Genomic DNA, 72,089 nt, shown 5'->3' with positions numbered 1-72,089 from the left:
GTTGAATTGCGCCAAAATTTTGCATGAATGAACATATGTATGTTGAGATCACATGAGAATTTTTCTGGAAGTTTTGATGGCATTTCCTATTTGATTGATAATTTTCTTCCCTGTGTGGTCATTTGGTGATTTGTTGTGATACATGTTTGTATTTGGCTTGTGAAATCCTCATGGTTTATTGGATGAATGTGAAATTTGACATGTGGATTGTAGACACATTATAGGTCATTGTGGTTTTGATCCCATTCATTTATCATGTATTGTCACTGTTTTATGATTTATGGAAGTTGATGCTTGTTTTGATGCCTTGTGTTGGCTTGCTTGAACTTGTCTGAACTTCTTGATTTTCATTGACCTACTTCCTCTTGTCTAATTGAGCTGAAATTTGACATGCTATCCATTGAATGTGTTCTGTTTAGACTTGAATTTTTGTGGAATTTTTTGAATTGTTTTTGTATGCTTTGGATTGAGATCTTTCTGTTTGGTCATTTGAAGTTGCAAATTGCATATTTGATGCCTTCTTGTGCATGAAATGATAATGGTGATTGATATGAGCATGGGACCAATTGCATTTGTTTCTAATTTGGTTGATTGTGATTTTGGATAATTTTCACTTGTTGTTTTGATTTTTTCATCTCCTTTGGACCCTAGGCTTGGCCTAGTGGTCTTGTTTCTCATGTTTGAGTTTGCTTTCAGGTTGAGATGCAAATGGTTTAAGGAGATTGCTTCAAGTCAATTTGAGTTGACTTGTGAATTGTTTATGACTAACCTTGACTTTGTGTTGTAGGGTTTGATGCTTGAGTTTGAGCTCATGGCTTGCACTTGTGTGCATTAACTTGTGTTTGAATGTACAGATTGACTTTTGCTGTTTACTGTTGGTTTGTCTGGTATACTGATGATACTTGATTGATTTCAGGTACATTAAGTTGCTAATAGTTCTTTTTGAACTTGCTTGCTGCTCCTTGGTTGTATAAACCAATTGAGGTAGAAATTCTAACTTCATGTAGTCTGGAAGACCTGGCCTGTTACTTGGCCAGGCAGCTGTCTGAAGTCCTCCTTAAGAGGCGATGTTTGTGCTTGTTTACATTTGTGCCAAGCAGGAAAAGTCCTTGATTAAGGCAATTGGTGGATAAAAGAGATAAGCAATCTATCTCCCGCTCTTCTATTGAGTCGTCCCTCTGCTCACACCACGGTGTTGACGCATTGGGACATTAACCCAAGATCTTGTACACTGTACAGTTGTGTCTGAGTCTTGAGCATAGAAGGGTTCCATCTTTCTGAACCCACGCTCCTTTGTCTGAAGCTCTCCCTGGCCAGGGATAAGAGCTGTGAGGCACACCCCTCACTCACCTTTCATCTGCTTCACCCTGACTCTCAATGTCAGGGTTAAGAGCGAACACTACCTTGTACAGATGACTTGCCTCGGCAGTCAAACCCTTTGTTTGAGCCCACTTGACTGGATATAGTGTGTGCTACTTGGAATATTTGTTTTGTTTGTATGCTTGTGTGCTTGCTTTCTTTCTGGATAGGATTAGCTTGCTGTTGTGCAGATAGGTAGAAACCATAACATAGGGCAATGATGCATGATAACACTAGGCTCGAGTACAGCTCCCTAGTAGTGTGTCTCCCTTTGTCTCTGGCTAGAATTTCTTTCCCTTTCAGGGGAACTACGTCGCCCTGATCCTCGTTCCAGACGAGGTACGTAGGCAGGAGGTCGTGCGAGACCTCTCCGGGCACTTTTTTTTCTTTTTCTTTTTGTGTGTGTTTGTCTGACGATTGCTAGGCTCGAGTTCCCGACTCCTTAGCAATTTGTTGTTTGTTTGTTCTTGTTGTGTGTCAGGATATGGATGTAAGCCCAGCGATTGGCTGTCCGTATCCTGAGTGTGTTTGTGTGGTTCGAAAGCTGATGTAAGTCCATCGAGTGGCGTTCGGGTTCCATGTTTGCCTGCTTGTGTGTTTGTTTTGTTTGGCGTGCGTGAGCCGAACTACGGCAGCTCTGATTCTCGTTCCAGACGAGATACGTAGGGATAGGATGCGATGTCCTAGCGAGCCCTCTTCCTCTTACCCCCACCTGTGTTGTGTTCGGTGTGTGTGTGTGATGTTTGTTTTAGCATCCTTTTCTTTCTTTTAGAGCGTGGATCCCGTCGAGTACGACGGACGTGAGGGGTGCTAATACCTTCCCCTTGCGTAACCGACTCCCGTACCCTTTCTCTTTGGTCGCGAGACCATGCTTTTTCCAGGTTTACTCTGAGCGTTTCCTTTCCCTCTTTGGGATAAATAACGCACAGTGGCGGCTCTGTGTTGTTTTTGTTTCAGCTCGCCGGTTGTTTTTCGCGGATGCGACAGCTGGCGACTCTGTTGGGGATTTACATCCCGATCTGTGCTGGTCCATCTTCCCTAAGCGAGTCTCTCCTAGCGTTTTAGGATAGTTTAGGTTGCTTGTTATGCTGTTATTTATTGCATTCATTGTATATATGTGCATTTATTATTTGCATTTATTGTGTGCATTAATGTTTGCATTCATTCATACTCATCTGCTGGTTGTGTTGTGTCTCTCTGTTTGGGGGTGGGAGTTACTCGAGGTAAAAGGCCCAATACCCAGGCTATGAGTGAAATCTAGGAAACATAAGAATAGAGTGATTCATGGGAAGCGGGTGGTATGCGCCACTTAGCGGAACATTGATATCACGAGCAGTTCAGACCCTGGTGGGATATTATCGTTACATACTTCAGGTGTGTATATGATGATATTCTACGAAAGGTTATTTATGCTGCGTTTCTCTCGACCTTACCCTGGCCTAGAGGACACCCGTGAGTGGGGAGGGAATGATCATTTTAACAGGTACAGATGGTGACTTTGATGGTGACTTTTGTTCCGTGGATCAGAGTCATATTTATAAGTCGGATTTATGGTCATTTATTGCCGAGACGCCGAAGTGTTGTCCGTGGTATTTATTAGTGGGGATCCGTTTATTTCAGGGTTCCCCGGGACGATTCTATCAGTGGGGATCCGTTTATTTCAGGATTCCCCGGGCCGATTCAGAGGTTCTCCTGGTGGTCTGCTCAGAGACTGTGTGATGATGATGATGATGATGTATCTTTCAGTTCCGTTTATTTCGGAACCCGTGAGTGGAATTGGTGGTTACATATTCCTTCAGATGGTTATGATCGGTTCAGAGACCCGGGCCGTAACTCAGTGCAGCAGATGATCAGATGACTTGGAGGATGGCACAATGCATTGCATTCATTCATCAACATCATTACATCTTGCATTCATCTGCACCTAACCTATGTCTAGCCATATGGGGAGTATGATGTATTGAGAATCTGGTTGAGAGACATCTTGAATGTCAGAATATGGATGTAAAAATATTATCTATCTCGATGAAACCAGAATCAAAGGACAGAATCTTCCTCATATGGATAGATGTTTCATGCATGATCATAATAACCTGTGTTTTATTTTGCAGGTATCTGTTGCTAACGTGCTTGATTGTTTCAGGAATCATTGCTCGTGCTCGCAGAGTCGTACCTTTTGCACTCAACCCGACCTCACAGATACTTCACAAGGCGCAATACTCCCAGACTAATGGATCTCCCAAACGTAGATATCCTCGAGCTGAAAGACAAGATGAGTGAGCTGATCAACATTATGCAAGGTTTTGCAGTTGGCCAGAAAGCTCTGGCTGATAAGGTCGAGAAGCTCGAGCGGGCTTCAGCAGCAAACAGCGGTGTTAACCTGGATGGTGTCTCCAACCAGGGGATCGGGGGTTCTAGAGATGGGGGCAAAAGAGCAACGGTGGGTATGGTGAATAACCCTGCTGGAGGTTTTGGTGGTGCCGGTGGTCAACCTGGGCCGATGGGTCAGAATATGAAGGACAGTCTGTTTCCTCCATTCTGTGGGTTTGATGATGACAGAGAGGAAGACAGGGAGGCTGATCAGTTCTCGATGCACAATGAACCTTTTGGTCAATACAGTGCTCCGCCACAGAACAAGGAGATTCAGCTGCTGGCTGAGAAAATCAGAGCTTTGGAGAGCTATGCCACTCCCGGGGTGGTTAACATGTCAAACATGGGGCTAGTTGAGGGGATTGTGATCCCACAGAAGTTTAAAGCGCCCGCGTTTGATCGCTATAATGGGAGTTCTTGCCCCGAGACTCACCTTCAGGCTTTCGTCCGTAAGATCTCTGCTTATACCATGGATCAGAAGTTATGGATGTACTTCTTCCAGGACAGTCTGTCCGGAGGCTCACTGGAGTGGTACACCAAGCTCAAGTCCTCAGATGTTAAGAATTGGCAAGATCTTGGGGACGCATTCTTTAAACAGTATCAGTTCAATGCTGATATGGCTCCGAGTCGTACCCAGCTGCAGGGTATGTCTCAGAAAAACAGTGAGGGGTTTAAAGAATATGCCCAAAGGTGGAGGGAGTTGGCTGCCAGAGTGCAACCTCCTTTGGTTGACAGGGAGATGTCAGACCTCTTTATGGGGACCCTACAGGGGGCGTATGCCGAGAGGATGGTTGGTTGTCCGGTGACCAACTTTTCTGACATAGTAGTGGCCGGGGAGAGAATAGAGAGCTGGCTGAAGCTCGGGAAGATTCAGGGTACTGCTTCTTCTTCGTCATCTGGGTCGAAGAAGCCCTTTGGGAATGGCCAGAGGAAGAAAGAAGGCGATACCAGTGTTGTATACGCACAGAGGGGACCCAGTAGGGATCGTTACTTCCAGCACACTGCTGCGGTAACTATTCCTGCTGAACATCAGCCTGCACCGTAACAGCAGCAGCAACAACAACAGCAAAGACAACCCTTTCAGCAGAGGCCTCAGAGGGCTGGTTACCAGGTGAGGGGGAAAACTATGGACAGGCAGTTTGATAGGCCTCCGGTGACCTATTCTTTTCTGTTTAAAAAGTTGATGGACTTGGGGCTGGTACAGACCAGAACTCTGGCGCCTTTGAGACCTGATCAAAGGCCAGCCAACTATGATGAAAATGCCAAGTGTGAATTCCACTCGGGTGCTCCCGGGCATAATATAGAGAACTGTAAAGCTTTTAAGCACACAGTTCAAGATCTGGTGGATTCGAAGGCTATCAACTTCGCACCATCTCCCAACGTGAATGCTAATCCCATGCCCGCGCATGGTCAAAGGGGGGTGAATGCTATCTCTGAGGAGAATAGAGTTGGGCTGTCTACTGTTGATCAGTTGAAGACTCCTCTGGCTGAGGTTAAGAGGCAGTTGTTGTTGAATGGGGTCAACCCGGGTTGTAATGATGGCTGTGCTGAGTGCACTAATTCTGTTAATGGGTGTGAACTTCTGAGGAAGACTGTCTAGGGTTTGATGGACAATGGGGATATTGTGATTGAAAAGAAGGTTGATTCGGGGAAGGACGAGGTCTCCACCATAACAATCTATTTCGACCCGGTGGATTTGTCTAATCTTGCTGAAGCGGCTCCAGTTACCATCACGGTACCTGGACCAATTCCGTATGACAAAGATGATGTCGTGCCTTGGCATTATGGTGGGGAGGTCTATTGCAATGGTGAGAAAGTGGAGGAACAGGCTGCTAGTGAAACCACCGTTTCAAAGGTGGATAATGCCGGTCCCAGCGGTTTCACTCGCAGTGGTAGGTTATTTGCTCCGGATGCCCTGAGGGGAAGAGAAGGAGAGAAAGAGAAAAAAGAAAAGGTCGAGGCTTTAGCCAGGGCAAAAGGGAAGGCAGTGGTTGGTGATAGTACTCCTGTGGTGACACCGGCGCCTGCGGGGTCGGAAGAAAAACTTGATGATGATGCAGAGGAATTTTTGAGAATCATCAAAAAGTCTGAGTACAAGTTGGTTGACCATCTGCAGCAAACTCCCTCCAAAATATCAATCTTATCGTTGTTGTTAAGCTCTGAGGGGCATAGGGAGGCTTTATTGAAAATCTTGAAGAAGGCCTATGTTCCTCAAGAGATTACAATCAACCAATTGGAGACAGTCGTGTCTAATGTGCATGCCAGCCATGGGCTGGGCTTTACAGACATGGATCTGACGGTGGATGGGAGAAATCACAACAGGGCATTACACATCGCCATGGAATGCAAAGGAGCCGTGCTTTCGCATGTGCTGGTTGATACCGGCTCCTCATTAAATGTGTTGCCGAAGAAGGCCTTGGCTAAGCTGAATTGTGACGGGTTGATTCTGACTCCCACTGATCTAATAGTGCGGGCTTTTGACGGGTCGAAGCGGGCCGTATTTGGAGAGGTTGAGCTGCCTGTGAAGATAGGCCCGGAGGTGTTCAAGTCGACTTTCTACGTCATGGATATCCAGCCGGCATACAGTTGCCTGTTGGGTTGCCCATGGATTGATGCTGCTGGGGCAGTAACCTCGACTTTGCACCAGAAGTTGAAATATATCTGGGAAGGACAGGTTGTCACCGTCTGCGGGGAGGAAGATATATTCGTCAGCCACCTTTCATCTTTCAAGTATGTGGAGATGGATGGTGAGATATGGGAGACGCCGAGTCAAGCTTTCGAAACTGTTAAGGTGGAGAACGCTCTTTTTGCTAAGGAGGAAGAGAAATCGTCCATATCTTCGTACAAGCAGGCCGCTGAGGTGGTGAAGAATGGAGAGGCTCCTGGTTGGGGCAGAATGATGGATGTCTCTGTGAAGAAAGACCGCTTCGGAGTGGGATACCAGCCGGGCCGAGGCTCAGGACAAGGCAGAGGACGTCGTGCGTCAGTCACCTTCACAAGTGCTGGAATGCTGGATCCGGATCACATCTACATGATGAGTGACGATGCTGATAGTGACTGCGAAATGGACCGGTGGATAAAGCCGTGCGCACCAGGGATGGGAATCCAGAACTGGAAGGCTGAAAAGATCATCCGGGTCACTCTGCTGGAAGAGTAATATTTTTCTTGTTTTTGATTTTTATATGCATGGAAACCATACGTGTTGCCCGACACGTAATGGTTCATTGTGAGGGCCACCTCATGTTAAATTTGCAAAATTTTGCATCATCAATAAAGGATGTTTTTCAGTTAAAAGCGGTGTTCCCTGTTTTTCATTTATTTTTGCAGTTTAAAAATAAAACAAAATAAAAATGGCAATGTTTTCATTTTTCTTTTCAATTTGTCTCACACCGGTTCTAAAGCAATGCATGAATCAAAATTCATGCAGATGCGATTCTTCTCCGGATCTCATTGATAACAATCCTGTTACATCCTCATATGACTTCGACAATCCGATCTATCTTGCTGAAGAAGAAGACGAAGAAGATTGTGAACTGCCAGGGGAATTAGTCAGGTTGTTAAAACAAGAGGAGAAGGTGATTCAGCCGCACGAAGAGCCGATTGAGGTTGTGAATTTGGGTACCGACGAGGTTAAGAAAGAAGTGAAAATCGGGGCTGCTTTGGAGGAAAGTGTCAAGAGCAGATTGGTAGTATTGTTGAAAGAGTATGTCGACATCTTTGCCTGGTCTTATCAAGATATGCCAGGGTTGGATACCGATATCGTTGTGCACAAGCTACCGTTGAAAACAGATTGTCCTCCAGTGAAGCAGAAGTTGCGCAGAACTCGACCTGACATGGCGATGAAGATCAAAGAGGAAGTGCAGAAGCAGTGGGATGCTGGTTTCCTTGCTGTCACTAATTATCCGCCATGGGTTGCGAACATTGTGCCAGTCCCGAAGAAAGATGGGAAGGTGAGAATGTGTGTGGACTATCGAGATCTGAATAGAGCTAGTCCGAAGGATGATTTTCCGCTACCTCACATTGACGTGTTGGTAGATAATACAGCTCAATTCTCGGTGTTTTCCTTCATGGATGGCTTTTCTGGCTATAATCAAATCAAAATGTCGCCAGATGATATGGAGAAAACAACGTTCATTACACCGTGGGGCACTTTTTGTTACAAGGTGATGCCATTCGGTCTCAAGAACGCCGGTGCTACTTATCAGAGGGCCATGGTGACTTTGTTTCATGATATGATTCATCATGAAATCGAATGCTATGTTGATGACATGATAGCAAAGTCCCAGACAGAAGAGGGGCATTTGGTAGATCTGGCCAAGTTGTTCGACCGGTTGAGACAGTTCAGACTGAGGTTGAATCCGAACAAGTGCACGTTCGGAGTGCGGTCCGGTAAATTGCTGGAGTTCATTGTAAGTGAAAAAGGAATCGAGGTTGATCCTGCAAAAGTAAAAGCAATAAGAGAAATGCCTGAACCGAGAACAAAGAAAGAGGTTCGTGGTTTCTTAGGTAGATTGAACTACATTTCACGGTTCATATCTCATCTAACAGCCACGTGCGAGCCAATATTCAAGTTATTGAGAAAAGACCAAACGGTCAGGTGGAATGATGATTGCCAAGCGGCATTTGAAAAAATAAAAGAGTATTTGCAGGAGCCTCCGATTCTGATGCCTCCTATGGAGGGAAGACCGTTAATCCTGTACTTGACGGTCCTCGAGGGGTCTATGGGGTGTGTATTGGGGCAGCATGACGAGTCTGGTCGAAAAGAGCATACCATATACTACCTTAGCAAAAAGTTTACCGACTGTGAAACAAGGTATTCACTGCTCGAGAAAACTTGCTGTGCTTTGGTCTGGGCTGCTCGCCGACTGAGGCAGTATATGCTGGTTCATACCACTTTGTTGATTTCCAAGATGGATCCAATCAAGTACATTTTCGAGAAGCCAGCATTGACCGGACGGGTTGCGAGGTGGCAAATGATTTTGACTGAATATGATATACAGTATACCTCTCAGAAGGCTATCAAGGGGAGTGTATTGTCTGATTACCTCGCCCAGCAACCTATTGATGATTATCAACCGATGAAGTTTGAATTCCCTGATGAGGACATCATGTTTCTCAAATCGAAAGATTGCGAGGAACCGATCCCGGAGGAGGGGCCTGACCCTGAATCCGAATGGATTCTGATGTTTGATGGGGCCGTTAACGTGAATGGAAGCGGTGTTGGTGCTGTTTTGGTTACGCCGAAAGGATCCCACATTCCTTTTGCTGCCCGGCTAACATTTGAGTGCACCAACAACGTGGCTGAATATGAAGCTTGCATATTGGGGATTGAAGAGGCGATTGATTTGAGGATCAAGAACCTTGTCATTTATGGAGATTCAGCTTTGGTTGTAAATCAGGTTAACGGAAAATGGTATACGCATCAATCTCATTTAGTGCCGTATCGGGATTATACGAGGAGATTGTTGACGTTTTTCACCAAGGTGAAGATGCATCATGTGCCCAGAGAAGAGAACCCTTTGGCAGATGCTTTGGCTACTCTAGCTGCCTTGATTAAGGTGCAGTGGTGGAATCAGTTTCCCAGTGTTGAAGTAGGTCGTCTGGATAGACCGACTTATGTGTTTGCTGTTGATACAGCGCCTGACGATGAGAAGCCGTGGTATTACGATATCAAGCGCTATCTTGAGACTCAAGAGTATCCTGAGGGAGCATCTAAGAAGGACCGAAAGACTCTGCGGAGGTTGGCCATGGTGTTCTACCTGAATAAGGATGGGGTTCTGTATAAGAGGAATTTTGATTGGGTCTTGCTCAGATGTGTTGATGATAGAGAAGAAAGCCAATTGATGAAAGAGGTTCATGAGGGGTCATTTGGTACCCATGCCAGTGGGAATGCAATGGTAAAGAAGCTGCTGAGAGCAGGTTATTACTGGATGACAATGGAGGCCCAATGTTTTAACTTCGTGCGGAAGTGTCATAAATGCCAGATTTATGCTGATAAGGTGCACGTGCCTCCAAATCCGTTGAGCTTAATGTCGTCTCCGTGGCCGTTTCCTATGTGGGGCATTGATATGATCGGAAAGATTGAGCCTACGGCTTCGAATGGGCATCGGTTCATATCAGTGGCTATTGATTACTTCACCAAGTGGGTGGAAGCAGCCTCTTATACGAATGTGACGAAGCAGGTTGTTGCTCGGTTTCTCAAAAGAGACATCATTTGCCGATATGGGGTTCCCGAGAGAATCATTACTGATAATGGTTCTAATTTGAACAATAAGATGATGGCAGAATTGTGCCGGGAATTCAAGATCGAGCATCACAATTCTTCTCCCTATCGTCCGAAGATGAATGGGGCGGTTGAGGCAGCCAACAAGAATATAAAGAAGATTGTGCAGAAGATGGTGGTAACCTATAAGGATTGGCATGAGATGTTGCCGTTTGCATTGCATGGGTATCGAACGTCGGTGCGCACGTCTACTGGGGCAACTCCTTTCTCATTGGTATATGGGATGGAAGTCGTGTTACCGGTTGAGGTTCAGATTCCCTCTTTGAGAGTCCTGATGGACGTAAAGTTGCAAGAGGCTGAATGGGTAAGAACCCGGTACGAAGAGTTGAGCCTGATTGAAGAAAAGAGTCTGGCAGCCATCTGTCATGGGCAGTTATACCAGCAACGGATGAAGCGTGCTTTTGACAAAAAGGTACGACCTCGGGTGTATCACGTAGGTGATATAGTGCTGAAAAGGATCCTTCTTCCTCAAAACGATCGTAGGGGCAAATGGACACCGAATTATGAAGGTCCATTCGTGGTCAAGAAGGTTTTCTCTGGAGGAGCCTTATTGCTGATGACCATGGATGGTGAGGATTTTCCATCCCCTGTGAATGCGGACGCAGTTAAAAAATACTTCGTATAAAGAGACCCGCTGGACGAAAAGAATAAAATAGTCCAGGCAAAAAAGGGCATACCGGCGAACCAAAAACAGAAAGAAAGGTTCGGGCAAAAGTTAGGGATAAAGAGGGAAAATGTACACCCGGCAAGTCGAAAACCTGAAAAGGCGACTTGGGCAAAAAAGGGTATCCCGGTGGACTGAAAACCCGAAAGGGCGGTCCAGGCAAAAGAGGGATTGAAACGAACAACTGCGTCCGGCATGATCGTTTGCGCTTTGGTTAGAGCATCATGGATAACACCCGGTAGGGATCGATCAGAAGCGTCTTGTTCAGAAGGCAGAAAGCATGGAGAGTCTGAGGACATATGGGGTGTAACTGAGTTGGAACTCGATGAGATCGCGGTTTCACATTGCCATTAGGATAGATTTTTCCTTTTGTGCGCAATTACCTCTTTTCAGGAATTGCTTCCTTTGTATTGCTCATTTGAGCCACATTTTTTCAATCAATAAAATGCATATTCAGTCAAATAATTTTGTTTTTGTTTTTCATTACCGCTTTGATTGCAAAAACATCCGATTATTTTTGATAAAGAATCTTGCATTTTAAGACGTACAGGTCCCTTCCAATGCATGCTTATAAGATTAAGAACTTGAAATCTTATTCGGAAGGTTGAGTGGCCCAAGTGTTGAAATCTTGACACGCCTGGGGCACGGTTTTATCTGACGATCTGTTTTGTAGGTGCTGTTAGGTATTTTCACTCACTTGCAGGTTGTGGTGTGGAAGCTTTGATAAAGCAAGTCCCCAAGGAGTCCAATCAGGGACGAATAAACAGAGGAACGGTGGAGTGACGAAAGGGCGTACGACGATCCTTGAATGATAATCAAGAAGACTCTTCAAAGTCGGAAGATTGGAAAGTCTGTAGAAATTCCTCGCAGAGTCCAGTCAGGGACAAACGAGTGGGAGAACGGTGAAGAGACGACGAGAGACGTCCGACGACCTTTGGAATTAATCAAGAAGACTCTTCAAAGTCGGAAGATTGAAAATCTGTATAAATCCCAGGAGTTCGCTTTTCGTCGAGCGCGGGGCGGTTGGGAATACAGGGTGATTGAGCAGAAAAGGTCCAGACGAGTCGGGGTGTATATCCCCAAGCAGAGTCAGAGGACCAAATCCCCAGCAGATTCAAGGTCTGTGGTTCCCCTAGAAGGGTCAGGATTGTTATCCCCAGCAGGTGCCAGATCGATGCTTCCCCAGTCGCCAGGCCTGGAGGTTGCTGTTTCCCCAGCAGAGCTATCTGTGAGCATTTCCCCAGTGAAGTTGCCAGGTATCTGTGAGGGTTCTCCAAGCAGAGTCGGGATTTATACCCCTAGCAAGTCAAAGACAGTTGTATCCCCATGGAGCGTTGGTGGTTCTTATCCCCAGCAAATTCCCGAGCGGATTGGGTGCAAAGGAGGCTTTCCCCGGCATGGGTTGCCTTTTCCCAGCAGCAGCGCTATTCCCCAACAGGGTGGAGATCGGAGTGTTGGCGAGTTCCTCAGCAGAGTGTCTTGAGCTCCCCAGACGAGTCCCTTGAGGGGGATACTTTTTATGCATTCATCCTGTAGAATAAGCATAGCATATTGCATAATAAATCGCGTAGCATTTCCATAAGTATGGAGCATTACGCAGAAAAATCAATCATGCATCATATTGCACGCATAAGCTAGTCTCAAGCCGTGGTTATCGTTTGAGAGGTGGTTTTATCAGATAGTGAAGGTGTTACTCCGAGGAGTTTAGCCTCATGATTTGATCAAAGGTATTTCCCCAGTAGTGCGATGCTGGAGGAAACTTTTCCGTCGGACAGAGATGGAAATGTTACGCGATCAGCGCGACTTGAGCCGTGGTTACCGCTTGAAGGTTTGGTTTCACCAGATGGTGAAGATGTTACTCTGAGGAGTTTAGCATCATGACGTCATATCAGCAATGTTCCCCAGTAGTGCGATATTGGAGGAAATTTTTCTATCGAGCAGAGATGGAAATAACATCAAAGGACGTTACGCGATCAGCGCGATTTCGGGGTTCAAACGGAGAAAAGGAAATGTTGAGACATTTTCTGGAGAGCGGGGTTCAAATGAAGATTGGAGTTGAAGATTATATCCGGGATGAGGTCCTCAGGATTATCTTCTGTTCATGTGTCGCCTTAGACTCTGGTTGAGGCCAATGGAGGTCGTTATAGGTGTCTTCTGAAGAAGAGATGCACATGTTACCTTCCTTTTGTGAAGGTGTACCCTCTGATATGTCGCCCTCAGAGTGGTTTGGTGTTATTTCCGATGTTGCCAGCGGAATTATCACGAGAAAGGGGAGAGCGGGGTTCAACTGGAGAAAGGGAAATGTTGAGACATTTTCTGGAGATCGGGGTTCAATCGGAGAAAGGGAAGTGTTGCGACATTTTCTGGAGAGCGGGGTTCAAATGGAAAAAAGGAGACATGAGGTGTTTTCTGGAGATCGGGGTTCACAATGGCGATCGCAAGTTATCGTCAGGCGACTGGGGTTCAAACTGGAGAATGGGGTTCATTATATTTGGCAAACAGAATGACGGGGTTCAAATGCAGTGATCGGGGATCATTTGCGCAAGAGAAAAATTTTGGGGTTCAAGAAAATAAAAATAAAGAAGAAAATTCGGGGTTCAAGAAAAGCATAAAAAAAAAAAGAAATAATAATCCCCAGCGGATGTGGTATTCAGGCCATGGTTATCCCTGTGTTACCATTTATTTTGGTATCCAGGTCGACGTTTCTGTTTCGGTGATCAGGCCGATTTTCTCCGTACCAGACGGGTTCTTTTTCAAGATTTTGTTCTTCGCCGATGCTGACAGGCGTTGTTAATTATTTCCCATCAGAGTGCAAATTGTTCGTTTGTTCTTGGTATTCAATCACTCTTCATCCTGATCATCTGAAAGCCGAGGCTATTCATATCGACAGGTTCACAGTGGATTGAATAGGGGCAGCTGCAACACCTCAAAATTTGCCCTCCTCTCTTGGGACTTGCTTAACATATTGCATATCATTTTGTAGGTCATTAGGCATTGCATATTGCATATCATGTGGTTACATTGTGCAAGTCATCCTCCTAGGTCTTGATCAGAAGATAAAGAGGTCAAGGTGCAAGCTAGGGTTTCATTGAATGGATCACTGATCATCTGAGGATGTGGGGTCTAAATTAGGGTTTCTTGATTCTCAAGGGGGTTGAGCTTCATATTGGTGGAAATGGTACATCATCATCATCATGGTTTTGTTATCATCCAAGAGATTCAAGAAGATTGATCAGCTACCTTGAGATTAGGGTTTTGACCTCTGGTCAACCCTAATCATCTGTATTGTGCCAATCAGGGCTTGGCAAGGAGATGGGGTCTATAATGGATATGGGGATCATCATGTGATTATATTGAGCTTATGGAGGCTAGGGTTTCACCCTTGAGCCATTTCATCAGAGAATTGGGGCTCAACTTGATCAGTGCAGGGCCAAATTCATCTATCAATCAGAAAGGTCAACTGTGCCTGATTTTATGGATTGGAAGGGGGGAAGTGGTTTGAAAGGCTTCTTTCATGTCCATATAAGTCTCATTTGACATATCAAAGACCAAGGTTGAATATTTGGAGGTCAGACAAGAAGTTTCCAAAAATAGCAGGTGACCTGTAATTTCAACTGCCCAAAATGGAAACTTTTTCTCCTCAAAATTGCTTCATCATACAAGCTTCAAATGGATTTTTGTTCAACATGAAAGTTGAATACCTTGATCTCACCTTTCCAAAAAGTCCAAGAACTTGAAATTCCCATGTATGGTTGGCAAGTTATGGTCCATTCATTTTCCAAAAATGCCTATAATCAAAGTGGCATAACTTTCACATGGAATGTCCAATTTGGGTGATCTTTCTTTGAGCAAACCCCATTTCACATGTACTTTCATGATGTATGGTCAAAATTCATCAAAAATACTCATGGCAAAAAGTCATTTTTCAAGTGGCTTCTTTTGAATTTTTGGTGTGAGATAGTGAATTTGAGATTTACAAGGCCTATGCACATGAGACCACTTCCAACACTTCACAAATGTCAAATGAAAGTTGCTCCAGCTGGTTTTTGCTGTCACATTGCTTAATTTGGAAAGGTCATTTTGGAGATTTCACTAAAAGTTGCATTAACACTAATTTCATCCAATTTTGCTAATTGTGATTAGCAAGTTGATTAGGCATTGGTATATAATGTTAATCATAACAGAATTGCTAATAACAATCACATTCTCCAAGATTGCAACAAACTTTTTCATCAAAACCTCTCAAATTCTTCAAAGCTTCTTCAACTTTTTTTCAACATTTCTCCATCAAATCTTCATCAATTTGCTTCGTTCTTGCTTGATCCATGCTCCAAAAACCTTGAGGAAGAACTGTTTGGATCAAAATCTTGGCAAAACTTCAAGAATTATGACTGTCCAAAGCAAGGTCATCAATGGCAAAGTGAAGATTCAAGCATCTGGAGCATCATCGATCTAAGCTAGCTTCTCCATTCACCTTCCTCATCAACAATCTCCATCTGTTTCACCTTGGCACGCGTGAAAACATCAAGATCAACAGTTGCTTCATCCATAAGGTATTTTTTCGAATGCCTTAATTGAGTGAACTATCATATGGCTTGTGAAGATCTTTCAATGTAGGTTAACATGACGCTTGTAGTTTGTGAATTGATTGACTATTGAGAGAGTAATTGTGATTTGAACATTTGATGTGCAAACTTAAATTGATCGATCCCGTTGATATGCTTAGAGTTAGGTTAAATCAATGCCATATCCTTAATCCTTGTTGGAAGACGGTCATGATGATGTGTGGATTGTAACATTTGGTTAGAAAGTGTTCATGTGATTTTCTGGAAAATTCTGAGTGTTCTTGGTGAAGAACGAACTCAAACACGCGTTTTGATCCAAAATTTCCTGGCCTGGATTCGAATATGTGTTTGCCGCCACCATCTTCCAATTGAAACGCGCCAACACATTAAAATGGAGCGACGTCGTTTTGCTCTGGCGTTTAAGTATTACGAAAATGCCATTATCCAATAATTATTAATATTATTTCAATTTCTTTTTCATTTGTTATTTCATTTTGATGCTTGAACTTTAAAAATTCATAAATGATTCATTCTTTATCCAAATTTTGTGAGATTTTTTTCATCATGCTCCTTGTAATGTGTAGAATTTAATGGTGATTTTTGTGATTTTTGTGCACGTGTAAAAAATTAAAATGCCTAGGGTTTGTTTGGTAGTGTCACATTTGTACATACTTTGCCATATCTCTCATGAAATGATGATGCTTTCAAATAAATTCATGAAATTTTTTGTGTTTGTTCTGGACACTTTGATGGTGATTTTGATGTAGAGTTTTTGATTTTTGGATACTTGGTGGTTGAGATATGAATTTTTGATTAGAGGTGTGACAATTTGTGTCACACCAAGCTTGATGAACTTCATGATTTTATTTGATGTGCTTAGGGATGTTGAATTGCGCCAAAATTTTGCATGAATGAACATATGTATGTTGAGATCACATGAGAATTTGTCTGGAAGTGTTTATGGCATTTCCTATTTGATTGATAATTTTCTTCCCTGTGTGGTCATTTGGTGATTTGTTGTGATACATGTTTGTATTTGGCTTGTGAAATCCTCATGGTTTATTGGATGAATGTGAAATTTGACATGTGGATTGTAGACACATTATAGGTCATTGTGGTTTTGATCCCATTCATTTATCATGTATTGTCACTGTTTTATGATTTATGGAAGTTGATGCTTGTTTTGATGCCTTGTGTTGGCTTGCTTGAACTTGTCTGAACTTCTTGATTTTCATTGACCTACTTCCTCTTGTCCAATTGAGCTGAAATTTGACATGCAATCCATTGAATGTGTTCTGTTTAGACTTGAATTTTTGTGGAATTTGTTGAATTGTTTTGGTATGCTTTGGATTGAGATCTTTCTGTTTGGTCATTTGAAGTTGCAAATTTCATGTTTGATGCCTTCTTGTGCATGAAATGATAATGGTGATTGATATGAGCATGGGACCAATTGCATTTGTTTCTAATTTGGTTGATTGTGATTTTGGATAATTTTCACTTGCTGTTTTGATTTTTTCATCTCCTTTGGACCCTAGGCTTGGCCTAGTGGTCTTGTTTCTCATGTTTGAGTTTGCTTTTCAGGTTGAGATGCAAATGGTTTAAGGAGATTGCTTCAAGTCAATTTGAGTTGACTTGTGAATTGTTTATGACTAACCTTGACTTTGTGTTGTAGGGTTTGATGCTTGAGTTTGAGCTCATGGCTTGCACTTGTGTGCATTAACTTGTGTTTGAATGTACAGATTGACTTTTGCTGTTTACTGTTGGTTTGTCTGGTATACTGATGATACTTGATTGATTTCAGGTACATTAAGTTGCTAATAGTTCTTTTTGAACTTGCTTGCTGCTGCTTGGTTGTATAAACCAATTGAGGTAGAATTTCTAACTTCATGTAGTCTGGAAGACCTGGCCTGTTACTTGGCCAGGCAGCTGTCTGAAGTCCTCCTTAAGAGGCGATGTTTGTGCTTGTTTACATTTGTGCCAAGCAGGAAAAGTCCTTGATTAAGGAAATTGGCGGATAAAAGAGATAAGCAATCTATCTCCCGCTCTTCTGTTGAGTCGTCCCTCTGCTCACACCACGGTGTTGACGCATTGGGACATTAACCCAAGATCTTGTACACTGTACAGTTGTGTCTGAGTCTTGAGCGTAGAAGGGTTCCATCTTTCTGAACCCACGCTCCTTTGTCTGAAGCTCTCCCTGGCCAGGGATAAGAGCTGTGAGGCACACCCCTCACTCACCTTTCATCTGTTTCACCCTGACTCTCAATGTCAGGGTTAAGAGCGAACACTACCTTGTACAGATGACTTGCCTCGGCAGTCAAACCCTTTGTTTGAGCCCACTTGACTGGATATAGTGTGTGCTACTTGGAATATTTGTTTTGCTTGTATGCTTGTGTGCTTGCTTTCTTCCTGGATAGGATTAGCTTGTTGTTGTGCAGATAGGTAGAAACCATAACATAGGGCAATGATGCATGATAACACTAGGCTCGAGTACAGCTCCCTAGTAGTGTGTCTCCCTTTGTCTCTGGCTAGAATTTCTTTCCCTTTCAGGGGAACTACGTCACCCTGATCCTCGTTCCAGACGAGGTACGTAGGCAGGAGGTCGTGCGAGACCTCTCCGGGCACTTTTTTTTCTTTTTCTTTTTGTGTGTGTTTGTCTGACGATTGCTAGGCTCGAGTTCCCGACTCCTTAGCAATTTGTTGTTTGTTTGTTCTTGTTGTGTGTCAGGATATGGATGTAAGCCCAGCGATTGGCTGTCCGTATCATGAGTGTGTTTGTGTGGTTCGGAAGCTGATGTAAGTCCATCGAGTGGCGTTCGGGTTCCATGTTTGCCTGCTTGTGTGTTTGTTTTGTTTGGCGTGCGTGAGCCGAACTACGGCAGCTCTGATTCTCGTTCCAGACGAGATACGTAGGCATAGGATGCGATGTCCTAGTGAGCCCTCTTCCTCTTACCCCCACCTGTGTTGTGTTCAGTATGTGTGTGTGATGTTTGTTTTAGCAACCTTTTCTTTCTTTTAGAGCGTGGATCCCGTCGAGTACGACGGACGTGAGGGGTGCTAATACCTTCCCCTTGCGTAACCGACTCCCGTACCCTTTCTCTTTGGTCGCGAGACCATGCTTTTTCCAGGTTTACTCTGAGCGTTTCCTTTCCCTCTTTGGGATAAATAACGCACAGTGGCGGCTCTGTGTTGTTTTTGTTTCAGCTCGCCGGTTGTTTTTCGCGGATGCGACATCGAGGTATAAAGTTTATTGTCCTAATGAGCACTGCCTTTTTAGGTTGTCAGCTTCGTACCGGAAGAGGAGCGAGTCTTGGGAGATTGGATCAATGGGTCCATATCACACATGCATGCTGACAAACCCAATGCAAGATCATCGTAAATTAAGCTCTCAGCTAATATGCGATGAAATATTGTCTGTCATTGGCGACAATCTGTCGTTAAAGGTGAGTACAATAATCTCGCATATTAGGGCAGAGTACGAGTACACTCCATCATATAGGAATGCATGGATAGCTAGAACAAAAGTTGTTGAAAAAGTGTTTGGCAATTGGGAGGAGTCTTACAAACAACTTCCAAAATACCTGTTGGCTCTAAAACACTATGCTCCCAGGACAATTGTCAAGATGGAAAGATTGCCCGCATATACACCAGATGGTACGTGTGCTGTTGGAAATAGAATATTTCACCGTCTATTCCGGGCGTATCAACCGTGTATCATAGGTTTTTCTTTCTATAAACCAATTATAAAAATTGATGGTATATGGTTGTATGGAAAATACAAAGGAACGTTACTGATGGCAGTGGCATAAGATGGGAACAACAATATTTTTCCAATCGCCTTTGCCTTAGTTGAAGGGGAGACTGCTGAGGGATGGAGTTTTTTCCTAAGAAATCTCCGATTGCATGTTGCACCTCAGCCTAACTTGTGTTTGATCTCTGATAGACACCCCTCAATCATCAGTGCATATAATAACATTGACAATGGCTGGCAAAATCCTCCTTCGACACATGTGTTTTGTATTAGACATATTGCTCAGAATTTCATGCGGGAAATCAAAGATAAGACGTTGCGTAAGAAGGTTGTCAATGCAGGTTATGCATTATCAGAACCTTCTTTCAAACACTACCACGAGGAAATAAGATTGTCGAATGAAGATGCGGTACGGTGGATCGATAGTATTCTGTTGGAGAAGTGGACTAGGGCATACGACAACGGTCAGCGTTGGGGCCACAAGACAACAAATCTTGTGGAATCAATGAACTCTATCTTCAAAGGCATCTGTAACCTACCAATAACCGCTTTGATGCAGGCTACATATTTCAGGCTAGCGCCGTTGTTTGAAACCAGTTGCTCAAAATGGAGTTCAGTGTTGCAATCTGGACAGTTGTTCAGTGATGCTTCAATGAAATTCATCAGACATGAAGCTGCCAAAGCAAACACACGCGTGGTTACTGTAAGAACAAAAATTGTTCTACAACAGATTCCTTGATTTTGATGATAACAAAGGATGAAACCAAAAATGGCACCCTAACGAAAAGTTTCTAAGTGTGCAGGGTTCTAAAGAAAGAAGTAATAAATCTGATGATGTCATCAGATGCACAACTAGATCAGATACAAATTCTCAAGTATCAGAAGCATCTGAAGTGGAATCTCATTCAAGAAAGTCTGACTCTGGACAAAACTGCAAAGTATCAGAAGCATCTGAACATGAAGTAAAGTCTAGAAGCTCTGATTCTGGAGAAACGTTATCAGCGCCATCTGAACTCTCAAGAGATCAACATCAGAAGCAAGATTCCAAGATTCTCCAGAAACACAAATACTCTGATTATGGATTTGCTAATCATGAAAGAGTAACGTTGAAGACAAGTAAAGATTTTCAATTGGATTTCCTGATTAAGGAAGAGACGTTAATCTCCGCTTCCAAGAGAAAAGATACTACTTGTGGTAAGTAGTCACTTCAAAGATGAAAAGTTAAACTGCAGAAGCTATTTAAGTGATGGAGTAAACTCAGTTTAATATCCACCAGTTTCAACTCTACTCCAACTCATATATAAATAGAGATGCAATCAACATTCAGTAACAAGAAATCAACTAGCCAAAACTATACTGAATTATTTCACGCTCAAGAAAATCATCGTTGCTCTCAAAGAATTTCACTAAGCTTTTGCTTATTAAGTGAAAAATCTGTTCTTAAGTTTGTAATACTTGCTTTCTTAGAAGCACTTTAGATTACATATCTTGTATCTTTTATTTGTTTGATTTCCTCAAGTGACTTTGTGTAGTCTGTAGACTTGAGAAGACTAAGAGATTTTCTTCTCTCTTAGGTGTTGTTTGTAATCTTTCAAGATTAGTGGATTAAGTCCTTGTTGAAGGCGAAATCACCTTGGCCGGGTGGACTGGAGTAGCTTTGTGTTATAAGCGAACCAGTATAAAATCATTGTGTGATTTTCATTTTTGGAAAAGCGCTTATTTTTCAAACAATTCAAACCCCCCCTTTCTTGTTTTTCTCACCTTCAATTGGTATCAGAGCTCCGGCTCTGTTATTGATTTTCTAATCAAACACTTAACCGTGTAGAGAGATCCAGTACGAGAAAAACAATGGCCCACTCAAATGAGAAAGATTCTTACAATGCCAAGCCTCCTGTTTTTGATGGAGAAAAGTTTGATTACTGGAAAGATAGAATCGAAAGTTTCTTTCTGGGTTATGATGCTGACCTCTGGGACATTGTCACAGATGGATACAAACCTCCAATCTTAAATGGAGCTGAAATTCCCAGAAGCAAAATGTCAGAAGATCAGAAACGTGTTTTCAAAAATCACCACAAGGCCAGAACAATACTTCTAAATGCTATATCATACAATGAATATGAAAAGATCACCAACAGAGAGACTGCCAAAGATATTCTTGACTCTCTGAAGATGACCCATGAAGGAAACTCCCAAGTCAAGGAGACGAAGGCTCTGGCGCTTATCCAGAAGTATGAAGCCTTCAAGATGGAAGATGATGAAGCTATAGAAGCTATGTTTTCCAGATTTCAAACTCTTATTGCAGGTCTTAAAGTGCTAGACAAAGGATACACGACTGCAGATCATGTTAAGAAGATAGTCAGAAGTCTGCCAAAGAAATGGAGACCAATGGTTACTGCTCTGAAGTTATCAAAGGATCTGAACAATATCAGCCTTGAAGAACTTGTTAGTTCTCTCAGAAGTCATGAGATAGAACTAGAGGAGGATGAGCCTCAGAAAAGGAACAAGTCAGTGGCGCTGAAGTCCAGACCTGAAAGACGGAAGTCAGACAGAACCAAAGCTCTCCAGGCAGAAACTGCAGATACTGACAACTCTGAACCTGAAGACTCTGATGATGAAGAAGAATTGTCCTTACTAACCAGAAGAGTTAAGCAACTCTGGAAAAGAAGGAACAACAACAACTTCAGAAGATCAAGACCCAGAGGGGATCGATCAGAGTCAACTTCAAAAGGTAAACCTAATAAAGATATTACCTGTTTTGAATGTAAAGAAACAGGTCATTACAGAAATGAATGCCCCAAGCTGAAGAAAGACAACCCTAGAAAAGAAAGCTTCAAGAAGAATACCTTCAGAACAAAGAAAGGATTAATGGCCACCTGGGACGATAGTGAATCAGGATCATCAGAATCTGACTCTGATGAACAAGCCAACGTAGCACTTATGGCTACCACATCCAGCAGCTCAGATGAAGAATCTGAAGAGGTATTTTCTGAACTTTCTAGATCTGACTTAGAATCATGTTTATCAGAAACTCTTACCTCTCTTCAGAAATTAAAACAAAAAGTTAAAAGCATTAAAGGCCTTCTTAAAGCAAAATCTGAAGAATGTAGTAAACTTGAGACAACAATTCTAGCACAAGAAGATACTATCAGATCTTTAACGTTAGAAAGAGATGGAGCTAAAACAAAAAGCTTAGAATTAGAAGAAGCGTTGTCTCAAGCACCACAAACTTCAAATGAAATTATTTATAAATATGAAGAAGCCTTTCAAAAATTTCTGAAGAATGGAATAGATAGGAGTATTATGGCATCCATGATTTATGGAGTAAGTCAGAATAATAAAAGGGGAATTGGGTATGATTCTGAGGAACATAAAACCTCTACCAGTAACCAAATTAAATCGCCTTTTTCATATCATTACACACACACACAAGAACACAAATTTAAAAATGCTAGAAGACCCAAAGTTGTAAGAAACTCTGGGAAAACTAATCTGAAAGGACCCAAGAGATTCTGGGTACCGAAAGATAAGATCATCTATGTTGCAGATATCCTATGCAGCAAAGTTCAGACACCAGTCATGGTACCTGGACTCTGGATGCTCGCGACATATGACGGGAAGAAAGTCTATGTTCCAAAGCCTGGAACTTAAAGACGCTGGATTTGTAGGCTTCGGAGGAGATCAGAAAGGAAGGATCAGAGGCTCCGGAACTATTGGTAATGGTACTCTTCCCTCTATATCTGATGTTCTTTATGTAGAAGGATTAATGCATAACTTGTTATCCATAAGTCAATTAAGTGATAACGGTTATGATGTAATCTTTAATCAAAAAACGTGTAAAGCCATTAGTCAGAACGATGGCTCTGTCCTTTTCACAGGCAAGAGGAAAAACAACATTTATAAAATAAATCTTTCTGATTTAAAAGATCAAAATGTTAAATGTTTAATGTCAGTTCACGAAGAGCAATGGGTATGGCATAGACGCTTAGGCCACATTAGCATGAGAAAACTTTCTCAGCTAACTAAACTTGAGTTAGTCAGAGGCCTGCCTAAACTGAAGTTTTCTTCAGATGCTCTGTGTGAAGCTTGCCAGAAAGGAAAGTTTTCAAAAACATCTTTTAAAAGGAAAAATGTTGTTTCTACCTCTAAGCCTCTGGAGCTTCTTCACATTGACTTATTTGGTCCTGTGAAAACAGCATCAGTCAATGGAAAGAAGTATGGACTAGTAATCGTTGATGATTACAGCCGCTGGACATGGGTAAAATTCCTTAAGCACAAGAGTGAGTCTCACTCTGTATTCACCAGTTTCTGTTCTAAAGTGCAAAAAGAATTTGACTCTAAAATTGTTAGAGTCAGAAGTGATCATGGTGGAGAATTTGAAAATAAAGATTTTGAAGAATTATTTGATTCTAATGGAATATCCCATGATTTCTCCTGCCCTAGAACTCCACAACAAAATGGAGTTGTAGAGAGGAAGAATAGGACACTCCAAGAAATGGCCAGAACCATGATCAATGAAACAAATGTAGCAAAGCACTTTTGGGCAGAAGCTGTAAATACAGCGTGTTATATTCAGAATAGAATCTCTATCAGACCTATTCTGGAAAAGACTCCCTATGAACTGTGTAAGGGAAGAAAACCCAACATCTCATATTTTCATCCTTTTGGATGCATTTGTTTTATATTAAATACTAAAGAACATCTGAACAAGTTTGATTCCAAAGCACAGAAAGGTATTATGTTAGGATACTCAGAACGCTCTAAAGGCTATAGAGTATACAACACAGAAACCAAAATTGTGGAGGAATCAATTCATGTCAGATTTGATGATAAGCTTGACCCTGAAAAGTCAAAGCTAGTTGAAAAGTTTGCAGATTTGGAAATCACTCTCGTAGAATCTGAGAAAACTCCAGAATCAACTGTCACTCCAGACTCTGAAGAAATTAAATCTCCAGAAATTCCAAGGAAAGTTAAAAGTCGTATTAACGTATCTGAAGATTTGATTTTGGGAAACAAAGATGAACCTGTTAGAACCAGATCTACCTTTAGAACTTCTGAAGATATTCCTCTGGGACTAGTGTCTCTGATTGAGCCTACGTCCTGTGATGAAGCTCTTCAAGATAACGATTGGGTGGCAGCTATGCAAGAAGAGTTAGATCAATTCTCCAAGAATGATGTCTGGGATCTCGTTCCTAAACCCAGAGGCACTCATGTCATTGGAACCAGATGGGTTTTCAGAAACAAGTTGAACGAAAAAGGAGAAGTTGTCAGAAACAAGGCTCGACTGGTAGCTCAAGGTTATAGTCAACAAGAAGGTATTGATTATAATGAAACTTTTGCTCCAGTCGCGAGGTTAGAATCTATTCGTCTTCTTGTATCTTTTGCTATTAATCATTCTATCAAATTATACCAAATGGATGTCAAGAGTGCATTTCTTAATGGGTATATTTCAGAAGAAGTGTATGTCAATCAACCTCCAGGTTTTGAAAATTCAAACTTTCCAGAACATGTTTTCAAACTTAAGAAATCCTTATATGGACTTAAACAAGCTCCCAGAGCTTGGTATGAACGCTTAAGTAATTTTCTTCTGGAACAAAATTTTATCAGAGGGAAAGTTGATTCTACACTCTTCTGTAAAAACCTTAATAATGATCTCATGATATGCCAAATTTATGTTGATGATATTATTTTTGGTTCTGCTAATATCTCTGTTTGCCAAGAATTTTCTAAGTTAATGCAGGCAGAATTCGAAATGAGTTTAATGCAAGAACTAAAGTTCTTTCTGGGAATTCAAATCAATCAAACTCCAGAAGTCACGTACGTCCATCAAAGTAAATACATTAAAGACGTTCTGAAGAAGTTTGACATGACTGAATGCAACTCTGCAAAGACTCCCATGCATCCAACTTGCATTCTGGAAAAGGAAGAGGTAAGCAACAAGGTTTGTCAGAAGCTCTATCGAGGTATGATAGGCTCTCTTCTCTATCTGACTGCTACTCGTCCTGATATTCTCTTTAGTGTCTGTCTTTGTGCCAGATTCCAATCAGATCCTAGAGAATCTCATTTAACAGCTGTTAAGAGAATTCTTAAGTATCTGAAAGGAACTCCTAACCTGGGCCTGATGTATGAGAAAACATCAGAGTATAGGCTTTCTGGTTATTGTGATGCAGATTATGTAGGAGATAGAATAGAACGAAAAAGTACTTCTGGAAATTGCCAGCTTCTGGGAAACAATCTAATCTCCTGGGCTAGCAAAAGACAGTCAACTATCGCTCTATCAACTGCAGAAGCAGAATACATCTCAGCATCACTGTGCACAACTCAGATGCTCTGGATGAAGCATCAGCTAGAAGATCTTCAGATAATTGAGAGTAACATTCCTATCTTTTGTGATAATACTGCTGCTATTTGTTTAAGCAAGAATCCCATTCTACATTCCAGAGCCAAACACATAGAAATAAAACATCATTTTATCAGAGACTATGTTCAGAAAGGGATAGTAACATTGAAGTTCATTGATACAGAACATCAATGGACAGATATCTTTACTAAGCCTCTAGCTGAAGATAGATTTCTTTTTATATTAGAAAATCTGAACATTAAAAATTGTCCTGAGTAAAATTTGGCTCTGAACATGTAAAATGAGACTCTGATAAAAACAAATACACCTCTGCCTCTGACTCTGATACTTCTACAAGTTAAGAAGATATCTGAGTTAGAAATCTTCAGAAACCAATCCTTTGGTATTCCTGAAGATCAGATACATCAACACGTGGAGCATTAAATGTCTAACCCTAGAACTTCTAGACAACTGTCAATAGAAATCAAAGGTCAGAACGTTTGAAATCTCCTAGAGCAGTGTGCGTACTGTTGGGATTAGACATTCATTTATTAGCTGTAATCATTTTTCCCCCCAAGCGTGCTATTTTGAGTATTGTGTTTAACGCATTCTGAGGTGTCGTTTTGCATGTGTTTTACTTAGGGTATATAAACACTTTTCTCACATTTCACACACTTATCACTCTCACTCACTCTAAAACCCTAAACCCTTCTCTGCAAGTTCTCTGCAAGTTCTTCACCTTCTTCTTCAATCTTCTTTACAATGGATGCTCAACAACAACAACTGTTCAACTACTCACAGCAAATGGAGTCTAGTTCCACCGCTCAAACCTCTACTGTTCCAACTCCAACCGTCACCGGTGTTTCTATAACCCCTGTTTATCAAGAACCCCACATTCTTGACCGAGAACGCCACATAAACCTTTCAACTCCCTTTGAAGGTTTGGATGTTTTGTATGAATCTTTGGTTGATTTTGACAACCTAAGAAGAAATGGCGTTGATCTAACTGGGGAACTACGTCAACAAGGATGGGAGAACTATTTCCAACGGTTGTATGGTCCAATCTACCCTCTTTTGGTCAAAGAGTTCTGGAGACATGCTGATGCAGATGACCAATTCATTGTCTCTTTTGTTCTGGGAGTGAAGATAGTTATCACTGAAGCGTCTATTGCTTCCCTGTTGAATATGGAGCAAAGTGGAGGAAAAAGGATTTACAACATTCCTCCTAGGTCTAAACGCATCACTGAAGTTATCAACCCAACAATATTCAAACCAAATGTTGAAGGTAACCCCTCTAAGAACAAAGAGCTACACCAGAACCTCCGAGTTTGGCTAAAAATCATTCTGGGTACTATTCACCATCGCCCAGCCTCCAACTCCTCTGATTATATCAATGCAGACCAGAAATGCATTCTGTACTGCATTCAGAAGGGTATCAAAATCAACCTCCCTACTCTCCTGTTCAGATATCTGAGGGATTCAGTCAGAGAAACCAGGAATAACATGAAGCCCAGATCCTACATTCCTCTGGGTAGATTGCTCTCTGACATCTTCATTGAGCATGGACTGGTAGACGCTCTGGAAAAGACCAGATGTATGGATGATCTGGCAATTGATGTAGGGAAGCCTCTGAATGCCAGAAACCTCAAGAGCATGGGAATCATCAAAGAGATTAGAGTCAAGCCCACTCTGGATGTATCCTGGGAATCTCTAAAAGATCAGAGGAAGATGCCTCATGGCCTGGCCAGATTCTTCAAGAATGAGCCCAGAGACGCTGTTGCCCTCTATCTTCATCGTCTGCTGGAAGAAGGTGTTGATGTCTCTGATTTCAGCATCGATGACTGTCTGGATTCAGAAGAAGATCTAGTCAGATACAAGAGAGGTGTCTCTGAGAAACAGATAGCTGCTGAGGCAAGGAAAGCAAAGAAAGCCAGAATTGAAGGAGCTTCTGGAAGCGGATCTTCAGCTCCTCTGCAAATCTCAACTAGTAAGTCTATTCCTCCTGTTACTTCTGTACCTATGATGGCTTCTTCTCATCCTCTCACAACACCTCCCTTATATACTACCTCTAAAATACCACCCTCAATCACCAGAACCTCCCAACCTACACCAGTTCTAAACATAGCTAGAACCTTCATTCCTCCCTCTATACCTGCACAAACTCACCAAAGCACTTCTTCTTCTTCATCATCCTCTATACCAGAATCATCACCTTATGTTACTGTTTCCTCTGACCCTGAACCTTCTGATCCTGACTCCCCAACAATAGCCACTCTATATGCTCATAGACTTGCCTCTCAACAACAAACTCTAACACAATCTGAAGTAACCTCACCACTCCAAACTTCACTTCCACCACAACAAACAACAACTCTCCCCTCTGAAACTCAACCATCTGATCCCTTCACCTCTAATATCACTCCACCAATTATTCCCGCTGTACCTGGACCAGACTCTGACCCATTAGACCTAAACCCACTCTATGCTTCATCCCCCAGTCTTCAACCAGAAGCAGATTCTGAACTTCAACCAGAAGCAGAATCTGAACCTCAAACTCTAAATCTTAGTCCTCCAAACTCTCCACCTCCTTCACCTGAACCTGAACCTGAACTTACCATACCTACCCTTGAGGAAGCCATCAGGCAGGTAGCAGAAGCTTCAATCCAGAAGATCAAGTCTCTGGCTAACAACTCTGAAGTCAGTGATGATCCTAAATCTGTTAGGACACACTGGAACAGAGTCATTGGTTGGATGACCTCTGAGTCTTATAGGCTGAAGAGTGTCTCTGAACAAGTCAGAAATGGCTACATCAGAGATGCTGAGGAAAGACTCCAGGAGAGATTAGCTAGAGAGGCTGAAGCCAGAAGGCTTGAGGAAGAGAGGTTGGCTAGAGAAGCAGAAGAAGCAAGAAGAATAGAAGAGGAAAGAATTGCTCAAGAAGCTGAAGCTAAGGCTCTGGCAGATGCAGAAGCTCAAGCTGCTGCAGAAGCTGAAGCCCAGCAGGCTCTGACTCAGGGGGAGTCTTCAACTGCTGTTCCCATGATTCTTCAGACTCTGAAGGACCTTAAGGAAGATCAGAATATCCTCCGAGACAGAATGGACAAGCAAGATACGGTCAATGAGAACATCCAGAAGATGCTTGCCATGATCTTGCAGAAATTGCCTCAGAACCCTTAGGCACTTAGGATTTTATGTTTTGCTTGCTTTTTGTTTTCTTTTTGCTTCTGTCCTCTTTTTGGATCTAATGTTTTGCTTTTGATCTTAATGAATCTGATGTTTCTCTTTTAATGAAGTGTTTTTCTCTTTAATTCAATTTTTATTACTATGTCTTTTTGATTCTGACAAAAAGGGGGAGAAATCATTAAATAGCTCTGATGAAAATTGTCTAAAAACCTTAAGCACTCTGCAACAATTGTAGAAATAGCTCTGATAAAAATAGCTCTGATTAAATAGCTCTGATTAAATAGCTCTGATTAAATAACTCTAACATTAAATTTAAGAATTTGCAGAAAGTTTCAGAAATCTCATTACTTGAAAAGCTCTGGTAAGAACTTCTGAACTCCCTAGCACTAACTCAGGGGGAGCTTTTGTCTATCTGATCTTATTTCATTCATGTTTCATCTGCTATTTTAAGTTGTTTTGTCATCATCAAAAAGGGGGAGATTGTAAGAACAAAAATTGTTCTACAACAGATTCCTTGATTTTGATGATAACAAAGGATGAAACCAAAAATGGCACCCTAACGAAAAGTTTCTAAGTGTGCAGGGTTCTAAAGAAAGAAGTAATAAATCTGATGATGTCATCAGATGCACAACTAGATCAGATACAAATTCTCAAGTATCAGAAGCATCTGAAGTGGAATCTCATTCAAGAAAGTCTGACTCTGGACAAAACTGCAAAGTATCAGAAGCATCTGAACATGAAGTAAAGTCTAGAAGCTCTGATTCTGGAGAAACGTTATCAGCGCCATCTGAACTCTCAAGAGATCAACATCAGAAGCAAGATTCCAAGATTCTCCAGAAACACAAATACTCTGATTATGGATTTGCTAATCATGAAAGAGTAACGTTGAAGACAAGTAAAGATTTTCAATTGGATTTCCTGATTAAGGAAGAGACGTTAATCTCCGCTTCCAAGAGAAAAGATACTACTTGTGGTAAGTAGTCACTTCAAAGATGAAAAGTTAAACTGCAGAAGCTATTTAAGTGATGGAGTAAACTCAGTTTAATATCCACCAGTTTCAACTCTACTCCAACTCATATATAAATAGAGATGCAATCAACATTCAGTAACAAGAAATCAACTAGCCAAAACTATACTGAATTATTTCACGCTCAAGAAAATCATCGTTGCTCTCAAAGAATTTCACTAAGCTTTTGCTTATTAAGTGAAAAATCTGTTCTTAAGTTTGTAATACTTGCTTTCTTAGAAGCACTTTAGATTACATATCTTGTATCTTTTATTTGTTTGATTTCCTCAAGTGACTTTGTGTAGTCTGTAGACTTGAGAAGACTAAGAGATTTTCTTCTCTCTTAGGTGTTGTTTGTAATCTTTCAAGATTAGTGGATTAAGTCCTTGTTGAAGGCGAAATCACCTTGGCCGGGTGGACTGGAGTAGCTTTGTGTTATAAGCGAACCAGTATAAAATCATTGTGTGATTTTCATTTTTGGAAAAGCGCTTATTTTTCAAACAATTCAAACCCCCCCTTTCTTGTTTTTCTCACCTTCAATTGGTATCAGAGCTCCGGCTCTGTTATTGATTTTCTAATCAAACACTTAACCGTGTAGAGAGATCCAGTACGAGAAAAACAATGGCCCACTCAAATGAGAAAGATTCTTACAATGCCAAGCCTCCTGTTTTTGATGGAGAAAAGTTTGATTACTGGAAAGATAGAATCGAAAGTTTCTTTCTGGGTTATGATGCTGACCTCTGGGACATTGTCACAGATGGATACAAACCTCCAATCTTAAATGGAGCTGAAATTCCCAGAAGCAAAATGTCAGAAGATCAGAAACGTGTTTTCAAAAATCACCACAAGGCCAGAACAATACTTCTAAATGCTATATCATACAATGAATATGAAAAGATCACCAACAGAGAGACTGCCAAAGATATTCTTGACTCTCTGAAGATGACCCATGAAGGAAACTCCCAAGTCAAGGAGACGAAGGCTCTGGCGCTTATCCAGAAGTATGAAGCCTTCAAGATGGAAGATGATGAAGCTATAGAAGCTATGTTTTCCAGATTTCAAACTCTTATTGCAGGTCTTAAAGTGCTAGACAAAGGATACACGACTGCAGATCATGTTAAGAAGATAGTCAGAAGTCTGCCAAAGAAATGGAGACCAATGGTTACTGCTCTGAAGTTATCAAAGGATCTGAACAATATCAGCCTTGAAGAACTTGTTAGTTCTCTCAGAAGTCATGAGATAGAACTAGAGGAGGATGAGCCTCAGAAAAGGAACAAGTCAGTGGCGCTGAAGTCCAGACCTGAAAGACGGAAGTCAGACAGAACCAAAGCTCTCCAGGCAGAAACTGCAGATACTGACAACTCTGAACCTGAAGACTCTGATGATGAAGAAGAATTGTCCTTACTAACCAGAAGAGTTAAGCAACTCTGGAAAAGAAGGAACAACAACAACTTCAGAAGATCAAGACCCAGAGGGGATCGATCAGAGTCAACTTCAAAAGGTAAACCTAATAAAGATATTACCTGTTTTGAATGTAAAGAAACAGGTCATTACAGAAATGAATGCCCCAAGCTGAAGAAAGACAACCCTAGAAAAGAAAGCTTCAAGAAGAATACCTTCAGAACAAAGAAAGGATTAATGGCCACCTGGGACGATAGTGAATCAGGATCATCAGAATCTGACTCTGATGAACAAGCCAACGTAGCACTTATGGCTACCACATCCAGCAGCTCAGATGAAGAATCTGAAGAGGTATTTTCTGAACTTTCTAGATCTGACTTAGAATCATGTTTATCAGAAACTCTTACCTCTCTTCAGAAATTAAAACAAAAAGTTAAAAGCATTAAAGGCCTTCTTAAAGCAAAATCTGAAGAATGTAGTAAACTTGAGACAACAATTCTAGCACAAGAAGATACTATCAGATCTTTAACGTTAGAAAGAGATGGAGCTAAAACAAAAAGCTTAGAATTAGAAGAAGCGTTGTCTCAAGCACCACAAACTTCAAATGAAATTATTTATAAATATGAAGAAGCCTTTCAAAAATTTCTGAAGAATGGAATAGATAGGAGTATTATGGCATCCATGATTTATGGAGTAAGTCAGAATAATAAAAGGGGAATTGGGTATGATTCTGAGGAACATAAAACCTCTACCAGTAACCAAATTAAATCGCCTTTTTCATATCATTACACACACACACAAGAACACAAATTTAAAAATGCTAGAAGACCCAAAGTTGTAAGAAACTCTGGGAAAACTAATCTGAAAGGACCCAAGAGATTCTGGGTACCGAAAGATAAGATCATCTATGTTGCAGATATCCTATGCAGCAAAGTTCAGACACCAGTCATGGTACCTGGACTCTGGATGCTCGCGACATATGACGGGAAGAAAGTCTATGTTCCAAAGCCTGGAACTTAAAGACGCTGGATTTGTAGGCTTCGGAGGAGATCAGAAAGGAAGGATCAGAGGCTCCGGAACTATTGGTAATGGTACTCTTCCCTCTATATCTGATGTTCTTTATGTAGAAGGATTAATGCATAACTTGTTATCCATAAGTCAATTAAGTGATAACGGTTATGATGTAATCTTTAATCAAAAAACGTGTAAAGCCATTAGTCAGAACGATGGCTCTGTCCTTTTCACAGGCAAGAGGAAAAACAACATTTATAAAATAAATCTTTCTGATTTAAAAGATCAAAATGTTAAATGTTTAATGTCAGTTCACGAAGAGCAATGGGTATGGCATAGACGCTTAGGCCACATTAGCATGAGAAAACTTTCTCAGCTAACTAAACTTGAGTTAGTCAGAGGCCTGCCTAAACTGAAGTTTTCTTCAGATGCTCTGTGTGAAGCTTGCCAGAAAGGAAAGTTTTCAAAAACATCTTTTAAAAGGAAAAATGTTGTTTCTACCTCTAAGCCTCTGGAGCTTCTTCACATTGACTTATTTGGTCCTGTGAAAACAGCATCAGTCAATGGAAAGAAGTATGGACTAGTAATCGTTGATGATTACAGCCGCTGGACATGGGTAAAATTCCTTAAGCACAAGAGTGAGTCTCACTCTGTATTCACCAGTTTCTGTTCTAAAGTGCAAAAAGAATTTGACTCTAAAATTGTTAGAGTCAGAAGTGATCATGGTGGAGAATTTGAAAATAAAGATTTTGAAGAATTATTTGATTCTAATGGAATATCCCATGATTTCTCCTGCCCTAGAACTCCACAACAAAATGGAGTTGTAGAGAGGAAGAATAGGACACTCCAAGAAATGGCCAGAACCATGATCAATGAAACAAATGTAGCAAAGCACTTTTGGGCAGAAGCTGTAAATACAGCGTGTTATATTCAGAATAGAATCTCTATCAGACCTATTCTGGAAAAGACTCCCTATGAACTGTGTAAGGGAAGAAAACCCAACATCTCATATTTTCATCCTTTTGGATGCATTTGTTTTATATTAAATACTAAAGAACATCTGAACAAGTTTGATTCCAAAGCACAGAAAGGTATTATGTTAGGATACTCAGAACGCTCTAAAGGCTATAGAGTATACAACACAGAAACCAAAATTGTGGAGGAATCAATTCATGTCAGATTTGATGATAAGCTTGACCCTGAAAAGTCAAAGCTAGTTGAAAAGTTTGCAGATTTGGAAATCACTCTCGTAGAATCTGAGAAAACTCCAGAATCAACTGTCACTCCAGACTCTGAAGAAATTAAATCTCCAGAAATTCCAAGGAAAGTTAAAAGTCGTATTAACGTATCTGAAGATTTGATTTTGGGAAACAAAGATGAACCTGTTAGAACCAGATCTACCTTTAGAACTTCTGAAGATATTCCTCTGGGACTAGTGTCTCTGATTGAGCCTACGTCCTGTGATGAAGCTCTTCAAGATAACGATTGGGTGGCAGCTATGCAAGAAGAGTTAGATCAATTCTCCAAGAATGATGTCTGGGATCTCGTTCCTAAACCCAGAGGCACTCATGTCATTGGAACCAGATGGGTTTTCAGAAACAAGTTGAACGAAAAAGGAGAAGTTGTCAGAAACAAGGCTCGACTGGTAGCTCAAGGTTATAGTCAACAAGAAGGTATTGATTATAATGAAACTTTTGCTCCAGTCGCGAGGTTAGAATCTATTCGTCTTCTTGTATCTTTTGCTATTAATCATTCTATCAAATTATACCAAATGGATGTCAAGAGTGCATTTCTTAATGGGTATATTTCAGAAGAAGTGTATGTCAATCAACCTCCAGGTTTTGAAAATTCAAACTTTCCAGAACATGTTTTCAAACTTAAGAAATCCTTATATGGACTTAAACAAGCTCCCAGAGCTTGGTATGAACGCTTAAGTAATTTTCTTCTGGAACAAAATTTTATCAGAGGGAAAGTTGATTCTACACTCTTCTGTAAAAACCTTAATAATGATCTCATGATATGCCAAATTTATGTTGATGATATTATTTTTGGTTCTGCTAATATCTCTGTTTGCCAAGAATTTTCTAAGTTAATGCAGGCAGAATTCGAAATGAGTTTAATGCAAGAACTAAAGTTCTTTCTGGGAATTCAAATCAATCAAACTCCAGAAGTCACGTACGTCCATCAAAGTAAATACATTAAAGACGTTCTGAAGAAGTTTGACATGACTGAATGCAACTCTGCAAAGACTCCCATGCATCCAACTTGCATTCTGGAAAAGGAAGAGGTAAGCAACAAGGTTTGTCAGAAGCTCTATCGAGGTATGATAGGCTCTCTTCTCTATCTGACTGCTACTCGTCCTGATATTCTCTTTAGTGTCTGTCTTTGTGCCAGATTCCAATCAGATCCTAGAGAATCTCATTTAACAGCTGTTAAGAGAATTCTTAAGTATCTGAAAGGAACTCCTAACCTGGGCCTGATGTATGAGAAAACATCAGAGTATAGGCTTTCTGGTTATTGTGATGCAGATTATGTAGGAGATAGAATAGAACGAAAAAGTACTTCTGGAAATTGCCAGCTTCTGGGAAACAATCTAATCTCCTGGGCTAGCAAAAGACAGTCAACTATCGCTCTATCAACTGCAGAAGCAGAATACATCTCAGCATCACTGTGCACAACTCAGATGCTCTGGATGAAGCATCAGCTAGAAGATCTTCAGATAATTGAGAGTAACATTCCTATCTTTTGTGATAATACTGCTGCTATTTGTTTAAGCAAGAATCCCATTCTACATTCCAGAGCCAAACACATAGAAATAAAACATCATTTTATCAGAGACTATGTTCAGAAAGGGATAGTAACATTGAAGTTCATTGATACAGAACATCAATGGACAGATATCTTTACTAAGCCTCTAGCTGAAGATAGATTTCTTTTTATATTAGAAAATCTGAACATTAAAAATTGTCCTGAGTAAAATTTGGCTCTGAACATGTAAAATGAGACTCTGATAAAAACAAATACACCTCTGCCTCTGACTCTGATACTTCTACAAGTTAAGAAGATATCTGAGTTAGAAATCTTCAGAAACCAATCCTTTGGTATTCCTGAAGATCAGATACATCAACACGTGGAGCATTAAATGTCTAACCCTAGAACTTCTAGACAACTGTCAATAGAAATCAAAGGTCAGAACGTTTGAAATCTCCTAGAGCAGTGTGCGTACTGTTGGGATTAGACATTCATTTATTAGCTGTAATCATTTTTCCCCCCAAGCGTGCTATTTTGAGTATTGTGTTTAACGCATTCTGAGGTGTCGTTTTGCATGTGTTTTACTTAGGGTATATAAACACTTTTCTCACATTTCACACACTTATCACTCTCACTCACTCTAAAACCCTAAACCCTTCTCTGCAAGTTCTCTGCAAGTTCTTCACCTTCTTCTTCAATCTTCTTTACAATGGATGCTCAACAACAACAACTGTTCAACTACTCACAGCAAATGGAGTCTAGTTCCACCGCTCAAACCTCTACTGTTCCAACTCCAACCGTCACCGGTGTTTCTATAACCCCTGTTTATCAAGAACCCCACATTCTTGACCGAGAACGCCACATAAACCTTTCAACTCCCTTTGAAGGTTTGGATGTTTTGTATGAATCTTTGGTTGATTTTGACAACCTAAGAAGAAATGGCGTTGATCTAACTGGGGAACTACGTCAACAAGGATGGGAGAACTATTTCCAACGGTTGTATGGTCCAATCTACCCTCTTTTGGTCAAAGAGTTCTGGAGACATGCTGATGCAGATGACCAATTCATTGTCTCTTTTGTTCTGGGAGTGAAGATAGTTATCACTGAAGCGTCTATTGCTTCCCTGTTGAATATGGAGCAAAGTGGAGGAAAAAGGATTTACAACATTCCTCCTAGGTCTAAACGCATCACTGAAGTTATCAACCCAACAATATTCAAACCAAATGTTGAAGGTAACCCCTCTAAGAACAAAGAGCTACACCAGAACCTCCGAGTTTGGCTAAAAATCATTCTGGGTACTATTCACCATCGCCCAGCCTCCAACTCCTCTGATTATATCAATGCAGACCAGAAATGCATTCTGTACTGCATTCAGAAGGGTATCAAAATCAACCTCCCTACTCTCCTGTTCAGATATCTGAGGGATTCAGTCAGAGAAACCAGGAATAACATGAAGCCCAGATCCTACATTCCTCTGGGTAGATTGCTCTCTGACATCTTCATTGAGCATGGACTGGTAGACGCTCTGGAAAAGACCAGATGTATGGATGATCTGGCAATTGATGTAGGGAAGCCTCTGAATGCCAGAAACCTCAAGAGCATGGGAATCATCAAAGAGATTAGAGTCAAGCCCACTCTGGATGTATCCTGGGAATCTCTAAAAGATCAGAGGAAGATGCCTCATGGCCTGGCCAGATTCTTCAAGAATGAGCCCAGAGACGCTGTTGCCCTCTATCTTCATCGTCTGCTGGAAGAAGGTGTTGATGTCTCTGATTTCAGCATCGATGACTGTCTGGATTCAGAAGAAGATCTAGTCAGATACAAGAGAGGTGTCTCTGAGAAACAGATAGCTGCTGAGGCAAGGAAAGCAAAGAAAGCCAGAATTGAAGGAGCTTCTGGAAGCGGATCTTCAGCTCCTCTGCAAATCTCAACTAGTAAGTCTATTCCTCCTGTTACTTCTGTACCTATGATGGCTTCTTCTCATCCTCTCACAACACCTCCCTTATATACTACCTCTGAAATACCACCCTCAATCACCAGAACCTCCCAACCTACACCAGTTCTAAACATAGCTAGAACCTTCATTCCTCCCTCTATACCTGCACAAACTCACCAAAGCACTTCTTCTTCTTCATCATCCTCTATACCAGAATCATCACCTTATGTTACTGTTTCCTCTATACCAAAATCTGTTCTTAAGTTTGTAATACTTTCTTTCTTAGAAGCACTTTAGATTACATATCTTGTATCTTTTATTTGTTTGATTTCCTCAAGTGACTTTGTGTAGTCTGTAGACTTGAGAAGACTAAGAGATTTTCTTCTCTCTTAGGTGTTGTTTGTAATCTTTCAAGATTAGTGGATTAAGTCCTTGTTGAAGGCGAAATCACCTTGGCCGGGTGGACTGGAGTAGCTTTGTGTTATAAGCGAACCAGTATAAAATCATTGTGTGATTTTCATTTTTGGAAAAGCGCTTATTTTTCAAACAATTCAAACCCCCCCTTTCGTGTTTTTCTCACCTTCAGTTACGGTATTTGACCGAACTAAAGGTTAGTTTAGTGTTGTCGAGTCCATGGATCATAATGAGGGCATACCGATGGGACAGTACAGAGTCGAACTAGATATAGGTTGGTGCAACTGCGGAAGGTTCCAAGCCTTTTGTACCCCTTGCTCCCATGTCATTGCGGCATGCTCAAATGTTCGAAGGGTTTCATCCTACTTGCTATCTGAAGTTTACAAAGTCGCCAGTCTTTCAAATGTTTATAAAATTAGTTTTTCTGTAGTGGAAAAAGAGGATTATTGGCAGAATATCAAGGGGACATCTTCTGGCACAACAGAGTTATACGAAGGAAGAAAAAGGGTCGCCCTAACAGCTCCCGGATTCGAACCGAAATGGATACGGCGAACAAAATGGTTAGACTATGTAGTTCATGTCGTCAACCAGGTCACAATCGTAATAACTGTCCTAGTGTTGGAACGAGCACAACCAGATAAATTCAAATGTACCTCTGTTGCTATATATGAAAAACTAAATTTATTTCATAGTACCTCTGTTGCAATATATGGAAAACTAAATTTACTTCATAGTAAGACGTCTGTGACGAAAAGACAGTTGTTCATAAAAAATAACACAAACAATTAAAACAACTAGAATACAAAAACTATGTGATTACAACCACCAAAACAATTTTGAGCATGTAATGCATCATCCTACGAGCGTCTTGGTCGGTCTTAATATCCACCCATTCGCGCACTTCTCCGTGTTGGTTGAACGTGGACACAAGCCATTGTATTCTTCTAATCCGTTCACCCTCTCCAATTTCTCCCTCTAACCAACTGTACAATGTTCGATTAAGTTGTTCAAATGTATTTGTGTTCCAAAGTCGAACCTGTATTGGAGCCGCAACGGCAGAAAATATTACATCAGCATTTCGTTTTTGAATGTATGCAGACATTGTTGAAAAAGAGAGAATTGAAATTGATGGTTGAACTAGACAACTTATGGTATTAGGAGATGAATTTGAGTGAAAATAATTGTATGCAAGACGTGGTATTTATAGAGATGGAACATCTATTGGACAAAACACGTGGGCGCCAGATGAATTGGCGCCCACATGACCATCACATGCAGGCGCCAAATGAATTGGCGCCCACCATGCAAAAGCAACTAAGGCCGCAGAGGCATTGACGCCTCCTCATGAGGGCCAATGTAGACGCCACTAGCATTGACGCCTCCTTATGAGGCCCAATGCATGTGCGTCAATGCTAGTGGCGCCTCCTCTTAATGGTATGGGGGTGTGTCAATTCATCTGACGCATCCTTTACCAAACTTGATTATTCTGGTACTTTTTTTGAAAAATTGGTTATTTTCGAATTTTTAAAAAAAAGTTGGTTATTTTGAAAAGAATTCACAATTGTTAATGAATAATGTAAGGTTATATAACTTTTTTTTACATTTTTTTATAATAAAAACTTATATACTCAATGACTATTAATTTTATATTTAAAAAAATAAATAAAAATATTAACTGACTTCATCCTTATCTTTTTAGCATAATAAATAAAAGAATGTAGTGACAAATCAATGATAAAAATATTCTAAATTTTTGTTATTAGAATACTTTATTATTATTTATTATTAGTATTTAAAAGAAAACTCTTGATACGTAAAATAGTAAGATATATTTGATATTTTAATTCACAGATGGGTAAAATAATAAGATATATTTGAAATTTAATTTTTATTTTAAAAAATAAAAAACTTAAAATTTAAAAAGTTATTATGAAAAAACCGCCTTCCTTGTATAAAAAAAATAACAAATTTCCGCTTACAAGATACCATCTCAAATTATTTTATAAAATATTTATAATAAATAAAAGATAAAAGATAAAAGAAAATAGACTGCACCAAATAATTTTCCTATAGATTATGAGCAGTATATGCGTAACAAATGATGATTTGTTATAACAAACAAGCCCTTTAAAAAGCATTATAAAAATTCACAATTGTTAATGAATAATTTAAGATTATATAATTTTTTTTTACATCTTTTTATAATAAAAACTTATATACTCAATGACTATTAATTTTATATTTAAAAAAATAAATAAAAATATTAACTGACTTCATCCTTATCTTTCTAGTATAATAAATAAAAGAATGTAGTGACAAATCAATGATAAAAATATTCTGAATTTTTGTTATTAGAATATTTTATTATTATTTATTACTAGTATTTAAAAGAAAACTCTGTTTATCTAACTTGATACGTAAAATAGTAAGATATATTTGATTTTTTAATGCACAGATGGGGAAAATAATAAGATATATTTGAAATTTAATTTTTATTTTTTTTATTTAAAAAGTTATTATGAAAAAACCGCCTCCCTTATATAAAAAAAATAAATAACTTACGCTTACCAGTTACAAGTTACCATCTCTAATTAATTTTTAAAATATTTATCTCTAATTAATTTTTAAAATATTTATAATAAATAAAAGATAAAAGAAAAAAGAAAATAGACTGCACCAAATAATTTTCCTATAGATTATGAGCAGTATATGCGTAACAAATGATGATTTGTTATAACAAACAAGCCCTTTAAAAAGCATTATAAAAATTCACATTTGTTAATGAATAATTTAAGGTTATATAAATTTTTTTTACATCTTTTTATAATAAAAACTTATATACTCAATGACTATTAATTTTATATTTAAAAAAATAAATAAAAGTATTAACTGACTTCATCCTTATCTTTTTAGTATAATAAATAAAAGAATGTAGTGACAAATCAATGATAAAAATATTCTGAATTTTTGTTATTAGAATATTTTATTATTATTTATTACTAGTATTTAAAAGAAAACTCTGTTTATCTAACTTGATACATAAAATAGTAAGATATATTTGATTTTTTAATGCACAGATGGGTAAAATAATAAGATATATTTGAAATTTAATTTTTATTTTAAAAAATAGGAAACTTAAAATTTAAAAAGTTATTATGAAAAAACCGCCTCCCTTATATAAAAAAAAATAACAAACTTACGCTTACCAGTTACCAGTTACCATCTCTAATTAATTTTTAAAATATTTATAATAAATAAAAGATAAAAGAAAAAAGAAAATAGACTGCACCAAATAATTTTCCTATAGATTATGATCAGTATATGCGTAACAAATGATGATTTGTTATAACAAACAAGCCCTTTAAAAAGCATTATAAAAATTCACAATTGTTAATGGATAATTTAAGGTTATATAATTTTTTTTACATCTTTTTATAATAAAAACTTATATATTCAATGACTATTAATTTTATATTTAAAAAAATAAATAAAAATATTAATTGACTTCATCCTTATCTTTTTAGTATAATAAATAAAAGAATGTAGTGACAAATCAATGATAAAAATATTCTGAATTTTTGTTATTAGAATATTTTATTATTATTTATTATTAGTATTTAAAAGAAAACTCTTGATACGTAAAATAGTAAGATATATTTGATATTTTAATTCACAGATGGGTAAAATAATAAGATCTATTTGAAATTTAATTTTTATTTTAAAAAATAAAAAACTTAAAATTTAAAAAGTTATTATGAAAAAACCGCCTTCCTTGTATAAAAAAAATAACAAATTTTCGCTTACAAGTTACCATCTCTAATTAGTTTATAAAATATTTATAATAAATAAAATATTTATAACAAATGATGATTTGTTATAACAAACAAGCCCTTTAAAAAGCATTATAAAAATTCATAATTGTTAATGAATAATTTAAGGTTATATAATTTTTTTTTACATCTTTTTATAATAAAAACTTATATACTCAATGACTATTAATTTTATATTTAAAAAAATAAATAAAAATATTAACTGACTTTATCCTTATCTTTTTAGTATAATAAATAAAAGAATGTAGTGACAAATCAATGATAAAAATATTCTGAATTTTTGTTATTAGAATATTTTATTATTATTTATTACTAGTATTTAAAAGAAAACTCTGTTTATCTAACTTGATACGTAAAATATGTAAGATATATTTGATTTTTTAATGCACAGATGGGTAAAATAATAAGATATATTTGAAATTTAATTTTTATTTTAAAAAATAGAAAACTTAAAATTTAAAAAGTTATTATGAAAAAACCGCCTCTCTTATATAAAAAAATAACAAACTTAGGCTTACCAATTACCAGTTACCAGTTACCATCTCTAATTAATTTTTAAAATATTTATAATAAATAAAAGATAAAAGAAAAAAGAAAATAGACTGCACCAAATAATTTTCCTATAGATTATGAGCAGTATATGCGTAACAAATGATGATTTGTTATAACAAACAAGCCCTTTAAAAAGCATTATAAAAATTCACAATTGTTAATGAATAATTTAAGGTTATATAATTTTTTTTTACATCTTTTTATAATAAAAACTTATATACTCAATGACTATTAATTTAATATTTAAAAAAATAAATAAAAATGTTAACTGACTACATCCTTATTTTTTTAGTATAATAAATAAAAGAATGTAGTGACAAATCAATGATAAAAATATTCTGAATTTTTGTTATTAGAATAATTTATTATTATTTATTATTAGTATTTAAAAGAAAACTCTTGATATGTAAAATAGTAAGATATATTTGATATTTTAAATCATAGATGGGTAAAATAATAAGATATATTTGAAATTTAATTTTTATTTTAAAAAATAAAAAACTTAAAATTTAAAAAGTTATTATGAAAAAACCGCCTTCCTTGTATAAAAAAAATAATAAATTTCTGCTTACAAGTTACCATCTCTAATTAGTTTATAAAATATTTATAATAAATAAAAGAAAAAAGAAAATAGACTGTACCAAATAATTTTTCTATAGATTATGAGCCGTATATGCGTAACAAATGATGATTTGTTATAACAAACAAGCCCTTTAAAAAGCATTATAAAAATTCACAATTGTAATTGAATAATTTAAGGTTATATAATTTTTTTTTACATCTTTTTATAATAAAAACTTATATACTCAATGACTATTAATTTTATATTTAAAATAATAAATAAAAATATTAACTGACTTCATCCTTATCTTTTTAGTATGATAAATAAAAGAATGTAGTGACAAATCAATGATAAAAATATTCTGAATTTTTGTTATTAGAATATTTTATTATTATTTATTACTAGTATTTAAAAGAAAACTCTGTTTATCTAACTTGATACGTAAAATAGTAAGATATTTTTGATTTTTTAATGCACAGATGGGTAAAATAATAAGATATATTTGAAATTTAATTTTTGTTTTAAAAAATAGAAAACTTAAAATTTAAAAAGTTATTATGAAAAAACCGCCTCTCTTACATAAAAAAAAATAACAAACTTACGTTTACCAGTTACCAGTTACCATCTCTAATTAATTTTTAAAATATTTATAATAAATAAAAGATAAAAGAAAAAAGAAAATAGACTGCACCAAATAATTTTCCTATAGATTATGAGCAATATATGAGTAACAAATGATGATTTGTTATAACAAACAAGCCCTTTAAAAAGCATTATAAAAATTCAAAATTCATATCATTCAAATAGAACCCTAATTTTGAAAGAGAAAGAAGAAGAACAATGTCAGATACTACTCTCACTCCCAACGTCACCGGCAACATCAATTTGAAGAAGGTATATTATCCAATGAGATTAATATAATTTCTCTTTATTCTAATGTCTCTATGCGTTTGCTTCTTATTTGGTTAATTTGTATATAATCTTTTTTTATAAAAACTAGTGCTCATATAATACTGCATTATCCTTTTTGTGTTTTTACTTGTAGTGATTGATATATTTAACTTTGATATTGTATCTCTAAAAAGTTTATATTAGATCTCACAACTTTATAACACATATTAATATTTTATTTATATTTAATTTTTGACTTTTCAAATGCATAGTGGAGACACATGTGAAGGACCTCCAACAGGTGCTCTTAGATAGTACTAGTTAATATCACACGTTTATTAGGAAAATTAACATCACTCAATAGGAAAATTTGGAGTAGTGGAAACATGTTTCAATGATTTAAGTATTATAGTGACATAGTATCATTAGTGGTGGTTTCATAGTATCTCCCTGTTAAGTTTTTGGGGACTATGATAGATTTGTAATTTATGTGTGATTACACATTTATTTGAAAGAAATATTACACGTTTTTATTGAAACAAAGATACACGTGTTTTTCATTTAAAACATTGCAAGTTGTAATTTATTTTATAATAAACTCAAAACAAAACACAACTGATAAAGGTATTTTCAAGAATTTTTATAATAATATTAAAATAATATTAATTATAATCATGCTTGAGATATAATGCATTTTCGAAAATCATCATCTACTTCACATTTATTTTGTTCGAAATAAGAAACAAAAAGAGATAGATAACAAATTAATATTCTTATAATAAAAATAATATTTTAACTATTAATAATTTGCATATAATAATAAAATATATCTATTTGAAATACATTTTTTATACAAAATAATTTTTTATATGAAAAAGTCTAGGTCATATACTAGTCTCACTCCCAACGTTACCGGCAACATCAATTTGAAGAAGGTATATTATCCAATGAGATTAATATACTCTCTCTTGTTATTAACTTCTTATTTGATTAATTTCTGTATATTTTCAGGTTAAGATGTTTGATCCCATTAGTCAATTGCCTGACTGCATCTTATCTCACATTCTCACAAACTTATCCATCAAAGATTTTTTGAAAGCTCGTTTACTCTCTAAAGGATGGTCTAATCTTTGGACTTTAACAAGAGATCTTTACTTTGATATCTTCAATGTCTTTGGTTATACCGAACAACAACTGCTACAAAAGGGCTATCTTATGGATGTCCCTGTCCATTCTACTTTCAGTTCTTCCATCGAGAGAAGGCTCAATTTGGATATTACTAGGGATCCTTTTGTAAAATTAGTTGATCAATTTCTCAACCATTTTAATGCCACCATTGTTGATTCTTTCTTGCTCAACTTCTATTTAGATTCTCAACAACAAAACACCATTGATGAATGGTTACGTTTTGTAATTGCAAGAGGAGTTGGAAGAATAGATTTACTCTTTCGTGGAAGTCCTTATACACTGCGCAGCCGGCCACGCAGACCTTATAAATTTCCCTTTCATTTATTTTCAGAGACTAATGCTTCAACTCTGAAGCATTTGCGTCTTGAATATTGTATTGTTTCCATTCCCCCCAACTGCAATTTTATTCCATTCAAAAATTTGAGTTTCCTTTCACTTAAATGGGTAAAAATGGATGGAAGTTTTATTCAAAGTTTAACACAACTTGAAGAGCTTCACTTAGTTCACTGTGACTTCAAATCATTATCAATAATGATAGCGAGTTCTTCCTTACGTCATCTCGAAGTTACATCTTGCTATCTCCTATTCGGAAACTCCATGAAGGATGTAACCCTGACTTCACTAGACTGCCCTAAACTCACTTCATTGGACTACAGTGGACATTTTTTGCCTAACATGAACTTTAATACACCTATGTTGAACAACATTCAGCTCCCTCTTGTATATAGTGGAGAATATCTTAATGCATTTAGACTCTTGGCAACTCTTCCTAAATTTGAGAATCTGCAATTAGAGATTTATTCAATGGTTAGTTAGTCATACAACGTTGGAACATGAATTGTTTTCCTCTCTTTGTCTTTTGAATGATATTTTATGAATCTTACATTTTCTTGTTTAGGTCCCAACTTCCGTAAAAATAACTCAGCCACTCAAGCATCTGAAGGAGTTAAGCTTGATTTTTAACCGGCCGTTCGACACCCCACGAAAATTAGAGTTTGATCTATCTAGCATTTTAAACATCCTACAAGCTTCTCCACTTTTAGAGAAACTTTCGGTCATGGTGAGTAAGCATGGTTAATAATACACTTGATTTTGTATAAGTTTTGATTTGCATTCATTTGTATAAGTTTTGATTTTATTTTATTTACAGATCACATCTCCTGAGATAATTGAAAACCAGAAAGTTGATAGGGATGTTGAAGCGTTCTCTCATGACGAGGTCAAAGATATTGAATTAAGAGGTTGTGTTGGGAATTGGTATGAAGTTGAGTTTGCTATGAATGTTATGAAATATGCCAACAAACTTGAGCGAATAGTTTTAAGTCCATATTGGAGAGATGATATGGATGAATTTTTGAATTGGACTTCTAATCCTGCATGGTTTCAAAATGGACGTCAAAGGATTGCTGAAACGCTTCAAAATGAAGAAGTAGTTGGACGAGAAAAACTAGTGCTCATATAAAACTGCATAATTAATTTTTTTTATATGTTTTTACTTGTAGTGATTGATATATTAATAACAAAGTTTTATTTAATAATTTTTTTAAGATATTAATAGAGATGTATTTATCTGTCCAGTTGTCACAACATATAATGCTATAGAAAGCATTTAGAAATTATTATATAATATTAAATATGACTAACAACAATAATAAAAGAAGAAAAATATATAAGTGGAATAACATGATTAAGAATTTCACTTTTAAGACCTAATACATGAATTATAATCTTCTGCCTTTCGATTCCTTGGTTGCTTCATCTTGACGGTCCTGTATTCGCATTAATGAATAAAATAATAAACAATGTGCGGTGAAAACTAAATTCTCAATATATTTTTTTACTAGGAACCTTAATTTGTCCTCATACTATCTCATTAAATTCCCTCATCACTTATGTTCAATGCTCCCTGAACTACTAACATTAACATGCCAAACTTCCATATAGCAACATCATTGAACTATTAAGGATAACAGACTAATGATTTGAGGTCTAAGAATAACTTACTAGAATCCTATTCTAATATGCGATTGATTTTTAAATTAATCTAAAATCAACGTTTAGATCCTCAAACACAATAATCTGAGAATCTAAACCTATTTGACATGTGAACATCAGAGACCCTAATATTTATAACTACTCTTACAAGTCAGCTTTGGCACTACAAGAAAAATAACGTTTGGCCATAAATATTTCACTAAACCTTAATTCCAATACTCACCTCATTTCATCTCTTCCCCCATTTTCCCCCATTTTGTGATTCCTCGCCCCATTTCCCCCCATTTTATACTTGCACAACCCAATTTCAATTTCTCCATACTTCAAACATTCAACAACACTATGTACTGTTATCAATTTTAAGGTAAACTATGATGTTTTATTCAAATTTATTTCTTTATTTTCAATTTACATTAATCACACTTTTTATTCTTCATTTTCTATGTTTCATGTGTTGGGACATTAGAAGGAGCATCAATATTGGGCTAAGCGTAACACATAAGTGAGAGAGACATCACATATTGATCTAAAACCTTAAGGTGATATGTATTAGAAGTAATTCATATTTATTAATTATATTATTTTCTTAGCCCCTAAGTTTGTTAGAGGGTATTTTAGTATTTTATCCTATTCTAGTAACCCTAGTTTTAGCTTATAAATAGGGTGACAATCATTGTAACTTTTATCATGTTTTGTAGCCGTCATTCTTAATAGAATATTCATCTTTCATTCTACCTTTGCACCAACAATTGGTATCTAGAGCTCCGGTTCGGATTCATTGGGAAACACGGGAAACACGAGTGAACGTGAGGTCTTGTGCGTTTGATTTTGATTCTTAGATTCGTGTTGAATCTTGAACAAAATCTGATCAGAATTTTAATTCTGTGGGTTGGGAAACACTGTGTGAGAAATCTGAGTGTACTGTGCAAGGTAGAAAGATGAACGGAAACGGCAACATGAACACCAAACTTCCAGTATTTGACGGTAAAAACTGGAATCGTTGGATGATCCAAATGCGTGTACTGTTCGGTGCTCAAGATGTTCTAGATCTTGTCACTGATGGTTATGTTCCGGTAGCAGCAGATGCAACGGATGAACAGAAAAACGCGCAGAAGGAAGTAAGGAAGAAGGATCAGAAAGCATTGTTCTTCATTCATCAATGTGTTGATGTAAATGTGTTTGAGAAGATTGCAGATTTAACGACAGCAAAGGCTGCGTGGGACACACTGGTTAGATGTTATGGTGGTGACGCATCAGTGAAGAAGGTGAAGCTTCAGTCCTTGAGAAAGCAATATGAGAATCTCAACATGAAGAATAATGAGAAAGTTTCTGAATACATCTCCAGAGTGATTCTAATCACTAATGAGATGAAAGCGTGTGGAGAAACTCTTTCTGAAGAAACAATCATGGAGAAGGTATTGAGATCTCTTACCTGTCAATTTGATTACATTGTGGTAGCAATAGAACATTCCAAAGATCTGAGCACCATGAGAATTGAAGAGCTACAGAGCAGTCTAGAAGCGCAAGAGTTGCGTTTGACTGAGAGAACTTCTGAAAGGGAAGTAGAGCAGCAGGCTCTGAAAGTAACTTCTGATAGGAGGTATCAGAAGCAGTCAGAAGCCAGGAGAAGATCTGATGGTGGTCAGAAGTCAGAAAGCTCAACCTCTGATAGACAAAAGAATGCTCAGAAGGGAAAAGAGAAGTATGACAAGAAGAAAATCCAATGTTACTGCTGTAAGAAGTTTGGTCACTTTGCTAGAGACTGTTGGTCAAACAAGGAGAGAAAATCAGAAGAAGAAAATATAGCCAGAAGTTCTGATGACGAATCTGTGCTATTGATGGCCTCTGAATCTGGTGATATGGATCTGATAGACTGGTGGTATATGGACACTGGCTGTTCAAATCATCTTACTGGAAACAAGAAATGGTTAGTTGATTTTGACTCTGAAAAGAGGACAAAGATCAGATGTGCTGATGACAAATATCTTAATGCAGAAGGTATGGGAAATGTCAGAGTGATTCTGAACAATGGGAAAACAGCATTGATTCAGAACGTGTGGTATGTACCTGGCATCAGAAGCAATCTGATGAGTGTGGGACAATTAATTGAGAAAGGTTTTTCAGTTACCATGAAGGACAATCTTCTGAAGCTGTATGACTGCAATCAGAAGTTGATTATGGAGTCAGAACAGGGAAGGAATAGAACATTCAAGGTGAATGTCAGAACTGCAGACTCAGAATGTCTTAGTGCAACAAGTGCTGAGAAGGAGAGTGAGCTGTGGCACAGAAGATTTGGTCATTTGAATTTCAGAAGCTTAAAACATCTGAATTCAAAGAAGTTGGTACATGGAATTCCTGCAATTAAGAAGCCTGAAAAGTCATGCAAAGTTTGCATGGAAGGAAAACAACCACGATTGCCATTTGCGTCAGAAACTGCTCCAAGAGCAAAACATGCCTTGGGAGTTGTACATTCTGATGTGTGTGGTCCATTTCCAGTAGCATCGATTGGAGGGAATAAATACTTTGTGTTATTTGTTGATGAATTCACAAGAATGACATGGGTATCCCTTATTAAGTTTAAACACGAGGTGTTTGATGAATTCAAGAAGTTCAGAATGAAGGCTGAGAATCAGAGTGGTCAGAAGTTGAAGATTCTTAGAACTGACGGTGGAGGTGAGTATAACTCCAAAGAGTTCCAGAAGTTCTGTGAGGAGAATGGAATTGAGCATGAGGTTACTGCTCCTTATACCCCTCAACACAATGGTCTTGCTGAAAGAAGAAACCGCACTTTGCTTGATATGGTGAGAAGCATGCTAAAGGAGAAGAAGCTTCCTCAGAAGCTCTGGGGAGAAGCTGTTGCCACTGCAACGTATGTACTCAACCGATGTCCTACGAAGAAGTTGAAGGAAATAGTTCCAATACAGAAGTGGACTGGAGATAAGCAAAGTGTTAGTCATCTGAAGGTGTTTGGTTCTGTTTGCTATAAACATGTTCCAGAAGCCAGAAGACAGAAGCTGGATGATAGAAGCAAAGTGATGATTCTGATAGGGTACCACAGTACAGGTGCATACAAGCTCTATTGTCCAGAAACCAATAAAATTGAATTCAGCAGAGATGTGATTGTGAAGGAATCAGAAGTTTGGAATTGGGATAAGTCTTAATCTGATTCTGATGTTAGAACTTCTGAAGAAAGGTCAGAGTTAAGAATTTCTGAAGTTGAAGTAGACTCTGACATTGATTCTGATTCTGATAGTGATTCTGACTCTGGAGAAGACTCAGAAGATGAAGGTGACTCTGATGACCCAGACTCTGATGGTAATCCAGATTCTGGTGGCAATTCAGACTCTGGAAATATGCCAGCCCCTGAAGATGGTCAAAGCTCTGGAGGAAGTCAACCATCTGAAGCTAGAAACTCTGAAGCTCAAGACTCTGAACAAGTTCAGAGACCACAAAGAATCAGAAACATCCCCAGAAGATATGCAGAATTTGACATGCTGCAAGACACTGAAGTAGACTCTGAAGGAGAAGTTATTCAGTGTGCCATGTTAGTAGACTCTGAACCCATAAGTACAGAAGAGGCTCTTAAGCAGAAGCTCTGGCTGAAGGCCATGAAAGAAGAACTTGATGCTATAGAGAGAAACAAGACTTGGAAGCTGACAGAACTTCCAAAAGACAAGAAAGCCATCAGCGTCAGATGGGTTTTCAAGCAGAAGTTAAAGCCAGATGGTTCAATTGGCAAACATAAAGCAAGGTTGGTAGCCAGAGGATTTCTACAGAAACTTGGGTTGGATTACTCTGAAGTGTTTGCACCTGTAGCAAGACATGAAACAATCAGAATGGTGATTGCAATAGCTGCTAACAGGAATTGGCCTCTGATGCATTTAGATGTAAAATCTGCATTTCTGAACGGTCCATTAGAAGAAGAAGTTTACGTGTCACAACCTCCTGGATTTGTGAAAAAGAATCAGGAAGGGATGGTGTACAGATTATACAAAGCTCTATATGGATTGAAACAAGCGCCCAGAGCTTGGAATCAGAAGATTGATTCATTTTTCAAGAAGCAAGGCTTTCAGAAATGTGAGATGGAGTACGGTGTCTATGTTCAGCATACTTCTGAAGGAAATATGACTCTGGTATGTTTATATGTTGATGATATACTGCTGACTGGAAGTTCTGAACAGGAGATAGCCAAGTTCAAGAAAGTTCTGATGAATGAATTCGAAATGACTGATCTAGGCAAAATGACATACTTTCTAGGGATGGAATTCAGATACTCTGAGAAAGGTATCATTTTGCATCAGCTCAAGTATGAATTAGAACTTCTGAAAAGATTTGAACTGAAGAATTGTAAGATTGCTGTCACACCTTCTGATACAAATCAGAAACTGGATTCTGACTCTGATGGAAAGGATGTGGACGCTACAACCTTCAAACAGTTGGTTGGTTCTCTGAGGTATTTGTGCAATACCAGACCTGATATTTGCTATTCAGTTGGGATGGTTAGTAGGTTCATGAGTAAACCTAAGTGGTCCCATTACCAAGCTGCAGTCAGGATTCTGAGGTATATCAAGGGAACTCTGAAGTATGGAGTATTATTTCCTTCTGGAAGAAAGGATGAGTCAGAACTTCTGAGTTATTCAGATTCTGATTGGTGTGGAGACAGAGTTGACAGAAGAAGTACGTCTGGGTACTTATTCAAATTTCTGGGAGGTCCCATTTCTTGGTGTTCCAAGAAGCAACCTGTTGTGGCGTTGTCAACTTGTGAAGCTGAATACATTGCAGGTGCTGTTACTGCATGCCAAGCTGTGTGGATTCTGAATCTATTGCAGGATCTGAAGATTAAAGTAAACAAACCTCTGAAGCTGATGATTGACAACAAGTCTGCAATCAATCTTGCCAGAAACCCAGTGTTGCATGGGAGAAGCAAGCACATTGAGACCAAGTATCATTTTCTGAGACATCAAGTTCAGAGGGGAGTGTTAGAAGTTGTACACTACAGCACTCAGAAACAGTTGGCAGATGTTCTGACGAAAGCTATCAAGACTGATCAATTCCTCAGATTAAGGGATGGAATTGGTGTTACAAGCTTTGATGGAATATGAATTAAGGGATGGTATTAGAAGTAATTCATATTTATTAATTATATTATTTTCTTAGCCCCTAAGTTTGTTAGAGGGTATTTTAGTATTTTATCCTATTCTAGTAACCCTAGTTTTAGCTTATAAATAGGGTGACAATCATTGTAACTTTTATCATGTTTTGTAGCCGTCATTCTTAATAGAATATTCATCTTTCATTCTACCTTTGCACCAACAATATGTGTATGGGTTTTCCCACTTATAAATGCTCAAGTCGCCATATTTATAACCAATGTGGGGCTCCAACTCATACTTGAATTATTATTCTTAACACTCTCCCTCAAGTGGAAACTCTTTTGTCCACATACACTTGTACCGTCGTTGACACCTCTTCATAGGTATTTTGATACACTTCTTCTTGGGCATTTTGATTTCAACGAAAATTCGATACAAGCAAGTCGGTCCCTTTATTTAAACCACAAGCTCTAATACCATTTGTTGGGACATGAAGATGCGCATCAACATTTGGCTAAGAATAACACACAAGTGAGAGAGACATCGCATATTCACCTAAGACCTTAAGGTGATAGATGTATGGATTCTCCCACTTATAAATGCTCAATTTTCTACATTTACAACCAATATATGACTCCAACTCACACTTGATTTATTATTCTTAACATCATGTATCATTTTATTTATTTAAAGGAGTCATATTTTGTTGTAAACGAGCTTTAAATTTTTCTTCATTTTGTTCATCCATTTAAAGTACACTTTTTTTAATATTTGGATGTATCTGATGTTAACATTTGTTGGCATTTGTTAGTAAAAACATTAAAATTCAAAAATTGAAAAGAAAATAATATATTTATCTGATGTAGGTATTTGTTGGTATTTGTTACTAAAAAAATTAAATATATGTATTATATTATATTTAAGTTGTTTATCTTTTTTTGTTAATATATTTTGTTAGTAAAAAAATATATATTTTATTTTGGTATTCTAACAATATGTTGTTTATATATTTTTATATATAAGTGGATTATTTTATATATGTATTATTTTTATTTAGTAATATATTTAAAAGAACATATTATATATTTATAGGTAGTAATATAGGTGGTAATATATTTAAAAAAATAACCAGACTCACTTGTTAGGGGTTATCCCTCACAAATACCAAAATGGGAAAGTGCATTATGAGGGGCTTAACATCTCAAAAATTACTGACACACTACATTGCGCTGTATGTGACATGAAAAAGGGGGTCAGGGTTTTGCGAAGGGTTAAGTCCCTAGAAAATTAGCGATATGGCAAGTCTCTGGCAAAAAAACGTCACACTACTACAAAATAGACATCTTGTAACACCATATTACAATGATCTTCTTGTTAATTGTGGTAATAACTCCTTTTTTGGGCTTTTTTTTTTGTACTTACTAAAAGACATTTCACTATGGTCATAGTTAACAACCATAGTGAAATGTACCTAGAGTGAAAGAGTTCGAATCTCAGCATCGACAATTTTCCATTTATCGTGACATAATAGGCTTGACCTTGTATATCACCACAATTCTTATGATCAACAGTGGTATAAGGTGCAATCATTTCATCACGGTTTCTATTATCAACCATGGTGAAAGGTGTTACATATTTATATATAAGAAACATTATTTCTCGCTTCAGTACATAACATATGTCTCTCTTAAAACAAAACTCTAATATCTCTTTCACTTGTCTCTCACAAAACAAAACCCTAACATATCTGTCACTCGTCTCTTTCATATGGAAACCCTAAACTTATGGTGTGAACTTGTCTTCTTCGAAGGGTTGCCTTTATTGCATTAAGTCTTAGCAAATGGATACTGTCACACCCCGATTTTGACCCTGAATCCCGATTCAATATATTCACCATATTTGTTACACCTCTACATATCATACCATGCATTCCATACCGCATAATGCCTAAAATATCAGTCAAAATAATTTTTTCGGATCTATAGGCAAACTGACTGAATTAATCGACGGATGTGCGTCAAATCAGTGGACGAAATTTTTTAAAATCAAGCTTCCAAACATCAACTTTATTAATCTTCATTTCACGAAGTTTAATCTGGTATGCTTGATTTATTTTTCAGCTAATTTTTCGGCCACTTTTTGATCAGCTCAAGCCTGTTTAACCGGTCAAAATTTATTTCAAAATTAAAAGAAACACTATATTTTTCCAATAAGTTCATTTCACACTGATCATTTTGGTGCATTCATTTTAATTTTTTGAGCACTTTTGCGCCCGACTTTTATGCATTTTGAGTCCATTTATTTTTCTTTTTTTGCCAAAATGTTCGAAATAAATAAATAGAATTTTCTATGTTTTTGTTTCGAATTTATTTTGATTATTTAAATTAATATTTTATTTTTAATTTGATTTGTTTCTAACTCATTTTTACTCTAATAATACTCATTATGGTCTTTTTGGTCATTGTAAAACTCAAACAACCCTAACTAGTCCCTACTATATATTATGTGTGGCCGATGAGAAAAAGAGGACGACCAGAAAAAGCACCACACGACGCCCCACTTGTGGATGTTCTACATTCTCAAATTCAAAAAAACACATAGAAAGAAAAAGAAATAAAATGTGATTCTTCCTCTTTGTTTGAGGTTACTGAAAGTATTACTCTCTCATAGTATTGTAAGACCCCAATTTTGACCCTAAGATCCATCATGGCATCATATCATTGCACATTGCATTTGCCTCAAGGATCATGGCATCTTGGCTCCTTAACCCTAGGGTGGGACTTGTTGTGAGTTTGTTTGAGACCACCAAGCATGCTTGAATTGTATATTATTGCTTTTCTTATTTTGTTTACTAACCAAAAGCACAAAAATATGTCACTAACATCTTTTGTTTTGAAGCTTAAGCAGTCATGTAATCCAAGGCTCCTAGGAGGCTCCTATGCCCATTGAAGTGGCCAGATGAAAGTGAAGGCAAGCATGACAATGGTTCGCAAAGTTCTCAATCATCATACATGTCTCCCAAGTATCTCAATTTTCCAATTTTATCAAGATAAACCAAAGGGCTTGAGGATTGTTTCCCAAGGAAACCCTAATTCAACTATGTTTTGACTATGCCTTGCTCATGAAGCAACCTCAACCTATGATCAAATACAATCAAGGGAAGTTCTTTCATTCACTATTTTATACATATATAAGCTTATGTGAGTGTCCTCAATCATCAATTCATTAAGATTTGAAGTTTGAACTTGAGAAGTTGATTAGTCAATTCATCTGACTATTTTGAAATCCACTGAGACCTAACTTTTAATGTGTTTTTCAAATGAAGATGACCCCAAGATAAAAAAAATGTTCTTAAGAACCATATGAACAACTTTCATGTTCATCAAAAATTCATTTGAAACTTGGAAGGTCATCATTCATTTCAAAATATTATAGGTCATTTTGACTGAAACCCTAATTTTGGGTCAACTTCCCAAGGACCTAGCTCCTTCATTTTTCATGATTTTGAGGTGGGACCAAGTGCATTGGAAATTTTAAGATGTCTACTTAAATTGTTATGTTGGACAAAATTTCAAAATCCTAAAATAAATACATGTGATAATACAATGGGTCCAGATCAGATATGCATGCTGACAAACCCAATGCAAGATCATTGTAAATTAAGCTCTTAGCTAATATGCAATGAATCATTGTCTGTCATTGGCGACAATCCGTCGTTAAAGGTGAGTATAATAATCTCGCATATTAGGGCAGAGTGTGAGTACACTCCATCATATAGGAATGCATGGATAGCTAGAACAAAAGCTCTTGAAAAAGTGTTTGGCAATTGGGAGGAGTCTTACAAACAACTTCCAAAATACTTGTTGGCTCTAAAACACTATGCTCCCGGGACAATTGTTAATATGGAAACATTGCCCGCATATACACCAGATGGTATGTGTGCTGTTGGAAATAGAATATTTCACAGTCTATTCTGGGTGTATCAACCGTGTATCATAGGTTTTTCTTTCTGTAAACCAATTATACAAATTAATGGTACATGGTTGTATGGAAAATACAAAGGAACGTTACTGATGGCAGTGGCATAAGATGGGAACAACAATATTTTTCCAATCGCTTTTGCCCTAGTTGAATGGGAGATTGCTGAGGGATGCCATTACTTTTTTTGTGGCAGACAAAAGTATGTGTTTCTCTTCCCCCATTTTCCCCCATTTTGTGATTCCTCGCCCCATTTCCCCCCATTTTTTACTTGCACAATCCAATTTCAATTTCTCCATACCTCAAACATTCAACAACACTATGTACTGTTATCAATTTTAAGGTAAATTCTGATGTTTAATTCAAATTTATTTATTTATTTTCAATTTACATTAATCACACTTTTTATTCTTCATTTTCTGTGTTTCATGCGTTGGGACATTAGAAGGAGCATCAATATTGGGCTAAGCGTAACACATAAGTGAGAGAGACATCACATATTGATCTAAAACCTTAAGGTGATATGTGTATGTGTTTTCCCACTTATAAATGCTCAAGTCGCCACATTTATAACCAATGTGGGGCTCCAACTCACACTTGAATTATTATTCTTAACACTCTCCCTCAAGTGGAAACCCTTTTGTCCACATACACTTTTACCGTCTTCATGGGTATTTTGATACACTTCTTGGGCATTTCGATTTCAACGGAATTTCGATACAAGTAAGTTGGTCCCTTTATTTAAACCACAGGCTCTGATACTATTTGTTGGGACGTGAAGATGGACATCAACATTTGGCTAAGAATAACACACAAGTGAGAGAGACACCACATATTCACCCAAGACTTTAAGGTGATAGATGTATGGATTCTCCCACTTATAAATGTTCAATTGTCTACATTTATAACCAATATATAACTCCAACTCACACTTGATTAATTATTCTTAACATCATGTACCATTTTATTTATTTAAAGGAGTCATATTTTGTTGTAAACGAGCTTTAAATTTTTCTTCATTTTGTTCATCATTTAAAGTACACTTTTTTTTAATATTTGGATGTATCTGATGTTAACATTTGCTGGCATTTGTTAGTAAAAACATTAAAATTTGAAAATTAAAAAAAAACAATATATGTATCTGACGTAGGTATTTCTTGGTATTTGATACTAAAAAAATTAAATATATGTATTATATTATATTTAAGGGGGTCAGGGTTTTGCGAAGGATTAAGTCCCTAGAAAATTAGCGATATGGCAAGTCTCTGGCAAAAAATTGTCACACTACTACAAAATAGACATCTTGTAACACCATATTACAATGACCTTTTTGTTAATTGTGGTAATAACTCCTTTTTGGGGCTTTTTTTTGTATTTACTAAAAGACGTTTCACTATGGTCATAGTTAACAACCATAGTGAAATGTACCTGGAGTGAAAGAGTTCGAATCTCAGCATCAACAATTTTCCATTTATCGTGACATAATAGGCTTGACCTTGTATATCACCACGATTCTTATAATCAACAGCGGTATAAGGTGCAATCATTTCATCACAGTTTGTATTATCAACCATGGTGAAAGGTGTTACATATTTATATATAAGAAACATTATTTCTCGCTTCAGTACATAACATACGTCTTTCTCAAAACAAAACTCTAATATCTCTTTCACTCGTCTCTCACAAAATAAAACCCTAACATATCTGTCGCTCGTCTCTTTCATATGGAAACCCTAAACTTATGGTGCGAACTCGTCTTCTTCAAAGGGTTGCCTTTATTGCATTAAATCTTAGCAAATGGATACCTTACAGGTTCTTCTTCATAATAATTTACGTTTCAAAATCTGTTTATGTATTATTATTTATGTTTCAATAGCTTGTTTCATAATGTTTAAACTTTCTGCTTGTTTTGACTTGTAGGTAGAGATGGTGAACGAAAAAAAATTAATGAGCATGAAGCTAAAGTGAGCGTTGCAAACTTGTGTGAAAGACCCAGAAGGACATACATTCAAAATTAACATAAGTTTGAAGCTCTCAGCTCATCTTCATCCTCCTTTCATTATGGATGCCATTATGGGACATGTACGTTTCTAAAAAATTCTATGACTTGATATGTTGTTGTTGTTATCAATAAAAATTGTATGTTGTATGTAGTTTATTTTATATGTTGATGATTTTGTTTTTTTTAATAAGAGTTGTTTGTTGTATCTTGTATGTTGTTTAAGGTTTGTTATTGATGAATGTTACCGATGAATGTTGTTGTTAATGTCTGCTTAAGAGATGAGTTTATTATATCTTATGTGGTTTGAGTGTTTTTCCAACCCCTTACCAAATATATATAACTTTTCAGGTTGCATTAGAAAATTATAATATGACAGATAAAGTTATATTAGAAAATAAGTTACACCTTCAATTTTAGACAAGAAATTTTCAGCTCGTTGTCTATATTTCGCTCTTTAACTGTTAGAACTTGGTTTAATACTTCTAGTTCTTCAACCTCCCCTTTCTCTACCTCTAATTTTGTTCATAAAGTAAATAATATTTTTCAAAATGAACTAGATGTGAAGGAAGGAGAGATTGAAGAGCTTGGAGCATTAAACCAAGTTTTAACCATTAAAGAGCAAAACACGGACAAGGAGTTGAAGAATTCTTGTCTAGCATTGAACATGTAACTTATTCTTATAATATAACTTAATTTATCATATTATAATGTTATAGATCATATTGGAAGGTTATATATTTAGTGATCATTGGTGAAATAAACATTCCACATAATTTATAATAAACTCAGTGTATATATCACAACAGTTGTTTAGAAAAGCTGTTGTTAAATGTTATGCATTAAAGAATATCACAACAGTTGTTTGAAGTAACTGTTGTGATAGGTAGTGCGATATATAACTTATAACCATGGTCTCACGATCATGGTGGAAAGTATCATACATACAACCACCCCTTACCTCATAATGGTTGGTCAGACGTGGTGGTATCTCTTTTCCAACCATTATGAAATGGCTTTTACGTAGTAGTGTGATGACATGTATTGCTAGGTGAGTTGGCCTCTCACAAATATTTGTTTTGTGAGTGTGCTTTCTCACTTGTGAGGGGTTTAAACCCTGATAAACATTATTTTTATTATAGTGTGGATTCATGACATGTGTGGTCACCATCATAAATTGGATACATATTCTATTTTAGCAATGTTGGAGATAGATTGACTTCGTAATTAGTGCCCCACTCTCCATGACTTTCATTTCCCATCGTATAAATGAAGAACCGATTTAACTATGATAGATCTTTAATTCTCACTTAACCCCAACATAATGTGTGTGTGAATGTATGTGTGTGTGTGTGTGTGTGTGTGTGTGTGTGTGTGTGTGTGTGTGTGTGTGTGTGTGTGTGTGTGTGTGTGTAAGTGTGTGTGTGTGTGTGTGTGTAGTTGCGTATGATGAGGAGCTAATTGATTACGTGAATACTTCCTTAATAAAGGAACATGTTTAACAGTAGCATTCATTCATCATAATGAGTTAGAGAAACCTTGATTTTAGTTATCATTAAAAATTTCTACTATATCTTATGCATTCATACTTACTAGGTAGAACTAGCTAGTCTTATCCCAATACAAATTCCTCTTGGTCTCTAACAAATCCTTAACCACATTTTATCTTCTTATGATCACTTTTTAAGAGTGTTTTATGATTAGAATTATGACAATACGTACAATGGGAGACAATACGTACAAGGCGCATGACACCCAAGGCGTCAAACGGGGGACGCACGTCACCCTGCTAACAGAACCAGGATTTTATTTTGCTATGGCAGAACCTGCGAAAACCCACCAAAACACCTTTAAAACACCTCTACACAATCCATAAACAATAACCACATGATTCCCACACAAAAAACATGTTAATTCCTATTAATCTAACATGTTATTCCAACAATTTAATCCAAAAAACTAGAATTAATTCATACTTTGGAAATCTCAATTTCATGTCAAAATTCATGTTTATGAACAAACAACACATGACCCAATCACTACAAGAACAGTACACGAAATTGCAATCAAAATATGGTATAAAACAAAATTTCAATCAATTGTTCAACATACAACACAAATCAACAAAATAGAGAAATTCCTATTGGAGGTTAAGGGAAACCTCTCAACCCTTTCATGAATTAAGCACCTATAGATGAAGAATCCCCCAACCTTGTAATTCCAGAAAACTTCAGCAAAGTAACTTCAATTGATTTCTTCTTTCAAGCCCTAACACTCTCTCCTCAAAGGTCTTTTTTTCTCACATTCCTTTGTCTTGTATGTACCAGAAGAAAATACTCTAAAAACCTAATTATTGTCTAACTTTAGAATATATATTATTTTATTTTAATTCTTCTAAATTACACTTTTTACCCAACTCAAATTCAGTTTTCCTCCACTCACCATTAAACTCTCTCAATTTCTAAAATTGACAAAACTCTACAAACTCTCGTTAATTTCCAATTAACTAATTAATTAATTTCCACTAAACTATTAATTAACACAAACACCACAAATACTGCCAACGGTTAAACATGTCACATATTCACAAAATAATTATTTAAATAAAATACTCAATTGAATTAAATAAATAATTAAATAAACAAATAATTAAATAGGAGTGTTACACGGGGTGTGTTGGAAGTTGTAACTCGATGTTCTGATTGAAAGCTAGCATTCGACTATATCGAAGTAGGTAGTCGAGTTGTAGGAGTCAACTGTATTCGATTGTCGAATGCAACATTTAGTTGTTATGTCGAAATATAATTTGTAGTTTTGTACTTTATATTTTATATGTTTTGTATTTGGGTCAATTTGTACCGTTTTAGCATAAGTTTTAATTGCCTGTATAAATGCATTGTATGATGTAAAATAGAACAACTTCACTTAATAATATTTTCTCTTTTACACTTGAATCTATAATTTTCTCTCTTTCTCTCTTCTTTTCTCATCTTTCTTAAACACCATTTTATTCCAATAAAATTCAAAATAAAAATTATGTAAGTGTTTGTCTTAATTTATTCATTCACTAATCAACCACATATATACATAAGGAATGATGGACTACCATAGGTAATTTGTTCCATACTTATTGGATTGTAGCTTGTACAACAAGAAAGGTAGATTAACTGAGTAACTTACAAACATGAATGGATACTTAATGCCACCATTGTTGATTCTTTCTTGCTCGACTTCTATTTAGATTCTCAACAACAAAACACCATTGATGAATGGATACGTTTTGTAATTGCAAGAGGAGTTGGAAGAATAGATTTACTCTTTCGTGGAAGTCCTTATACACTGCGCAGCCGCCCACGCAGACCTTATAAATTTCCCTTTCATTTATTTTCAGAGACTAATGCTTCAACTCTGAAGCATTTGCGTCTTGAATATTGTATTGTTTCCATTCCCCCCCAACTGCAATTTTATTCCATTCAAAAATTTGAGTTTCCTTTCACTTGAATGGGTAAAAATGGATGGAAGTTTTATTCAAAGTTTAACACAACTTGAAGAGCTTCACTTAGTTCACTGTGACTTCAAATCATTATCAATAATGATAGCGAGTTCTTCCTTACGTCATCTCGAAGTTACATCTTGCTATCTCCTATTCGGAAACTCCATGAAGGATGTAACCCTGACTTCACTAGACTGCCCTAAACTCACTTCATTGGACTACAGTGGACATTTTTTGCCTAACATGAACTTTAATACACCTATGTTGAACAACATTCAGCTCCCTCTTGTATATAGTGGAGAATATCTTAATGCATTTAGACTCTTGGCAACTCTTCCTAAATTTGAGAATCTGCAATTAGAGATTTATTCAATGGTTAGTTAGTCATACAACGTTGGAACATGAATTGTTTTCCTCTCTTTGTCTTTTGAATGATATTTTATGAATCTTACATTTTCTTGTTTAGGTCCCAACTTCCGTAAAAATAACTCAGCCACTCAAGCATCTGAAGGAGTTAAGCTTGATTTTTAACCGGCCGTTCGACACCCCACGAAAATTAGAGTTTGATCTATCTAGCATTTTAAACATCCTACAAGCTTCTCCACTTTTAGAGAAACTTTCGGTCATGGTGAGTAAGCATGGTTAATAATACACTTGATTTTGTATAAGTTTTGATTTGCATTCATTTGTATAAGTTTTGATTTTATTTTATTTACAGATCACATCTCCTGAGATAATTGAAAACCAGAAAGTTGATAGGGATGTTGAAGCGTTCTCTCATGACGAGGTCAAAGATATTGAATTAAGAGGTTGTGTTGGGAATTGGTATGAAGTTGAGTTTGCTATGAATGTTATGAAATATGCCAACAAACTTGAGCGAATAGTTTTAAGTCCATATTGGAGAGATGATATGGATGAATTTTTGAATTGGACTTTGTAGCACCTCAAATTTGCACCCATCATTGTACATACATTTTCATACTAGGTCATAGCATATCATGGTCCATTGCATAGCATTGCATTGCCTCTTTTGCCTCAAGTGCAAGCAAGTCAAGAAATTAGGTCAAACTGGTCAGGAGATCAGTCAGTCAAGCAAGCAAGCACAATTTTCATTGAGCCAGGGCCCTAGGGTTGGTCCAACATGTTCACATGACTTGGGGATCCATTTGAAGTGTTTTGGTCAAGGATTGAAGGCTCAGAGGTCATCAGTTTATGCACAGACAGTCAAAAACCCTAGACAGTCAACAGTCAGTCAAAGCAGTGGATGGTGGCCATTGTTGTGGAATTTGGGCACCATGATCAACAATCAAGAGTCCATACAACTTGGGACATCATTTGAAGTCAAGGTCTCAAGGAATTAGGGTTTGGAATTCATCAGAAGAGGTTCAGTCATCCAAAACCCTAGAAAAGTCAACTGTTGGTCAACTGTTCATTTAATCAGTGATTTGATAATGGGAAATGGTTTGGGAGATCTTATTCATGTCCCAAATAGTCTTCATATATCATGTCAAACACCATCATGGAAGAATTTGAAACCAGATCAGAAATTTCCAAAAATGGAAACTGGACCTGTAACTAAAACTTACTAAAAATGGAAAGTCTTGATCCTCAAAATTACATCATGATACAAGCTTCAAATGAATTTTTGCCCAACATGAAAGTTGAAGATCTTGTTCTCCCATTTCCAAAAAGTCCAAGAACTCTCAATTCCCATGTGTGGTTGGCAAGTTATGATCGAATCGATTTCAGAAAATCTTGAACTTCAAAAGGCCATATCTCTCAAACCATTTGGCCAATTTGGGTGGGGTTTTTTCCTACAAGTCAAATTTCATCTCCTCTTTCCAAAAATATAAATTTCATGAACCAAAACCTTGCCAATCAAAATAGCATTTTTTGACTTGTCTCATTTAAATTCAAGTTTGACCAAGGGTTGACTTTTTGATATAATCATTTTTTAACCATTTGGCCAATTAAAATAGTTCAGAAATATGGTTTTGGACATGTTTGCAAGCTCATTTCATGCAGTACACATGGCCATGCTTAACTTGCTTGGAATTTGGCCAAAGGTACACTTTCACCCATACTTCCATGGACCATGCTTGGTACTCAAGGCAGCAGATTTTCATGATCATTTTCTGTCAAGGACAAACCCTAAGAGCAGCCATACAAACCACAAGCCATGAGATTGCAGACAGAACTTCACTCATGCAAAAAAACTTCATTTAGATTTTCTTCCAAAACAGTCCAAAAACTTCCAATGAGCTTGGCCATGGATTGTTTCACCAATACAGCAGATATCATGATCATTTGCTGTCATGTTGAACATTAATAGCAGACACAAACCACTTTCATTCATGCTAAGAAACTCACTTTGGCACCTTTCCAAAAAACCTGTCAAACTCCAAAGAGACAAGGCATTGCAAATAATACCAAACAGCAGGTCCTTTCCTCATTTTGCTGTCATTGGAAGCTACTAGCTGCATCCATCAAACCAGAATTCATTCATTCTCTCACATTTTAAAAAACTCATCTTGGATGCATTTCTAAAACTCTGTCCAAAACACCAAAGTTACCAAGCCTTGCCTTGCCTTAAAAACTATCCAAGCAGCATTTTGAACCCTAAGAGGCAGCCACAAAACACACAACAGAAAACCCTTGGCTCTCATTCTCTCAAAAACACATCTTGGCATTTTTCCATTTTTCTGTCAAAGAACTCAAAGAGAACAAAAGCTGGCCTTGCTTGACAATATTTCCTCACCTTTTTTCTGTCAAACCAACCCTAGAATGGCAGCCACAAGAGAATAGAACAAACCAACCATTTGCTCATTCATTCTCTAAAAGACTCCATCCTTGGCATTTTCAAAAAAAACAGTCCAAACTTCCAAAAGAACTTAAGCCTTGCACTGTATTTTCACCATCCATTCATCAGTTGGAGAACCCTAGTAGCAGCATCAGCCATCATCTTGCACAAGAATTCACTCTCTCTAAAAGATTCATCTTGCTTTGCATTTATCATTTTCTGTCAAGAACTTCAAAAAGAACCAAAACCTTGCCTGGCTTGATGCAAAGTTTCCTCATCATTTTCTGTCAAATAGGAGCACTGGCAGCCACAAAACACACAGCAAGAGACCATTGTCCTCTCATTTCTCTCAAAGCCTCACTCTTGGCCATTTTCCAAAACAGTCAACAAACCTCCAAAGAACTGAGCTTGGCATTGTTATTTTCATCATCCAAACACCTTTCTAAGCTCATGGCAATCATCATTTTCCACCTGTAGCAGCATCTAGCAGCATTGGCTTTGGCACAGCATCATCCATGACAGTTCCAGTTTCAAGCCATTGCAAGGGTTACTGAGCCAAGCCAACTTCACACTCATCATTTGAAAGCTTAAAGTGTACCTGTTTGGAGTCAAAGTCACCAAATACCAACTGTATCACCATTGCTTTGCTGATTTGGTAAATTTTCAAGTTCCATTATTCTTGAATCTATTACATGCTTTCAAAAGATCTTTCAATGCTGAGTTTAGTGATGGCTTTAGTTTTGAAAATGGTTGAGTTATTATGAAGATGTGATGAAATGAAGTTTGATGCTTGAAAATATTTTCATTGATTTCTCTTTCGTGAGCTTGATTTGATGTCAATACTTGATGGATTCATGTTTGTCATTGCTTGCTGATCATTTGGGTGTACTCAATCTTGATTTCTGAAAAAGTTTGTGAAATTCGATTTGGGGAAGATGCTGCTACAGTGAAACCCTAGCTTTCAAAATGCATTTTTCCAGATTTTCTTCTGTTTCACGTTGCATAAGCCTGGCCAATGAAATTATTTCGTTTGCTTGCCCAAAACGACTGTGCTTCAATAAGTGGCACAAATAATTACAAGTTTGCCACTCGGGGCATGTGTCCTATTGATTTAAGTTGTTTCTTTTCCATTTTAATTTCACTTTGATATCCAATCTTCCAAAAATCATAACTTGTCCAATTTTAATCCAATTTGAATGGGGTTTTTTGCATTGTCTTCCTCATGACCTCTACTTTTTTATCATGATTTTTCCAGAATTTTGTGATCATTGGTTTTTGTTTGGCACTAGGGTTTGTGACATGTATGCAAATATTATACACTTTGCCAAATCAATTGTGAAATGATGAGGATGTATCCAATGGTTCCCAAATTTTTTGTGCTTAAACTAGACACGCTCATGGTGATTTTGGTGTAGAGTTTGTGAATTTATCATTTGTGGTTTGTGAGTTATGATTTTTTGAATTAGGGTGTGACAATTTGTGTCACACTATTGATGTCCAACTTCATGATTTTAATTACCATGCTTCTTGACATCCAATTGATCTGATTTTTTGCATGAACCTACTCTTGTATGTCTAGTTTACATGTGAATTTTCTTAGAATTATTTGAGGCATTTCCTAATTGTTTGAGATTTTCTCCCCTGGTTGGTCAATTGGTTCCCATTTCATTTGTGAACCACATTGATGTCCAACCTATCCCCTGACTTTCTATTCAGTGTGTCATTGCTTTGCTTGACACCACTGTGTTGATGCATTGCAGATACAAACCCAAGATCTTGTACAATTGTACAGTTGAGTCAGTTATAAATGTGTAGAGGGTTCCCCCTTTCTGAACCCACACATTCTTGTCTTGAGCTCTCCCAGGCCAGGGATAAGAGCTGTGAAGTCTTATCTTCACTCACCCTTCATCAGCTTCACCTTAGCCCCTCAATGGCAAGGTTAAGAGCTAACATTACCCAGTTCCAGAGGTTTGTTTGTTGAGGTTGATATGACCCCTCGACTAAAACCTAACCCTTGTTTGAGCCACTTGTGTGCATATAGTGTGTGCTACCTGTGCTATCTGTGCTTGTAGGATTGTTTGACTTGCTTCCTGTGCAAGTTAGGATTGTTTGACTTGCTTCCTGTGCAAGTTAGGATTGTTTGACTTGCTTCCTGTGCAAGTTAGTGTTTGCTTAGACTTGCTTCCTGTGCAAGTTAGGTTTTGCTTGGCTTGCTTCCTGTGCAAGTTAAGTGTAGGTGTGGCTTGCTTCCTGTGCAAGTCATGTCTAGGATAGGCTGGCTCCCTGTGCCAGTTAGCTAGAAACCTTAACTTAGGGTTGATTTTACATGATAACATCTAGGCTCGAGTCGTAGTCTCCCTAGTTGTGTCTCCCTCTGTTATCTGGTTAGGCTAAGTCCTTTATCCCTCCGTAGGGGAACTACATCGCCCTGATCTTCATACCAGATGAAGTATGTAGGCAGGAGATTGAGCTGATCTCTCCGGGCGCCTTTTCTTTTCTTTTGTGTGTGTGCTTGACAGTTATAGGCTCGAGTCCCCGACTCCCTATTAACTTGTTGCCTTGTTGTGTGCTTGGAAGCTGATGTAAGTCCATCGAGTGGCATTTGGGTTCCAGTGTGCGTGTGTTTTAGGTTCGGATGCTGACATAAGTCCAGTGATTGGCAGTCGGGCTCCACGTTTGCCTGTGTGTGTCTTGTTTGTTTGTGTGCGTGTCAGCCGAGCTACGAATGCTCTGATTCTTCTTCGTCCAAGAAGATACGTATGCATAGGATGCGATATCCTAGCGAGCATGTGTCGTTTCCCCAGTCCGAACTACTTCGACTCTGATGTCTATGCCTGATAGACTAAGTAGGCCCAGGATGCGGTATCCTGCCGAGTCAGTTTCAGCCAGTTTCTTGTGTCTCTTTCAGCCAGTGTGTGTGTGTTGAGCAGTGTTTTTAGCAACCATTTTCCTTCCTATTGTGCGTGGATCCCGTCGAGTACGACGGATGCGTAGGGGTGCTAATACCTTCCCTTCGCATAACCGACTCCCGAACCCATCTCTTTGGTCGCGAGACCATGTTCTTTCCCAGGTTTACTCTGAGCGTTTCCTTTCCTATTTTGGGATAAATAACGCACGGTGGCGGCTCTGTTGTTTCTTCTTTTCCCGCCGGTTTTTCGCGTGATGCGACAGCTGGCGACTCTGCTGGGGACATAGAGAAGTTGACCTATGCTGGTCCATCTTCCCTGAGCGAGTCTCTCCTAGCGCTCTCTAGGTTAGGGTTTGGTTGCTTTGTGCTGTGTTTATCTATTGCATTCATTATTTACTGTTTGCATTCATTGTTTATTGTTTGCATTTATGGTTGCGTTAATGTTTGCATTCATTTGTTCACCTGGCTGGTTGTCTGTTTCTCTTTGTTGGGGTGGGAGTTACATGAGGTAAAAGGCCCAATACCCAGGCCATGAGTGAAATCTAGGATACTTAGGAATAGAGTGATTCATGGGAAGCGGGTGGTATTGCGCCACTTAGCGGAACATTGATATCACGAGCAGTTCAGACCCTGGTGGGATGTTATCGTTACATACTTCGGGTGTGTATATGATAATGTTCTGCGAAAGGTTATTTATGCTGCGTTTCTCTTGACCTTACCCTGGCCTAGATGACACCCGTGAGTGGGGAGGGAATGATCATTATTACAGGTACAGTTGGTGACTTGTTGGTGACTTGTTGGTGACTTGTGATCCTGTTGGTGACTATTGGTTCAGAATTTTGGGGTCTCAGATGACTTTGGGTTTCAGATGAATTTGTGGTTCCGAGTTCAAGCCGAAGCTTTGATCCTGTGTTCTGAGAGACACAGCCAACCAGTCGTGTCTGCATCATTTGCATCATAGCATATTTATTTTTCAAAAGAAACGCAATAAAAAAAAAGATACAAAAAAAAAAGAAAAGAAAAGAAAAAGAAAAAAACTAATCCCCGCATGCATATCATTTCTCAGGTACATTCCAGAGCTTGTTCACTGATAGAGATGGCAACAGTCCCAGAGTTGAAGCGGAAGACTTGTTCCTACAGCTTTCACCGTGAACCTTTGACGTCTCTGATTGAGTTGAGTAACCTTATGACCAGTGGTAACCAGAAGGGGTTTGTTGACCAGTATGGAGATATTCTGACACTGTTGAAGATGGTAGTCAATCCGGTGCCGTTGCAGACTCTTCTACAGTTCTACGACCCGGAGCTTCATTGTTTCACCTTTCAAGATTATCAGTTGGCGCCTACTCTTGAGGAGTACTCCATTCTGCTGAGTGTCCCAGTCCGGTATCAGGTTCCTTTCTTGGATGTGCCCAAGGAGGTTGATTTCAGAGTTGTTGCCAGAGCTCTCCATTTGGGTATCAAGGAAGTCCGTGATAGTTGGAAGTCCAGTGGGGATGTTGTAGGGTTGCCTTTGAAGTTTCTGTTGAGGGTAGCTAGAGAAGAAGCAGAGAAGGGAAGTTGGGAAGCCTTTCATAATCAGTTGGCCGTCATGATCTATGGGATCGTCCTATTTCCGAGTATGCCCAATTTTGTTGACTATGCTGCAGTCAGTATTTTCATTGGAGGAAATCCAGTTCCTACTCTATTAGCTGACACTTACTATGCTATTCACAGTAGGCATGGTAAGGGTGGAGCTATCAGGTGTTGTCTCCCGCTTTTGCTCAGATGGTTCTTGTCTCTCCTGCCAGTCAGTGGACCTTTTGTGGATGCTCAGAGCATGCATAAGTGGACTCAGAGGGTTATGTCTCTTACCTCCTATGATATCAGGTGGCAATCTTACCGGATGGATGTGCGTAACGTCATTATGAGCTGTGGAGGATTCCGTAATGTGCCACTCGTAGGGACTAGGGGTTGCATCAATTACAACCCGGTTCTTGCTCTTCGCCAGTTGGGGTTTGTGATGAAGGGAAGACCACTTGAGGCTGAGATAGTTGAAAGTGTGTTTTTTGAGAAGCAGAGTGACCCGGATAGGTTGGAGCAGATTGGAAGAGCTTGGAAGTCTATTGGTGTGAAGGATGGATCTATCTTAGGGAAGAAGTTTGCCGTTGCTATGCCCGATTACACTGATTGGGTCAAGAAGAGAGTAGAAACTTTGTTGTTACCCTACGATAGGATGGAGCCGTTGCAGGAGCAACCACCTTTGATCCTTGCTGAGAGTGTGCCTGCGGAGCACTACAAGCAAGCCCTGATGGAGAATCGCCGTTTGAGAGGGAAGGAGCAAGATACCCAGATGGAGCTGTACAAAGCCAAAGTTGATAGTTTGAACTTGGCTCATCAACTCAGAGGAGTGCGAGAAGAAGATGCTAGCAGACTGAGAAACAAGAAGAGATCCTACGAGGAGATGGAGAGCATGTTAGATGCAGAACACCGGGAGTGCTTGAGACTGCAGAGGTTTGAGGCCGGCTATCAGAAGAAGATCAGAGACTTGGAGAAGCAACTCAGAGATAAAGACATCCAGTTGAAGAAGGAAGTAGACTTGAGACAGGCATCAGAGAACCGTCTTGGAGGAGAAGTCTTAGAGCTTAGAAGACAGTTGAAGGAGAAGATTACCCCTCTACCAGAATGTTCAGAATGCACACTGTTGATAGACCAGTGCCATTACCTGAAGACCCTCATTCCAGAAGACCGTCTGTCTTAGTTTGTATCTTTGTTTGTGTTTTTTTGAGAATCACCTCCAGGCTTGTTGGATGGGATTCATTTGTTTGTACTCCGTCTTTGGATCTTCATTATTGAGAATCACCTCCAGGCTTGTTGGATGGGATTCATTTCTTTGTACTCTGTTTATGCGAATTTTCTGTTGACTCAGTGGTATTGACCTTTTCACCCTTATGTATGGATAAGGTTGTCAGTATTTCCCTGTTGTTCTCATTTCCTTGTATCTGTTTGTTCTCTTGTTGCTGCAAGTTGCCATCTTTTCAGGATGGGTCAGGCTCTTTGAATGCCTGAGAGATGAACATATCATGTGCATCATACGCATCATTAGCATCATACTCATATCATTTTGCATAACAGGTGTTCTTGGTCGTGACTTCTCACTCTGGTTCCTGTTTTAGGCAGGATAGCTGATCAACGTCCGCACCGCTACTCAACAAGACTGAATCAACAGAGAAGTATGGATCAATTTCAAGCTGAGTTGGCTGAGATGAAGGCTAGCATGGCCCAGTTTATGAATATGATGCAAGGGGTTGCACAAGGTCAAGAAGAACTCCGAGCCATGGTTCAGAGACAAGAGGCTGCAAATCCACCGATCAACCATGCTCCGCCAGAGGGAGGCCCGGTCAATGATAACAATGTTGTTGCTGCTGTACCCGTCAACAACTATGCTGTAGGTGATGAGTTGGGGGGTATTCGAATCAACGGTCAACCTATTGCTCCAGATGCCGCTAATGCCAGAGTAGTCCGTGCCCCGGCCCGTAATCCCGTTCCGATTGTTGACAGACAAGAGGATATGTTCTCTCTGCTCAGTGAAGACGAAGACGTTCTGGGAAGGGTTAATGAGAGAGACCGCAAAGTTTAGGCTCTTGCTGAGAAGATCCGTGCTATGGAATGTCAGAATTCTCTCGGTTTTGATGTTACCAATATGGGGTTGGTGGAAGGTTTGAGAATCCCTTACAAGTTCAAAGCACCGTCCTTCGATAAATACAACGGTACTTCTTGCCCTCGCACCCATGTGCAGGCTTATTATCGAAAAATCTCTGCGTATACTGATGATGAAAAGATGTGGATGTATTTTTTCCAAGATAGTCTATCTGGGGCTTCTTTGGACTGGTACATGGAATTGAAGAGAGATTATATCCGATGCTGGAGGGATCTGGGTGAGGCCTTTTTGAGGCAATACAAACATAACATGGACATGGCACCGAGCCGGACTCAGCTGCAGAGTCTTTGTCAGAAATCCAATGAAAGCTTCAAGGAGTATGCCCAGAGGTGGCGTGAACTGGCTGCTAGAGTTCAACCCCCTATGCTGGAAAGGGAGTTGACAGATATGTTTATCGGTACTCTTCAAGGTGTGTTTATGGACCGGATGGGGAGCTGCCCATTCGGTAGTTTTTCTGATGTTGTTATTTGTGGAGAGAGGACTGAGAGCTTGATTAAAACTGGGAAGATCCAAGATGCTGGTTCCTCTTCTTCTAAGAAGCCATTTGCTGGGGCACCTCGTCGGAGAGAGGGTGAGACTAATGCTGTTCAACACCGCAGAGATCAGAACAGAAGTGAATACCGTCAAACTGCTGCAGTAACCATTCCGGCACCTCAACCTCGTCAGCAACAACAACAAAGAGTTCAACAACCGCAACAACAACAACAACAGCAACGTCCGTATCAGCCTAGACAGAAGATGCCTGATCGACGTTTTGATTCGATACCCATGTCGTACGCCGAACTGCTACCCGAACTACTCAGGTTGGGGATGGTTGAGTTACGTACAATGGCTCCGCCTACAGTATTGCCTCCTGGGTACGACGCCAACGTCCGTTGTGACTTTCATTCTGGGGCACCAGGGCATCATACTGAGAAGTGTCGGGCCCTCCAGCATAAGGTTCAAGATTTGATCGATGCCAAGGCGATCAACTTCGCTCCAGTGCCTAACGTCGTAAACAACCCTATGCCTCAGCATGGTGGGCATAGAGTGAACAATATTGAGGGGAAGGAAGCTGAAGATCTGGTTGTTAATGTTGATGATATTCAGACTTCTCTGCTAGTTGTGAAAGGCCGTCTGCTGAATGGGGGTGTCTACTCGGGTTGTGATGAGGATTGTTTGGGCTGTGCAGAATCTGAAAATGGTTGCGACCAGTTAAGGGCCGGTATCCAGGGTATGATGGATGAGGGTTGTTTGCAATTCAGTAGGGCTGTAAAAGATCGTGGAACAGTGTCAACTATCACCATTTACTTTAAACCATCTGAAGGACATGGACAAAGGGTCGCTAGTGCACCTGCCACAAATGGTACCCCAGTTACCATTTCCGTGCCTGTAACCATCAGTGCTCCAACTACTATCGTTGCGTCTGGAAGAAGGGCTGTTGAGAATAGTAGAGTCGTGCCGTGGAAGTATGATAATGCTCACCGCAGTTATAGAAGGGCTGAAGGTCAGACGAGACCAGTGAATCAAACTCCAGTGACAATTGGTTTACCGAATAGAGTTCCTGCAACTGTTGGTCCGGCTGTGGATAATGTAGGGGGTCCAGGAGGTTTTACCAGAAGCGGTCGTCTGTTCGCACCGCAACCTTTGAGGGACAATAATGCTGAGACTCTCGCCAAAGCGAAGGGTAAGCAAGCTGTGGTTGAGGAAGAACCTGTCCAGAAGGAAGCGCCTGAGGGGTCATTTGAGAAGGACGTGGAGGAGTTTATGAAGATAATCAAGAAGAGTGACTACAAGATTGTAGAACAGTTGAATCAAACTCCGTCCAAGATTTCTATACTTTCACTGTTGATGTGCTCTGAGGCACACCGTAATGCCTTGCTGAAGATGTTGAATCTGGCTTATGTGCCTCAAGAGATTTCTGTCAATCAACTGGAGGGTGTGATGGCCAATGTGAGCACCAGGCATGGTGTGGGTTTCACCAACCTGGACTTACCGCCTGAAGGGCGAAACCATAACAAAGCCTTGCACATCACTATGGAGTGCAAGGGGGCAGTGTTGTCTCACGTATTGGTAGACACCGGGTCGTCGCTGAA

General features: G+C 38.3%; 2 protein-coding genes across 2 annotated transcripts; both read left to right on the top strand.

Moving 5' to 3' along the window:
• Nucleotides 1–43,880: 43,880 nt before the first annotated feature.
• LOC127129417 (putative F-box protein At3g58860) lies at nt 43,881–45,513 on the top strand. The gene is made up of 3 exons (XM_051058605.1): nt 43,881–44,858; nt 44,950–45,111; nt 45,202–45,513. Exons 1-3 carry the CDS (start codon nt 43,881–43,883, stop codon nt 45,511–45,513), a joined length of 1,452 nt encoding a protein of 483 aa, XP_050914562.1.
• A 15,114-nt stretch (nt 45,514–60,627) lies between these two features.
• On the top strand, nt 60,628–61,549 carry LOC127129416 (uncharacterized). Its single transcript, XM_051058603.1, has 3 exons — nt 60,628–60,984; nt 61,076–61,237; nt 61,328–61,549. The coding sequence occupies exons 1-3, from the start codon at nt 60,628–60,630 to the stop codon at nt 61,547–61,549; spliced, it is 741 nt and encodes a 246-aa protein (XP_050914560.1).
• The last annotated feature ends 10,540 nt before the right edge of the window (nt 61,550–72,089 follow it).

The sequence above is a fragment of the Lathyrus oleraceus genome, chromosome 3 (assembly GCF_024323335.1).
Source record: "Lathyrus oleraceus cultivar Zhongwan6 chromosome 3, CAAS_Psat_ZW6_1.0, whole genome shotgun sequence".
Taxonomy (NCBI): Eukaryota; Viridiplantae; Streptophyta; class Magnoliopsida; order Fabales; family Fabaceae; genus Lathyrus; species Lathyrus oleraceus.
Note: the sequence above shows the minus strand (reverse complement) of the source record. Positions and strands in the feature narration are given on the sequence as shown.

Bases quoted from the DNA above. Each gene is read 5' to 3' on its own strand.
- LOC127129417 (XM_051058605.1), top strand. From the start codon at position 43,881: ATGTTTGATCCCATTAGTCAATTGCCTGACTGCATCTTATCTCACATT. The intron at 44,859-44,949 runs GTTAGTTAGTCA...TTTCTTGTTTAG, and splicing joins AATTAGAGATTTATTCAATG to GTCCCAACTTCCGTAAAAAT. The intron at 45,112-45,201 runs GTGAGTAAGCAT...TTTTATTTACAG, and splicing joins TAGAGAAACTTTCGGTCATG to ATCACATCTCCTGAGATAAT.
- LOC127129416 (XM_051058603.1), top strand. From the start codon at position 60,628: ATGGATGGAAGTTTTATTCAAAGTTTAACACAACTTGAAGAGCTTCAC. The intron at 60,985-61,075 runs GTTAGTTAGTCA...TTTCTTGTTTAG, and splicing joins AATTAGAGATTTATTCAATG to GTCCCAACTTCCGTAAAAAT. The intron at 61,238-61,327 runs GTGAGTAAGCAT...TTTTATTTACAG, and splicing joins TAGAGAAACTTTCGGTCATG to ATCACATCTCCTGAGATAAT.